Source organism: Taudactylus pleione, unplaced genomic scaffold, assembly GCF_031769625.1.
Source record: "Taudactylus pleione unplaced genomic scaffold, aTauple2 ptg000066l, whole genome shotgun sequence".
NCBI lineage: Eukaryota > Metazoa > Chordata > Amphibia > Anura > Myobatrachidae > Taudactylus > Taudactylus pleione.
Genome location: NW_028284468.1, coordinates 5,060,029 through 5,132,117, shown reverse-complemented (window position 1 = coordinate 5,132,117; position 72,089 = coordinate 5,060,029). Strand labels below are relative to the sequence as shown.

At 44.1% G+C, this 72,089-nt stretch overlaps 1 protein-coding gene across 1 annotated transcript; it reads right to left on the bottom strand.

The window, feature by feature from the left end:
- Positions 1 to 27,185: 27,185 nt before the first annotated feature.
- On the bottom strand, positions 27,186 to 67,605 carry TM4SF20 (transmembrane 4 L six family member 20). Its single transcript, XM_088466826.1, has 4 exons — positions 67,423 to 67,605; positions 45,142 to 45,207; positions 32,693 to 32,844; positions 27,186 to 27,570 (listed from the first exon to the last, which is right to left on the bottom strand). The coding sequence occupies exons 1-4, from the start codon at positions 67,603 to 67,605 to the stop codon at positions 27,282 to 27,284; spliced, it is 690 nt and encodes a 229-aa protein (XP_088322952.1). The 3' UTR covers positions 27,186 to 27,281.
- Positions 67,606 to 72,089: the final 4,484 nt, after the last annotated feature.

Sequence of the window (72,089 nt, the reverse complement as noted above, 5' to 3'; positions counted from 1 at the left end):
GTTTGTGTCATACAACAGCATTTTCTGAGCTCACCCATACACATAAATGTCAAAAACAACATGCTTGTCCATAAATGGCCAGAGGTTTCTCACAACAAAGACCTTGAACCTATTGTGTACAAGTATCCAGAATTATGGGCACAAGATAAAAATGATTGTGGAAGAATGGTTGATGTCCAGGTAGACATTCAAGGGCCAGATCCACCGCCACAGCGGCAATATCACTTCCCCCCCATAAGCTATGGAATCTGTTGTAGAATCTGTAGCAGATTTAGAAGATAGGGGAGTGGTCATAAAGGGAAATTCAAAGTGCAATAATCCTTTATGGTCTGTAAAGAAGAAGGATACGAACACGTGGAGACTCACAATTGATCTCCGGGTTCTGAACAAATACACCCCCATGTCAGCACAGGTAGTTGCAGAAACACCAGACATAATGGCGAGGATAAATGGCAAAAGCCAAGTGTTTTCAACCATTGATGTGGTTAATGGATTTTTTTCCATAGCTTTGACTGAAAGTTGCAGGTACAAGTTTGCTTTCACTGTACGTGATACGCAATACATGTTCTGTGTCCTACCACAAGGGTTACATAGTAGCCCGACTTATTTTCATCAGGCATTAGCAGCAGTGCTGAGTGTTTTCTCACACCTAGAATGCCTGTTACAGTATGTCGATGACCTACTCCTTCATACAGAGACCATGGAGGAACACTTAACCCTCTTACAGGAATTGTTAGGCCTCCTGTCACTTGCAGGACTGAAGCTGAGTCCTCACAAGGCAAACCTGGCTAGGTCAGAGGTAACATTCCTAGGAGTTAAGATTGCCCATGGAACAAAGGGTATCATGGCTGCCCACGTGGAAGCAATGATAAAACTACCCAAGCCAGGCACTCTGTAGGACTTACGTAAGTTCCTGGGTGTTGCAAACTTCATGAGGGAATTCATAGAGGACTTTGCTACCAAAGCAAATCCCCTCTATGAATTACTCAGAGGCGAAAAACCATCATTGAAGGGATGGGCGGAAACACAGGAGCAAGCTTTCACCACACTTAAAAGAAGTTTGTCCTCCGCCCCAGTATTAGCTACCCCACATCCAGATGGCGAATTGGCCATCCAAGCACATGCTGGTTCAGAGTCTATATCAGCGGTCCTCCTTCAAGAGGTGGGAACAATGATAAGACCTCTTGGATATTTCTCAAGACTCCTTTCACCAGTTGAAAGAGGTTTTGATGAGTGTGCAAAGAAACTTGCAGCCATTCATTATGCTGTCAAAGTGACTGAGCATATTGTAGGGTTCAGGCAGCTCAATGTGCAAACACCACACTCTCCATTAACCCTCCTACTTCGGGACACACTACTAGAGGTTTGGGAGGTGGATAATGGACCTCAGTGGAAGGAATATCAAAATCTGTCACAAGGCTAAGTATGTCCTTTCCCAGTTGTTAAACACAACTGGAACTGAACATGATTGTGGTCAGGTAACACATTCCTTTACCACACCATTCTTTAGACTGGTAGTGCACCCTGATGACAGAATCATCTTTGTTGATGGGTCACGTTTTCATCTTGATGGGTCATATGTGACAGGATATGCGGTCTTGGATGAGACCACAGGAACTCAGAGTCTGGTTAGACTCCCAGGTCACCTGTCAGCCCAACGTGCTGAATTGGAGGCAGTGAAGGAAGCACTCTTCATCCACCCCCCAGGGAGACGCACTATATATAGTGACAGCTCATATGTAGTGCGGTCTCTCACATTACATCTTGAGACTTGGCAAAACGTTGATTCGTGGACAGCCAGAATAAACCTCTGGCACACGTTTCAGTTTTAAAGAAACTTTGGGAATGGGGTAAGACCCATCCTGATGATGCAGCAATCATCAAAGTGTCTGCACACCAAAAAGGGAGCAATCTCCTAATCATGGGTAACAATGTAGCAAATGAAGCGGCAAAAATGGCAGCAGTATCTGGGATCTTTCGGGATCCGGATGCTGAAACTTTGCCCTCAATCCAGGTGGCAGCACGTAGAAAAGTCCTTGAAGAAGGACTGGTGTCATTTGAAGAGGAACAGGCAAAAGATGCTGTTCTTATGACTCACAGAATTTCACCACAAGATCCCTGGTCTATAAGACAGGGTATACTGTGCCACTCACCAGGAGAAGGATTAGAACCTCTCCCTGCAGTACCCTCACATCTTCAAGTGGAACTGACAAGGCTTAATCATCAGCTCCTTGGACACCCTGGCCGGGATAAACTTTTCTCTCTTTTAAAGAGCAAATTATACTGGTCAGGAATGTTCAAAACAGTAGAAAATGTCACCCAACAGTGTTTGCTGTGTGCCCAAATCAACCCTCGGGCACCAGCACTTAAGCCAGTGTTACAGCGTGTGCCTCCTGCAGAGGGGCCCTGGTCATCCTTACAAATAGACTTCATAGGACCACTACCAGCTGGCAGCCAAAATTGTCGCTATGCCTTGGTAGTAGTTGACGTATTCTCAAAGTGGGTAGAAGCCATTCCTACAGCAAATGACTCAGCGTCCACTACAGCACGGGTTCTATGGGAACAGATTTTGTCACGCTGGGGTATCCCTAGGATCATAGAATCTGATCGAGAGACCCATTTCACTGGCAAGGTCATGAAAGCCCTTTGTGAACTTCTGGACATAAGGCAGCGCTTCCATGTTCCTTATCATCCCCAATCAGCCAGGGTCGTGGAACGTATGAATCAGACCATCAAGGCCCGGTTAGCTAAGTCACTGTTACACAAGGGCTCTTCTTGGGTAACAGCCTTACCTGCAATACTCATGGGTATTAGGGCTACGGAAGCATCCACCACAGGGATCACTCCGTTTGAGCTCGACAGGTCGCAAAATGCCACTTTGTTTCCCTAATGAGCCACAATTGTCAAACCCCATGAAAGATGCTATCACGAGAGATGTGTTCCTGCAGCAGGTACAAGATAATATCAAGGGACTGTTGCCTTATGCAGTTATGCGGCTGCATAAACCCTATATACAGGGGGAGACACCTATGTCCTCTGTAGGTGAGTTAGTAATGGTTAAAGTTTTCCGTAAAGCAGGTCCTTGGGATGCAAACTGGGAGGGACCATATCAAGTCCTTGAAACAATGGGTGATACCATGTTGAAGGTTCAAAGGCCAGTAACTACAGAGAGACTCTCAAAGGAGACGCAAGGTTCTCTGGGTCCATATAGACCAGGCAGAGACCACCAGGACCTCTCCAGCCCAATAAGGTGCCAGGGTACTCAATCAATAGGTAGGGTAAGAGGAAGCATAAAACAGAAGACTGGTCTTTTTGAAATTCTACATAGAGTTATACCTAAACTGCCTAAAAAAGAACTATACTCATGCCTTCTCTCTTAGCAGATCATGGAACCAGAAAGAGAAGCTGTTTCCCCAGTTCCCAAAGGACACAATTACAAATCTCATTCAGCTTTAGGAACCAAGAGGTGCAGGGTAAAATGCTCTCTAAAAAAACTAAGCTTACGGATACTGGTACTACTGGTAGGTGTGGTACTGGTAGGATCTGTTACCCCTCCTAATAACAAGAGTGAAAAGGGGGGCATCAAATATAACATTGCAAGTAAATGATATGACATCTGAACCTATTAATCAGTCAGGTCTATTAACAGTAGAATGTAAGGAAGATAAAATCCAGATACCCTACCATAATTACACCTTGGTAATGGTGTAACCAATGGTATTTATATGGATTTTGGAGAGAGGGTTTTGCTGATGGTAAAGTGTCTGCTATTCAATATGAATTACATACATTATGCTTGAAAGAATACACCCACTTTAGAGATACTGATTCAGTGCCCGTTAAATCCATCCGATGGGTTTCAAAGGACCCACATTTACATCCATATAGGAAAACAATTAGTAATGTCACTGAAGTTGTGTGTACTAGAGATGGTGTCTTGTACCCTGAAGACACCACAGGGTGAGAATATGATGGCTGGTATATTCTTAAAGCCACCTTTATAGGATCTTATGTTCAGGAAAAGTTACGTGTTAGAACATATTTCGATAGACCCATACCCATTATAGGTACTATGAAAGCATATTGTATGTTAAGAGATTCCAGACTGTTAATTACAAGGGAATCCAAATATGCCCAAGGACACATCCCCACAGATTACTTACAAACCAGTGTCATGATGCTGAAATTAAACTGCAGCAGCACAGGCCAAGTAATATGGAATGATCATGTTGGACCAGTAGACATGGAAGGTTTGTACAGAGCAGTCATTTTGAAAATCAGAACCGATGCCAAAAGCCCTAAATACACTCAGATAGAGGGATCACCATCCATACGATCTTTTATGATATCCATAATGAGAGATAGGTGTACAACAGAAGTTACTGGGTACTATTTTATCACCTATGCTCATTGGGAACTAGACAAACAAATGGTAATGTCTGACGTGAATCCATGGACGTGGGATATAGTTTGCAATGGTATAGACATCCCCATAATTGATGTATGGATAGATGGTACCCCTATGACTGAGAACAGGAATAGATATGTGTCCTTTGAGTGGAAGGACCCCAGTGGTAGAGATATCGATTTTGATATCAAAATAGATGGACCTTTCAAATGGCCATTCTGTGAAGCAGTAGATAAAGGGTGTTGGACGTTTTTACAGTGGGTTTACCTCTCCAAAATAAAACCTATAAAATTCCTTTCCTTACAACCAGGGGATAGTGACCAGTGGTACCTGTTTGAAGGGAGAGGACAGATATGTGTGACTATAATCAGAATCCCTTATGAGACAGAAAACCTACAACCAAGGAAACCACACTTAGATGCCTGTAGAATCCCTGCCCATAAAATAGCAGATGTAATTGCTCCCCAACTCTCTTCTCCATGGAAAATAATAACGGATGTTAAATTTGTATTGTATACCTGGAGGATTTCAGTAGAGGATTTCAGAGTAGATCACTGGGACCATAGATGTGAAAGGTTTGTGAGAAACCAAATAGACATGCTAAAGGGTTGGGTAGAATCTGGACAAGAAGCAAGAAGAGATGGCTTGAAACTTAGGAAAAGTAGGAGCAAAAGAGATATCATTGCCACATTCTTGGGAGGAGGTGAATTAGGATTAGGGACTCTAAATACCATGGACTTAGAAGTTCTGAGGAGTAAACTTGGGAGTCTGGCACAACATACAGGAGAAGGAATAAAGACCCAATTAGATGTAGATCACATTCTTCAAAACTTACAGCATTCTCACATAGATGCCACAACTTCTCTATCTTTAGCCCTTCGAGAAAAGTTTAGGGGTTTGGTAGTGGGTTTAATTGCAGAAGAAGATGGAACACACTTAGCTCTGGCATGTACACAGGTTCAGAGTGAACTCTCAGATAATCTGAAACACATAATATCTTCTCTCCATAATGGTCACTATCCATTCAACCTTAGGCAGCGGATAAAACCATTTGTCCCTTCATTTGCATTGAATCACACAAATTGGTGGCTCACTCAGTGGCATGGTTGTCAGAACCTGACATATATTGCCTCTTCCCTAGCTCCTGTTTTAGGTAAGGAAAAGCAAGGGTACACTGCAGTGAACTTGGGCATTCTCATGTCTGGAGAGACAATTCTCCATCCACGTCTACAATCTGACATTTTAACATATGAAGGATTGAATCCGTATCTATTTGATACAGATGGTTGTTGGAGACGAGAGGATGCCATATTGTGTCAAGGAGATCATGAAAGGGTTCTCAGACGTCAGTGCTGGGACTCTGAAGGATCGTGCTTAATGGATGCTAGTCCAAAACCATCATCTAACTTAAAATACCTGGGACAAGGATACTGGAGCTGGTATCAACTGCAAAATGCCTCATATACTGTATATGCTACTAACTGCATGCAAAGAGGAACTCTCCTCCAAGGAGTGTATTGTACCCTTAATCCCATTCTAGGTATCGATGTAGCAGATGAGAGAGGAAGAACGCCAGTGACCCCAGAGAAAGTGACTAGACATTCGCCCAGACACCCCAGTGAGGCTTCAAAAGATTCCACTCGGTTTTGGTACAGAACTCAAGAACTGGCTTCTCGACTTCGGGAAAGAAGATGACATCCTGAAGGAACTAAAGAAGAATGAGAACCAAGCGACTATCAAACTGGACCATGATGCCACCAAAATAACAAATATTATACATGCATTAGAAGAAGACTCTAAAGTATCTTGGTGGGAAAGTATCTTTGGATACAGTCCAAAGGCAACATCATTCCTCAACCTTCTTATACACCCCATAATAGTTCTCATTTTTTTAGTATTGATTATGTACATTGGGTTAATAATTGTCTACCGGAAGATAAAAAGACTGAATGCACAACTACAAGACACAGTAAAACTATACAAGGAAGATCTTTTAAAGACTAAAAGTCGACAAATGAGGAACTTTTAAGGGTGAGGGGGGGTAGTGGACCACCAAGATACCAACATAATTTCCTGGACTTTTTTTTATTATTTTTTTTTTCTCTTCGGGGGGGTTTTTCCTGCTGTGAACAACAAGGAATACACAGAGGTTTTTTATCTCCCCATAACTTTTGAAACTTTAAAGAATTGTTTGAAATTTTGACTGGAAGCACCTTGCGTACGGGCTGGAAGGACTTTGAGATATATATATATACACATATGTATATACACATATGTATATATATATATATATATATATATATATATAATGTATACACATTTTTAAGAATATGTTGATTGAAAGATTGTATCTGTTTATTGTAATGATGTTGACTCCTAAATGGTTGTTTTTGTTTAATATGTACAACTACAGAAGTGAATGGGAAGGTAGGGGGAAGTAATGTGAAGTATATTCCCAATTTGTAGTGTCGGATTTCCGACAACAAGGGGACTGTGAAAGAGCTCCAATATTAACTTATCTCAGTGCCATCATGCAAGGGCCAGAAGACTTAGATTTTAAATAGCTCAAAGCTTAAACAAAGGAACAGACATGGTTGTAATAGGACCTACAACAGGATATACCACCTAGCAGAGTCTCTTGTTACAGACAATGTGGATGTGTGGGGGTTTGAGCTGGTGCAATGCATGATGGGAGGAGGTATATAAATTGAAGCAGCCAAAAACAGCTCTCTCTGCCATTCCCATCCAAGACACAGACACACACCTGGCTCACTGGACTCCTCTGACTATTCAAGGTACTCTGTCCTCTAGAATAACTTGTCTTCTATAATAGCGCTATTGCCTAAACTTTCCTTTCCTGCCTATCTATAAGAGCTAACACTCACACTAGATAAGACAATGAATCTTAAATCCTCTCTCTCTTTCTCTCTCTCTCTTTGTCTCAGCTACATGCTCACAGGCTATCAGGTCTTGCCATGCGGTTTCACCCCACATATATAGCAACACAAAGACACAAGGACGACCTCCTGGCTACCATGCCATGAGGCTCTAACACATAGCACACTCTCTCTCTATACTCACACATGTATTTTCACATAATCACTTCCAGCCATGTGCTTTCTTATAACACTTCTCACACTACTTCCAGCCACGTGCTTTCTTATAACACATTCTTATACACACGTACACAGAGGATAGCAAAATATATATAACACATGCATACAGTTTCCTTACATACACACATACATATAAACATATATACATATATTTACATGAACACCAAGGTTATATACTAGTGAAAGATTAAATCGAATCTGCATTGAAGTTTATTTAGCAACTGCATAGGGTTAATTCATTACTGGGATTAAAGTTAGAAAATCACTTCTGAGGCTATGTACTGTACTGCATACTATATTATCCTTTGTATTATTCATATGTAAACCATCTATTATCTTGCAATTCTCATTATGGAGTAAAATACTTTTTATATCATGTATATGGTATATAGATAACTGAGTCTGATTTCAAGGTTTAATTAATATGCAATGATACATTATGGGTAAGATATGCAGGAGACTTGATAGATTTGTCAAGGAATATTTGGGTGGCATTGGCCCGGTAATAACTTGCATGTTTAGCCCACATGGAGCTTTGGTTGTTATGCATAACATAACATTGGCAACTCTCTGTCTGGGTGTTTTATGGTAAAGGACGGAAAAAGTAAAAAGACTGTATGGAAGATTAATAAAGTAATCTAGGGGGTCACAGATGTAGCAATATCAGACAGAGAAAATAGATTAAAGAGTAAAATATTGTGTCATATTCCTATAATTAATTATAACCATCACTATGGATGAAGAGAAGATTTTGTGTAACTATGAGACCCTCAGAGAGGAGTGGAGGTTGCGCAGAAAACAGAAAAACACTCTCTAACAGGTACCTAAAATGTCTCCCACTAGATTTAATTGAGCGTAACAGATCATGGTTTATGGACTCATTATCAGCTCTTTGTGAGAAGGTCATCGTCTGATTATTCCCTGTCACTTCCCAACTTCCGGTTTATTGGGGTTGGTTATGTTTAAACACAAAAGTGATCTATCTACTTGGAATTGATAGAGTTTGAAATGAGGTGGTTTGGATGAGAGGAATTTTCCATCCAATGTCTTCCCTTTCTGTAATTCTAAAATTTCCGTGATATTCAGCGGAAATGGCACCAACCCTACATTATGCTGTCCCTGTGGCACATGTGAACACACCCAGCAATCAGTTTGATTTAACACTTTGCCTACCATGCTATGATAATCCTCTAAAGGATACCCACCCCAGTACGGGTTATATTTAGGCTGGCACCGTTGGATACAATTCTCATCAACTAGGGACCCACAAAGCTCACAAACACAGGAATCTTCAGACGATAAACCTCCACACCGTCCCCGAGTATCCGGGATAACAGCTCTCTTAACAATAACAGTACTAAGATTGGTCAGACACTCCCCTGATTGGCATTGCACTCCTTCTGACTCCACTCCATCAGCACTGCCATCAACTCCCCTCTCTACAATCGGTCCCCCTTCACAGAAACCGGACATTCCCGAACCGACCAGGATGGTGAACACTCTAAAAGAGAACATGAAAATGAACACAGCAGGCCATTGCTACAACAAGACCTGCAGATTTCTTTTAGTTCAGGTATCTCACTACGACCTTTTCAATCCTCCCGGAAAACAAGCTCACGAGCGACAGGTCCACGCTATCAGCCTTGTCTTCGAATCGTTTCTCCACCGGTTGGTTGACCTTTTTGCAGTGAGTGGAATGGACCCCGGTATCTCTCTCAGCCACCTTCAAAGATGTAGTACTTGTTAGCAGCACCTGGTACGGACCTTCCCACCGATCAGTCAAACAACCTGAATGCAAGAAATTTCTGATCATAACATATTCTCCTGGTTCAACATCATGACAGTTAGTTTCAGGCATATCATTGGACAACAATTTCAGTTTCTGCTGCTGTTATTTTAACTGCTTACTCATCGATATAAGATACTTTACAGTTACCTCGTTGTTACTCTTCAAGTCTTCCTGTGGACTTATAATCAAATGAGGTTGTCTACCGAACAGTATTTCAAATGGGGACAGATTTAGAGGAGGTCTAGGAGTGGTCCTTATACTATGTAGGACCAAAGGTAACGCTTCTGGCCATCCTAGTCCAGTCTCTGCCATGATTTTACTCAACTTATTTTTAATAGTCCCGTTCATCTTCTCTACCTTGGCACTGGCTTGCGGTCGGTAGGGGGTGTGAAGTCGACTATTAATACCCATCAGCTTACACATATTTTGAAAAACATCACCTGTGAAATGAGTACCCCTGTCACCCTAAATGATTTTAGGGATACCGTACCTGCATACAAATTCCTGAACTATTTTCTTGGCAGTAAACGCAGCAGTTTTAGTGGCTGCTGGGTAGGCCTCAACCCAATTAGAAAATACATCAGTGCACACTAATACATACTTAAGATTCCTGCAGGGTGGTAATTGGATGAAATCAATTTGTATCACCTGGAAAGGTCCATCAGTCGGTGGAATGTGGGACAGTTCGGTAGGGATCGCTTTCCCTATGTTCTTCCTCAAGCAGGTCAGATAGGACATTGCTATCTTTTCTGCTTGTGAAGAAAAACCTGGTGCGCACCAGTATGCTCTCACCAACTTGCACATATCTTGCTTTCCCAGATGAGTCAGACCGTGTGCTGCCTCAGCCAGGCTGGGGTAATATGCCTTGGGGGCTACTGGCTTACCTTGTCCGTCCCTCCAGAGCCCGGAGGACTCTTGCCCACATCCCTTGGACTTCCACATGGACTTTTCCTGAATTGAACACAAATTTTGCATCTCAATTAATTTCAGCATATCAATTGTTTGGAAAGACATAATTTTTTCAGTGGAAGAAAACATTTTTAACCTTGCTGCATATTTTGCAGCTTCATCGGCTCTGTTGTTGCCCAATGACACTGGATCATCCTCACATGTATGGGCTTTACACTTGATTACTGCTACCACTTTGGGCAGTTGGATTGCTTCTAAAAGGTGTTTTATGTGTCGGGAATGTGCAACTGGTGTGCCTGCTGCTGTCATAAAATTTCTCAGACGCCATAGAGCCCCGAAATCGTGCACCACCCTGAACGCGTACCTCGAGTCAGTGCAAATGTTAGCAGATTTGCCTGTTGCCAGTTCACATGCTCTAGTTAGTGCTACTAACTCTGCCACCTGGGCTGAGTGAGGAGGACCAAGAGGTTTAGCTTCTATGATGTCTGTGTCATTTACAACAGCATAACCTGTACTTACAGTCAGGTGCATAAATATTGGGACATTGACAGAATTTTCATATTTTGGCCTCTATTCACCACCACAATGGTTTTGAAATTAAACAAACAAGATGTGCTTTAACTGCAGACTTTCAGATTTAATTTGAGGGTAATTACATCCAAATCAGGTGAACGGTGTAGGAATTACATTTGGTAAACCTAGCCGAAGAGACGTGTCTGGTTTGAGCAGAATTCAGCAGAGCAGATATAGCGTGGGGAGTGTATACAATCATATCATGACCCAATACTACGTCCTCACTTTTACTCACCAATAGAGCGGTAGCTGCTACACTTCTCAAACAGGTGGGGAGTGATCTCGCCACAGTGTCCAATTGGGCACTGTAGTATGCTACGGGCCTACTGGCATCACCATGTTTTTGTGTAAGGACACCTGCAGCACAACCATCGGCTTCCGTACAATACAAATCAAAAGATTTTTCATAATCAGGTATTCCCAATGCAGGTGCTTTTGTCAGACTATCCTTAAGATTAAGGAAAGCCTGCTCTGATTCCTCTGTGTGTATGACACGATCGGCTTCTGTACAATACAAATCAAAAGGTTTTTCATAATCAGGTATTTCCAATGCGGGTGCTTTTGTCGGACTATCCTTAAGATTAAGGAAAGCCTGCTCTTTCCTCTGTGTGCATGACACAATCGGGCTTTGAGGAAGAGATTAAGGCCCTGATTCAGAGCCGGACGCTCTGACCAGAGCGCTTGCTCTGAATCAGGGCCCACCTCCATAAATATGGAGCGTCCTCCTGGACGCTCGTATAGCTGTGGGTCACCACCTACAGCATATACGAGCGTGCAGGATGATGGTCACGATGGTCTTGACCATCACGACCATCGCCACTGTGAGCAGAAGCCTGCGGTTGAGTTTCTCAACCGCAAGGCCAGGAGTGATTTTGGCTCTATCAGAGCCAAAATCACTCCCACTGACCTCACTAGTGATGTCAGTGGGGCCGGCTTCTGACGGTAGGCGTTCCCTTGGGAACGCCTCCGTCTGGCAGGCACGCCCCCGGCATGCCCACCAAAGGGGGCATGCTGTCAATCAACATCGACAGCACGCCCCCTTTGATCAGACAATACGAGCGAAGGAAAGTCCTTCGCTCGTCGCGTCTCGCGCATGCGCATGACGGAGCTCCCTCCGTCGTGCGCATGCGCAGTGCAGACCATCGACCCACTTGCGAGCGGACAGCCGCTCGCGAGTGGGTCTGAATCAGGGCCTAAGTCCTGTAAAGGCAAGGCCAAAATAGAAAAACCTGGGATCCACATTCTACAGTATCCACACATTCCCAAGAAGGTACGAATTTGCTGTTGATTCTGCGGAAGTGTCATGTTCTGTATGGCCTGGATTCTATCATTTGTGAGATGTCTTAAACCCTGGGTTAGGCAGTGTCCCAAATATTTGACTTTGGATTGGCACGGCTGTAGTTTGTCCTTAGCCACCTTGTGTCCTGTATGCAAGAGATGAAGCAACAAAAGTTTAGTATCATTTAAACATGACATAAATGAATCAGAACACAGCAATAAATCGTCCACATATTGAATTGGAACAGATCCATTGGCAGATTGAAAAGATTGTAAACAGTCGTGCAATGCCTGGTAAAAGATACTGGGGCTGTCTATGAAACCTTGGGGCAACCGTGTCCATGTATATTGCATACCTCTGTATGTAAATGCGAATAGATACTGACAGTCAGGGTGGAGAGGCACAGAGAAGAAAGCAGAACAGAGGTCAATGACAGTGAAATGGGTTGCATTTGGTGGGATCTGCATCAGGATGACAGCTGGATTTGGCACTACGGGGAATTGGCTCTCTATGACCTTATTAACACCTCTAAGGTCTTGTACCAGCCTATAACCTCTCCCACCACTCTTTTTAACCAGAAAAATGGGACTGTTGGCTAAACTAGCTGTACGGACTAAAATTCCCTGTTGCAATAGTCTCCCAATTATTGGAAAAACCCCTAATTCTACCTCCTGTTTTAGTGGGTACTGGGGAATTTTTGAAGCTTGCCTACCGCTTTTTAAATTTACCATTGCGAGGCTTACGTTTGCCATTAATCCAGTGTCCTGTCCATTCTTAGTCCAAAGGGAATCTGGAATTTGGGACAACATTTGATCTACCTGGGACAGATTTTCATTTAAACTGGTAGAGTGATACATTATCCTTTGGGGAGGGTCCAACATATCCCGCACCTCGTGCGCAACTCTCTCAGGGATATCTAAACCTACACCATCAGGGGTGCAATATATAACACATCCCATCTTACATAACAAGTCTCTGCCCAGCACGTTAGTAGGAGCCGCAGCAGCCAAAACAAAAGAATGCCTGGTATGCAACGGCCCAATAGTAACCTCTGTGGACTTTGTTAAAGGATGATGTTCCACTTTACCTGTTACATCCATGAGTACCGTGACTATCATTCACCTGTGGTGAGTGCTATCTTTTATATCTTCTATCCCCAGTGTACTGGGTGATAGCCTGCAGAGCCCGGTCGCAATACTCTTCTGCAGATTCACTCTCCTTTTGCTTTATGGTGAAAATTTTGTTCAAGTTAACTACTACCGGAAAATATATACCCAATTGAGTTACAATGCGGGAAATGTTACCTTGGTTTACTTGGTCTGTTAAGGGAATGTCACCATCCAATAAACAATCCGTGATAAATTTTGTCACATCGGTATTGCGTGGTAAACAGACCCTTAACACCACACGCCAATCTTTATTAGTTGGCTCATGAGAACTACCCAAATTCCTCAAAAATCTTTGACATTTGGCTAGTTCCTTTTTTGGATCAGGGAAATCATTTATGATGGAATTTAGTTCTGCTCTTGTCCAAGGACAATGCATTACCACTTCCCTCGTGGGCACTACACCGTTCGCATCTGCATTTCTATTCGGAACAGTTATTGTCCGAATGGAATGCAGACCGGTAGCGCTGCTACCTTTGACCTTATTACCTGGCTGGGGGTTTAATCTGTTGCTGCTACGTATGGTATTAACAACTTCCTCTACGGGTGCAGAGGGTGTTAGCACTTCCCTTGCTGTTACCAATGGAGATGGCGGCACCACTCATGATTGTCGTGGTGTAGCATCTATCATTTGTACAGCATGGGAAATGGCAGACATTACAATAGGCTCATCATCCACATCATGAACATTTTCTTTACAGTTGCTTTGGAGAGGGTACAAATTGCTTGTTACATTTTTATGGGTATTTTTGATAACTGTACTTGCACCTCCATCCACATAAGATGGGGGTGGTGCGCGTGAACTGCTGGCAATCACTTCTGCAACGCTACCTTGCTGCATGTGCACGGCATTTTGCGGCTCGCCTGCATTGCAGTTCAGCGTCGTGGATGTATTCTCTGGCAATGCGCTCGCAACGCTAGTTTGCGTCGCTTGCGCATTTTTAAGCCACACATCCCCTTCATGCTGCCACAACTTTAAACATTCATAATATTTGACCTTTTTCTCTCGGGAGCGCATCAGACTGATGTGATCCTGGACATTATCTAATACATCTTTATCAAAACCACCAATTCTGGGAAACGATCTAACACTCTTCATCGTCATCTTAAACCATACATCACAATACCTTATTGCATAAGTACAGTACTTAGTATGCATAATACGACAGGCCGATCCAAGCAGTGCTTCCATTAGCAGCACATCATTGTCTAACATCTCTATTGTTTGCGTGGCTCCCATTCTGAGACAACTCCTACGTTTTTCAATAAAGATTTAAACTGGTGAAAGACAGTGAAGATACTTTCACTTACCTGCGAACGTCTTGGAAAAAAGGCCTATTCGCAAACCTTATGGAGGACCTCTAGACGCTTCCACTCACCTACGGAAGTAAAGGCCGCTTCCGCTCAGCAATCCCTTTTTGACTACTTCTCAACTGCTAGGGGGCAGCAAAGTACCCTTTGTGTTCCAGTTGATTTCGTCCACTCTCCCACCAGCTCACAATCATAATCTAGCCAAGATTATGTGGTTCAATTATAGTGTTCAAATAAGCCTAACAGATCACACACATTGATTACTGAACACTATAATCACGCTGGGGGCCAAACCCTAATAAAAATAACAAACCATACACCTGCTTTCTGTAAAGTAAACGGTAAGCTGCTACCTAGTCACTAGGCCAACTCCTGTGCCTAGCACTTAAGCGTCCTACGATACCCTTAACATTTAGGTCCCGTGTTACACCCTAAACAAACACAGTTACACACCTTTTTCCTGCGCAGAAAAATACTCGTTAACCCAGAAATTTCGCAACAATTGATCATCTAAACTCAATGGCTTTGTTTAAACATGTGGCAGCACAACCGGAAGTACGTATACGCTATTGTGCGACCAGTCGCATACACAATAATGTGACTACCACACAACCGTATGACAACCTTTAGCTGCGTACACAAATGTGCATCTTTACAGTGCGCAAAACTGCGACTCAGCCGCGTGTTCAATACTGCGGCACCCCTTTAAATGTTCGGTTCTATCAACAATGGAAAACAAACTTTTTCCTCTCTTGTCCCTGGATTCTAGTCAGCATCCCTGGCTCACACGAAAACGGGTAGCGATCTCTCAGCACCGAGCGGTTGCAGGTAAACCATGCATGTGGCCACTTCACCCTTTGGTGAGATATCGATAACCGTATGTGCCATGTGAGTGGGTAAGTGACTTCACTACGAGCCCCCAACTAACGATACTGCCTTTGAACACCCCTGCCTATACCTTCTGATATCCTGACTATAAACCTCTAAGGATGACGCTATTTTGCGTATGCAGTTATACAGTAAATAAAGACTCCAGACCTAGAACCTGTGGTTCCAAAGCACAAAGTATTATTCAAGTAAAAGTACAATCAGTTACACGCTAGTTATAAGTACAATTTAGAGCAAAGGAATTATACAGACCCAAGTACAGTTATACATACGCAGCGCTCTGGATCAGATGTAGGCATCAGCAAGAAACCCCTCGTGAATCAGCATTCAGCACAAAGACTAGAAACCCAGGGTCAGAGCACACATATTTATACCCCCCAGAAATTGACAACACAATAGAGAAGTTTGTTGCTAATACCATTGATCCTAAAGGAGAGGGCATATGTTACAAGGCATCTAACAGGTTGGTTCAAATAGACACAGTCCAGCCTCTAACAACTGGTGGTCTCTGGTTTCCCGCCTCATGCAAATCCTAACAGTTGGTCATATAATGTACATTTTGTTGCTTGAAGTCTCTGCGGTCCATAAGTTGAGAATGCCTGTTGCGATCTCTACATCGATGTTACCAAAATACTGTTGAGAGAGTACGCATCAGTACAATACCAAACATGGCTTACTTATCACATATAAAACCTTAGTTACAAAATAATCTTTATTTCATAGCAATTATAGTAACTGTGCATACTTGAATCTTATACCTTAAAGCTTATGGAACCTTGTATGTGAATATGTAATGTGTGAGTATGTGGGGTTTGATGTAAAGACGCTAGTTAACTTGGAGCAGATGCGTGTGCATGAAGCTAATATGTGACTAGTTAACAGCGCAATTGTGCGTATTTATGTGTGTATGAGAAATGGTGTAAGATGCAATCGCATGATGCTAATAGTAACATCGCCAAATGTACTAAAGTGTGAGTTTATCTAAAATGGCGTTTGGGCAGCCATTCGCAAAATGGCGTCTTGTGATCTAATTTCCAATATGGCGTCTTGTGGCCAGTCGGAAGATGGCGTTGCTGCGATCCAATTTTAAACTGATCTTGTCTCAGCCAATAATCCAGCTTCGACAGGGCCAACCGGGTAAATGTAGCAGTGGTTCTGGAAACGCATTTTAAAATATCCACATGTTCCCAGTCTTTGTATGATAGACACTATCTTACTGCCTTCTATAATAATAATCCCGATAGGAAATTTAAAGGTTTGCAATCCTTTTCTCACGAAAACTCCCCGTCTCTGATGTAACCATGCATAGATTGATACCAGGCAGACTCCTCTTGCTTACATGCCACGTATATATATCTAGTATGCTAGGGAAAACCGGTATGTTGTAAGGACTCTTGCACAGGATATGAAAAAAAGATGATGTGATGTAAATATCTGTTTAAACCAACTATTTATGAAAAAATTTAGGATATTATCCTGTATCATGTATTAATGTTGGTGGTGCTCCCCGAAATAGAAAGTGATAGTCAAATATAGTAGATTTCTGCACAGGCAGAAAAAAGAAATTCCTTAGTGGGGCACTCTTTTGGTATGTGTAATTCACAAAAAAAATGATGTGATATGATTATCTCTATTAAAATTTTACTTTTAATGTATACCCTTGTAAAACGATCAGTATCAAGTGTATTGTGGAGATACACAATACCTCCTATATTAAAAGGCGAAAAATATGCAAAGAAAAATATTTTATGAAGAAAATTAAATTAATTATAAGTAATTATATACGTGTCAGAAAAACATGTGAACACGAATGAATAATTAATCTTCAAAAATTAAACATCTTTCTCAATATCCTAATACACCTTAGACCACACAGTATATTAGTATACATACAGTAAAAGGGTCAGTACGTCTGTGAAGAAACAATTCTGATAGCAAGTTACATATATTGTGCACCAGCACAAAATAAATGACTTTGTACGTATGAATTGAAAATGATTAGTATTAATAAGAGTAAAGTAGTACCTTTTAATCTAAATGCATCCTGTACAAAAATGTCATTCATCAAAAGCCGCATATATTTCAAATATTAATTGTTCGTGGGGCACAAGTACAATATCTGGGTCATGCTAGTCATAATACTCCAGTCTGTCACATAGTTTGAACATTAGCATTATCTCCCAATATATCCAATGCTAAGAAAATTGTTTGTGGAAAAAATATACACACTTCTATATCAACAGAAATCATTCCTTATTTCAGAGGAAGAAGAAACATTGTTTTAACAATGATACATCACTTAATTGTTATATTTGGTACACAATCTTTCATCAGCAATTGAATAGTGTTGATGCAATTAATTTAACCCTATGCAGATTGCTAGTTTAGTTTCATGGACACAGATGTGAATAGACTGACAATAGTTCCTTTTACACAGGCAGGTCAAAATTATAATTAAATGAACAGTAAGTAAAGTAAGGCACATAAGTGCCCCCCGCTTCTACTTTCGCCCGTCATACAACGTATAGGACAGGAGATGAGAGAGCAGGGAGATTGGTGTCTCGTTAGAAGATAAAGTACTGTGGTGGTGTGTTAAAGATCAGAAATTGGGTGTTTGGTGAACCCTGATGTTAACGACATTGTAGGGATCAAATTCGCCCTTGGTGTTAGATGGTCTCTGTTGCACTTATTGCATTGCAGGGGCCAAATGCACCAAAATCAGTCACACCACCATCAGAAAGAAGTAATAGATAATACCTTAAAAATGAACTGTCTGCGGATACTGTGTGTACTGAGTGAGCAGGATGGACTGCCCTCTGCCCCCCAATGCTTGTCCCTCAACATTGCGGTAATCTGTCTCTGGCTGTGATCAGCCCGCTGGGCTGCTCCTGCTGGTATAGTCTTAGTGCAATGATGCAGTTAGAGCGTGGAGTCGGGGAGGGTTAGATAACTGGACAGCTGAGAGGTCGGTTGACATGCGTTTCGCCTGCCGACTTGCTCACAACGTGCTGCTCAAACTTTTTTGTGAATTAGACATACCAAAAGAGTGCCCCTACTAAGGAATTTCTTTTTTCTGCCTGTGCAGAAATCTACTATATATGCCACAAATATAATCAGGTCTTCACATTCATCAATATATATATATCCCCAACCAAGACCAATATCACTTTCTTCGATCTGCCTTGGAATTGCTTGACCCCTTACTTTTGGGTGGAGATCTCAACTGGACATTTGATCCCTCACTAGACACATCTAATAGTGCACCTAGATATACTCCGAAGAAATACAAGCAAGTAAAGACAGTTTTCCACAATTACCAGTTAGCTGACTCCTGGTGGATATTATATCCATCGGGCCGCGACTATTCCTTTTACGCTCATCCTCACAACACTTAGTCTCACTTAGACTATCTATTTCTCAGCCATAGACATCTCCACTTGCTCGCTGAGGCTGACATTGGACCAATAACCTGGTCGGACCACTCTTCGGTCTCCCTGACTTTGATTCTCCCACATTTTTCCTCTAAGCAATTGACGTAGTGACATAATCAGACTCTTCTACAAGACGCATACTGTAAAACTGAACTTGATTGGAGAAATAGAGTCTGATACTGCTCTATCCGACTCTATTTCTCCAATTTCAGTTTGGGAGGCGCACAAATGCGTCATCCGGGACAAGCTTATTCAGTTGGGCTCATATGTTAAAAAAAACAAAAATCTGCAACAGATTAAGTCATTAGAGGCATCTCATAAGCTGACCATGTCCAAATATGACTATCACAAGCTTGTGGAAACTCGCAATGCTCTTAGTAAATTACTTTCGAACAATATCCAATCGTCTTTAAAAAAAAATGTAGAAGTCACTTTTACCAATGGGGGAACAAGCTGGGGAGACTTTTGGCTAGAGCACTGAGAGCACAGCGATAATAAGGGGACATCCCATGTTAAGACCTCAAAACTTGCATTTTGCTTCCAACAGTATTACTCTACCCTTTATAACCTCCTTGACCCTAATCCTGTCTTGTCTAATCCCCTTACTTCACAAAGTGTCCTAGACTAACGCTCTTCTATTTCCTTCCCTACTATCTCCTTTTCAGATAAACTTGCTTTGGAAAACCCATTTTCCATGCGGGAATTAGAGCTAGCTACAGCTTCTTCTGCAGGTAAAAGCCTGGGACCTGACCAACCTAACCATAGGCTATTACAACATTTTTCAAGACAAACTAGCTCCTATGATGTTAAATGCTTTCAACAATGTCTCAGTAGAATCTCAATTCTCTAGCAGTTCCTGGCGGCACACGTCTCAGTCATTCCCAAAGCAGGTAAAGACCCCTCCCTGTGCCTGAGCTACAGACCCAACTCGTTATTGAATGTGGACCTTAAATTATATGCCAAATTAATAGCCAACGGGTTAAATCCCCTTATCCCTCAGCTGATCCACAATGACCAAGTTGGATGTGTCAAGGGTCGTGAGGCACGTGATAATACCACAAAAGTCCTTAACTTGGTACATTTTGCTACTTCTCAGTCAAATCCTCCAATTATCTTACTTTCCACCGACGCAGAAAAAGTGTTTGATAGAATCAATTAGTCTTTTATTAGGTCTGTGCTTGTCCACATGGGGCTGGGTCTGTACTGTAACCACAGCATTTCTAATATTGTTTCATATACTGTAGTCTTGAGTCAGTGATTTATGTGACAAGCTTATGTTTTACACTCTATTAGTTAAGTCTACTCTGCTCTGTGCAGATCTGCATTAGTTTGCCTATTTCTGGCTACCTTTTACCATGTGACAGGTCAAAGGGTTGAATCCTCCATTTTAGCACTGCAGTATCTGTGTTTAACATGCTGACAGGCTGCGTAAGTCTTTTGAACCCCACAAGGCTAATATCTGCTTACCACTTATGCACACACTCATGTAAAATTTATTCCCTTATTTTGTTATCACAAGTACAGTGACCTACTCTGCAGAACCACAGTTGTATTATATGGACAATCATTCCTGTCTATTTTAATAAATGTACAAAATTCCAGAAAACTCATTGTATGTGGATAAATAGATGAACTTGGTTTAGCCTTCTGAATAGTTACACACAGCTTACGTGTAATGAGGGTCAGAATAGGGTCCTCTAGCCCCTCATAGGATCTTGACCCTTTATTCCTGTCCTTTGGTGAGGGTGAGAGTCAATGGTGAATTATCTGGTTCTTTTTCCATACATAATGGCACATGAAAAGGTTGCCCTTTGTCACCATTGATTTTCATCCTTTGCATGGAGGCATTAGCAAGATCTATTTGAGCTAACCCTCATATTTCTGGGATTTTAGCAGGTGACCAGAAACACAAGCTGGCCCTATTCGCGAATGACCTACTAGCTATTGTTTCAAATCCGGTGACGTCTTTGCCTCACTTGATGCTTGAAATTGAACGTTTTGGACAGTTGTCCAATTTCAAGATTAATTTTTCAAAATCCTGGGCTTTAAATTTGTCCGCTCACACCTCCGTAGTCTTAGGTCTACAGTCCACGTTCCCTTTCCCTTCTCATCCCTCCCATATCACCTATCTAGGGGTTAAAATCACTAAAAACATATCGCAACTTTTTGCCACCAACTTCTCCCCCTCCTCTCCTCCATTCGAACAGACTATTCCCATTGAATACGCTTCCCAAGTTGCTTTACCTCTTTCAGTGTCTCACCATTCAGATTCCAGATTCGTGGTTTCGTTCACTAAATGTCTTAATCCAGCAATTTATCTGGTCCAGGAAGAAACCTTGGATTAAACGGGATATCTTAGTATGACAAAAACAATTGGGCGGTCTCCAACTTCCAGATATCAAATCATACTACCACATTATTCATCTTAATCGACTCCTTGAATGGACCAGATATAGAGAGAGGTTAAGCAATGGGTTGCTCTTGAAGGGTGCTTTATGGAACTCCACCCTGAAATTACACCTTGGCTTCCTTCTATTCCTAAATTAGACATTCCTCATCCAACAATCTCTCCCTCTCTTTCTATTTGGAAATCTTTAAGAAACTTACCTCACATTTCTTCACGCTTTGGCCCTCTTACTTCATTTCTAGCTAACCCTGATTTCCTTCCGGGTATTAATCTCACTCACTTTCCTAACTGGGCACGAGAAGGCCTTTTTGGGACTGGCCTACTGGCGACTACATCAGGTATTAAAGCATTTACTGAACTACAGACAGGGGGTCGATTCCACACTCTGACTTCTGGAAGTATCTACAGGTTCGCCACTTTCTGACTTCCGCGGATAGACTGAAAATTTCTAATACAGATCTCACTTCATTTGAATAACTTTGTATCTCACCAACTGCTCCCTCCCACACAATTTCTGCCATTTACCAGATACTCCTAACCAACCCTACCTCTTCCATTCCTCCTTGGGCTAAAAAATGGGAATTTGATTTGGGGATCTCCCTCACAGAGCAAGAGTGGCAAACTTTATCTCAAAACTCACTGTAGTTCAGTTTGCGTGACTATCAAGGAAACTCAATATGCGATTTTAATGAGATGGTATAGACATCCTACTCTACTCCATGCCATGTTCCCAATGAAATCCAACTCTTGCTGGAGATGCCTCAAAGACCCAGGATCACTATCACTGCTACACATTTGCTGGGATTGCCCTTAGTTATCGAATTTCTGGTCAGAGGTTATCTCCATCTCACAACAAATTTTAGGTGTCCCTGTCTCTAATGATGCGGCATTCTGGCTTCTGAACAATTCACATGCCTAACTGGGATGCTATAAGAAGTCCTTGCTGTGCCATTTAAGTAATGCAGAAAGGGCTGTCATCCCAACTTTTTGGACCCACCCGTAAAGATTGGTTCCAGAGACTTGATTATTATCTGTAAATGGAGGATCTTTTACCCCTCTCCATTAATAGGCCTTCCTCTTTCACTAGTACTTGGCTTCTATGGTTAGAGTATAAATCCTCAGCAGAATATAAAAACTATATGTCTCCAACCGTTTCTATCCCGTAATATGTCTTGGCTTCCTTATTTTTGGATAGAATTACTCTTTTAATATAAGATGACCCTCCCCTAACCCCCCCATATGATACTCCTTCTGCAATTTTCTCTCTATTCTTGTTTTTGGTATTAAATGTAGTTATTGTTTTGTAAATATAATTTTTATACTGGTTTCCAATTTGCATACATTTTGAAATGGATGTACTAATTTTTCGTGATTCTGTATGTCTGTACATTTTCTTTTTGGAACCTTTAATAAAAGCAGATTGCACAAAAAAAATAGAAAATATACAACTAATTCCAAAATACTACGGATATCCTAGTGCACCCCAAAGGCGCCATCTGGGTCTGCAGAACATATGACTGATGGAGAACTGGTCGCATATTTGCACATTATATACTCATCAGAACATTATCACAAAACAGGATATAAAAACAAAAAAATACAAATAAAACTATATCCGCCATAAAATCGATATAATAATTAAAATACAAACCAAACCCCCTCCCTAACCCAAACCACCCGATAACCCCTCACCCTGTATAACATAACCCCAACCCAGGCATACTTGGATTCCCGAACCCCCACCCCACCGCTAACTACACACTAAATTACCATAAACCTCCCTCCCTGTTAAAGGATAGCAAACAAAATATAACCAACAGATGCAATATACTAATGACCCTCAGCTTGGTTAAACTAGCTCTCCCACAAGCAATTAGTTAGAGAAAATGACCAAACATTAATATAAAACGAAAGATTAAAAAATAAATATTATTATTATTAGTCCGGCCAGGCCTCAGCCACCTGCAAGAATGTACGAACAGTCCCATCCCCGACTCCCCAAGAAAATAAAGAAAAATACACATAAAACATAAACAAAAAATCCTGAAGACTCCCAACCATCCAAGTACACATAGAATAGAACAAAACATTCTTGCATGAATCCTGTAGCTTCAACCCGATTGGACTGATCTTTGAAGGAGTCGCAACAGAGTTTTGGCACCCAGGTGCTGAAAAGGCATTAAGTTCAGAAGTGGGGACCGCCAGTGAGCAGGATAAATCCAGAGATTGCTCCATCATAGAAGCCGTGGATACAGCTGATACAGAACACTGGGATACAGCCATTAAGCCACCAAGCTTAATCAGAAGCCTCTGAGTAGAGGCATTAATAGCCTGGAGGAGTTGTAACAGAGAGTCAGCCATCGTTACTATTTCCCAGCAAGAATATTAACAGGATTACAGGTGCAATGTATGGAGTATAGCATAAAAACTACCAAACTTCAGAGTGTCAGATGTCCAGCACAACAGGGATAGTAAAATATCAAGCCAGAAGGTGACCAGCAGCAAGATGGTGGCGGCTAGCACACCACCAGAGCTCACCCACAGACGAATAGGAGATAGCAGGCAGCAGTTGTAGAGAAGAGGCACCAGACAAGATGACCGCTGTATCAGGAGATGGAGCAGGACAGCCAAAGCACCAGTGATGACAAGCAAACAGGATGAGTCTACTTCACCGCACAAGGAGTACCAAATCAGCAGGAGGATCCGTACAGCAGCTGAGGAGAACTTCAACAACAAAATGGCGGCAGTCCATGAGCAGGACTCCGTAAATGCTGCAGCAGATGGACAGGATCCAACCCGAAGAGGAGGCGAACGGCAGGAGTCGGCAACAGGATCTCAAAGGGTGCAGCCAGGAAGCAGGATAACGTCTTCAGGTAAATATACAGCATGCAATACAGCCTCTGGAGCTGGAGACAGGGACGCTACATACCGCAAAGATAGGACCCGGAGGCAGCAGAGAACACCGGGAATATATCACGAGAGGCACCCAGCAGGCTTCCACCTCCGAGCCCCCGATATGCAGGAGAAGATACCCCACAGTAGTTATCAGCTTGGGGAGGAACAAACCAGTAATAGCAGGATAATTAAAAGGATATAAGCGGGAGAGCCGGACAAACGCTCCCTTCTCCTAGCTACTGGAGGCCACGCCCCGTTATAGATTTTTTTTACTGCTCAGTTTTGCTTCATTTAGTCATAAATCAGAGGTTCCCTAACTCCGCCATTACAATCTTGGTTTTAAGGATATCCATGCTTGAGCACGGATATGAGTTTGAGAACCTGTGCTCTAGGACATAGTATACCTAAGCAAGGAACGTCCATGATCCCCCACTTCCTCTCATCAAGAGGTGCAAACTGGTACCCACCCAGCCAGCATCTTGGCTACATATCCAAGTTCTTATTCAGTCAGGTGTATAAGTGCAAAGGTAAGCTAGAGATTTCTTTAAGTCACATTTTGGTTTATTCTTTTGCACTTTTGTAAAGGAGCCTTACTGAGAGTGTTAGCTGAAAACATTCCCTTCCTTACCTGTAGAGTTCCTCCTTATACCAGTGCACCCTGTTCTTAAAGCTGCAATTCCATAATATAAACAATCGTGATTACTCTTTGTTCGGGGAGGGTGGGGAGGATATCACTCTGGTTTATTGGTTACAGAATATCCATGGTGTTTGAGTGTTTTTTTTTTTTTTTTTAAAGCTGATCTTATATAGAGTTTGCTAAATGACTTGCAGAAAGGCTTTGGAACGCCCCTCTTGTCAGCATGTCACAAAACCATTCACCCTTCTTCCTCTGCATGGATGGAGAGTTACCTTCTCCTGTGGATGGATGCTGAGAGGCTGCTGCAGTAAAAAGCTGGCCACACACTAGACCAACTTACATCCAACTAGTTGATTGGTTGGAATGAAAATCTAGTAAGGTATGAAAGCAAATGACAATCAGCAATTTGCTCCCAAACACTGGAAAATGGACAAAAACTGTTGTTTGAACAAATTGTTTAGATCAAACATTTAACAAACTTGTCTGACGACCATTTTCATCTGTTTTCTGGCATTTAGGAGCAAATTGCTGATCATCATTTACTCCCATACGTTACCAGATTTTCATTCCAGCCAGCCAACTAGTTAGATGAAAGTTGGTCTAGTGTGTGGCCAGCTTAACTCTCCCTCATAGAGCGGATTTGCAAAGGGATAATTAATGTGCTAACTAAAAACTATTAGGAATTGCAGATTTACATTAACAGGTTCTGTTTCAGAGTAACATTGTATTGTCTTTATTTTACCAATGTAGGCTTCAAATGTATTTCTTTGTAAAGGTGTATATCCAGTAGGTTTGGTGGAGATAATTATCTAAATTACCTGCACCTATGTCAGCTCAATAATTAGTTTATACTTTGCTTATAATAGATGGAACGTTAACAGGCTGCAGTGGAGCCATAAAGTCATAGATCTCACACATATTAGCCACATGCGTTTGGACAGCTTTTTTTGCATTTATCCTGGATGTGACCATGGAGCTCTACAGTATCTTCTGACCGATCTATAAACATAGGTCCCCTAGAGCACAGGCTACACTGGCTTTCAGTTACTCTTTTCCATTAGCCAGGTAGAGATGCAGCAAGAATGCCTGGAAGTAGCAAGTGTAGCCTGTGCTATAGGAACTTGTAGTTATACATGACAAGACCAATTGCAAGTAGAAAAGAATGTATCTATAACCCAGCGCTATTAAGATAAAAAAGAATATTAAACTAATCCATGAATAAAGTCTGCAGCAGCAAAGAAGAAATGTGCCTGTGGGTGCACAATATCACCTGAAAAGGTGTACCAAGAGAAACCGAAAGAATATCTCTGCGCTATGATCTGCCAAATTTATGAGCAGTATGGAATGAATCATGCACTAAATAAGTGGCGTAAAACACATTTAATACATAACAAAAGAACATAGATGACCGGTCATAATATAAATGAAGAACAAATGCATATGATCAATAAATCTATTTAAAAATGACTGTCTATTGTGTGAATGAATAAGCACACTTAAAGAGGTGGATCTGATTTAAACAGTCATGAAAGAACCCAATCTGTTTGTAATAAGGATAATTAGCGTGTCAACACTTGTAGATGATATTAATAATAGAAAATGTCCAAGCGCTCAATAGAAACAGTAAATATCAGAGTGTATTGAATTGAGCTCCGTGGAGCTTCATACCATCAGGTAGATAAAAACAATGATCTCCCCAGAGGGCTTGGAAGTCCGTACGAATATAGATGAACTAGCAGAAGGTGGGAAGCACACTTCAGGAAGAGACCCGATGCAATGGGTATGAGCGGCAGATGGAAGGAGATCCAGCCGCAATGCAGCATCGGATAATCTGCAAGAACATCGGCTGGCTAAGTGACCCATGGGGTCACGCAAGCCGGCTGCCACAGATGACAGAAAGAGGCCCGGAAATCTCAGTCAGCCGGTGAAGACCCAGGCCTCTTTTCTCCCCCCCCAATGGCGGCGACGCGCCTTGGTTTTAGGAAACTGAGGCCATCGCTGCCCCCTCTAGCCCACAAATGGCATCACACTGCCAACCTCTGACAGTCTGCGTGCAAGCACGGAGTATGGGTCAGGCGCCTGTGCGGATTCCCGAACATCAGGAATCTGCTGAATCAGGCACACTATTGTAGCCATGCAGTGTTTCATCACCAAGCACAGAAGGGTTTAGGATTTGGATATCAAAGTCACAAATTCATTAACTATACAGATTATAGGAAACAAATGTAAATGTATTTTTATTGAAAGAAATAAAACCTGAACATAACACAAAAAAATGCATTGCATAACATAAATTGAGAGGTCCATTGAAAATAACCACTATATTAACACATACATTTTGGGGAAATGTATTTAATGTACTGTATTTACAGGGGACATAATATACAGTATTGGAACAGTTTTACATTTTAGCTGATAAATGGGAAAATTAAATTTTATTTCTTTGATTTAATAGATGATATAATCTTAATATTAATCATAATCATCATCGTATTTGGAGGTTCCACACAGGAATCCGAACAGACCAGCCGCTATCTGACTAATGGCGGCTAAAGCCTCTAAAAGCCCAATGATGGCTAAAGCCACAAACACTGTGATGTGGATGATCTTCTGCGTGCTCTCATTAATTTCAATGCCCAGTTCGATATCCGGTAACCTCTCCTGTATCATCCCCCGGCCCGTAATGTTGACATCACTTGAGGTGGGCATGCAAGTTTCATTTAAAAACCACTCTAGGTCAAACTTCAGGCTCTGGAAGTTGCTAAAGAAAATAAGGACAGTTGTTAATTGTTGTATCTAAAAGGTAAGAATTGGAATTATACCGGTCATGTACATATTCATCTACTGGCTAAATGTTCTCTCTAATGTGTTCATGCATAATATTCATTTGTGTTTATATTAATCTAACCAGTTCTCCTTCACGCTGTGTTTTCTATTTTATCCTTGTACTGAAGTAATACCAATAGGTGAGTCTAAAGAACCAAAAATGGATCTGATTGGTTGCTATGGGCAACACTTATCCCTCTTTGAAAGGCTTGATGATTCTCCCACTAAGGTATTTGTATTAGTGACCTGTAGCTACTTAGCAGTAGTATCAGGCATGGTTTTCATGCACAACAGATTTTGAGTTAAATCTTCTGGTGGAATGTTCTGGTAGAAACTCAAACGCATCTCGGGGGCATATCTGTGCCTGTAAATTCGTAGGCAGTGGTTAAAGGTGCCCACACACATAGCGATATTTTACACAATCTGGCCGATTCCAACACATTGGAATGACAGATCGTGTAAAATATGGCCAAATCGTGAGGAAATCGTGAGTCCCCACTCACGATCACGATGCGATGCGCGTCCCCGCTGTTCGCACATCGCATCCTCAGATCTGCCGTGCAGTAGGGCAGATCTGACAATCTAGGAGGCGATGCACTGTAAAAAGTCTGACTGCAGGAGAGATCGTTCGAAGAGTGGACACCAAATCGTGTGGAGATTGTGTGCTGAGCTGCCGGGGAGAGTTTCAAGGGAAATCGTACACATCGGCTGATCGTGGGCAGATCGCTATGTGTGTGGGCACCTTAAGGCTCCGGCGACTTACTGAGTGACTATAGGCTTGCATCAGAACATCATTGTTGCGACTGACGTGCAACCAATGGCGCATCTTTGTATGAAAGTGGCGGTTGCATATTTTCGCACAATCACTGCATTTGGGATTTGTCCTATTTTTGAATCAGGCCTTATATTAATTAAAGGAATATAAAGCAATGAAGTAATGCTAAATAGTGTTTGAGTAAATTTCAATAATTGTGTCATATCAGGTCAGCTCATCAATCAAGTTGATCTCTTTAGACACATCACTAATCTAACATGTTAGAGCAGAGGTTCCCAAACGTGTTCCTTGAGTCTCCCCAACAGTTCAGGTTTGAAGGTGTCCATCCACTAGCCGACGGAGAAACGAGAGCTAATCGTGCTGTCATTTCTCCGTCTGTGATCAGCCTACATTGAACGAGCAGACGTTTAGTGCAGGCTCATCAATCATTTGGCAACATGCTGAACCTGACGATATCGTCAGGTTGTCCAGCATGTTTGCCCGATGATAGAGGTCGGAAACGACCAGCAGGTGTGCGCATTGCTGGTCGTTTCCGACTTTAAAGTGCCCGATTTGCGGATGATTTGCAAACGGTTAAACGATAACTACGTCGTTATCAAGCAATCGCCTGTCAAAATCGTCAAGTTGATGGGCATCTTAAGAGAGATCCATGGTTGAGCACAGGTGCCTTAATTAGTATCTCAGTCAATTTGATTTAACCACCTGTGCTCAACCATGGAGATCTCTAAAACCTGAACTGTTGGGGAGCCTTGAGGGCCGTGTTTGGAACCTCTGTGCTAGACTCTATATTACAGGTACTGTATCATGTAGTTACTGTGGTAGATATCATTAAATACTGCAGGAATCAAACTACACTGTTCTAAATAATGTACCTGTGTAATATTAGCATATGCAAGTGGATTCCTGAAGCTGTGGTGTTTTATAGTCAGTAACTACAGTGTAGCACCCATTATTTTGTATTTTTAAGTCGTGCTGAATGGACAGCACTGTGGCACCATGGTTAGAATTGCTGCCTATCTGTGGAGTTTGTATGCGCTCACCGTGTTTGAATGGGGTTTTTCGCCACACTCCAAAAACATAACTACCGGGCGACACCATCCAAGAGGTGAGCTGCTCTGCTATTTTGGTGTCACTGAGCAGCTGGCAGTGGTGATGAATGACGAGTGCATTTGCGTTTCATCCACTGTGCCGGGAGAAAGGCAGGGGGCTGCCCAGTGGTTCCTGGAGCGCTGGGCAAGCCTTCAGTATGACAAGAACAGGGGCGCCACGCCCCCGAAACATCATGCATCAGGGGGCAAGGCTTTGTCAACATGCCAGGCCCCTTTTGCTTGCGCTCTTGCCTTCGTCGTGCGCAGAGGATCATAGGAGGGCTGACAAGTGGGGTAAAGTGCACTGGGTGTCACCAAGGTATGCAGTCAGGAAGCCGACGGTCGAAATGCCGACCACCTGCTTCCCGACTGTGCAATCCTGACAGGGGACTAATGATAGGCGTCGAAATCACGATGCCTATCATTATCCCTACGCCGGGAGTCCGACACCGAACGAAGGTAAGCCGCACGCGCACAGCCCCGGGGGGCGGGTTAGGTTAGGAGCTCCTGGGGGGGGACAGGGCTAGGCACCCCCCCCGGGAGGGTTAGGGTTAGGCTAGGGGAAGGGGGGTTAGGGACCCCCTCGGGAGGGTTAGCTTTAGGCTGCGGGGACGAGGGAGGGGTTTAGGTTTAGGCACTAGGGGGGGAAGTTAGGGCTAGTTATACTTACCTAGTTACCTGTCGGGATCTTCACTGCTGCCAGTCTTCCTGCGTCAGGATTTGAACCTTCGGACATAGGTCCAAGGGTCATTCATACCGATCCCGTCACCAATCCCAGTGATGCCACTGTGTGAGTGTATGTGTGCACTATTAGGGCATTTAGATTATTGGGCAGGGACTGATGTGTATGCTAAATATTCTCTGTATAATGCTGTGTAAATTGGTGGCGCTATATAAATGAAGATAATACTACCCGTAAGATTGTATAAGTTATGTCTTCACTAAATAGTAGTTTTAGCTAAAATCGAATTTTTATCCAACCTACAGCTAGCTGCCAACTAGCAAGACTGTAAGGGGTATATTATTTACTAAAGTGCGAGTTTTTAGAAGAGATGTTGCCCATAACAACCAATCAGATTCTAGCTAAAATCTTCTAGAAGGTGCTAGTTAAATGTTAAGTAGAATCTGATTGGTTGCTATAGGCAACATCTCCATTTCTAAAAACTGTCACTTTAGTAAATATACCCCTAAAAGTCCATGCCAGGGATCCCAGCCATTCAGGAGAAAGCACGCCCAACATTGTTTTAAATCTTGTTGTCCCCTCTTTATGACGACTTGAAGAGGATACGCATACAGTGCAGTCACAGCATGTAACACGGTTGTCAACACAACAGACTCTTTGCTATCTGCACTCTGGGCTGATTCAGAGGCACTCGCAAAAAGCGAGCGCTCACTCTGAATCAGGGCGGGCGCTGTTTTTTTTAGGAGCGGCCTCCTCAAGACCATCGGGCTTGCGACGAGACCCTCGTGGCCGCAAGCCCCAGAGAGCTTCTGGCTCAAATAGAGCCGGAAGCTCTCCCACTGACATCACTGGTGATGTCAGTGGGGCTGCCCACAAACGGCAGGCGTTCGCATGGGAATACCTCCATTTGTGAAGCCACCGGGGGGCGTCCACGCCTACAAAATGGGGCGAGCTGTCGATCAACATCGACAGTCGCCTCTTTTGTAATGAGTCCCGGAGCGAGTGCTTTTTGCGCTCGCTCCGGGGCTCGCGCACGTGCCGCGCGTGCGCACTGGGCCACCATCGACCCGCTTGCGAGCAGGTCTGAGTCAGGCCCTCTGTGCTCATCAATGTTAAAGACCAACACAGGACTGTATGAATAGGAACTTCTCCCGATGAGGCAAAAGAAAAGATACAGCCTATGGGAAACACTGACCAGAAACCATCACTGTTCTGCTAATTAGGAAGGTTTATATTGAGTAATTACACTTTAATGCACGTTATCCTTATAGGCATGGTGTCATCTTGGCCATGTCCCCTCTGTTACCTCAATTTGATGTATTGTGCCATTGGGTGGCAGGACCTAATGACGCAAAAGATCCCACTACCCACAATGACCACCTGCATCTTCCCTCTGAGCATTCTCCTGGATGGGAAAGCTGAAAAGTTATTAAGTATGAATTAAATGGAGGTGTAGCTATCCTACAGTAGTCGGGGTTATAATTGTGATTTAAGAAGGCCATTTAGTTTCTTACTGATCTTAAATTTTAGGCCCAGTCTCATGTTTTAAAGGTTTGTCCCTATTTTTCAAAACTAGCTAAATGCATAGTACACTTTCAAATTCAAGTTCAAGTATTATACACTGGGCTTCATAAGCTAATATGTATTGAAGATGAGCATTTAGGTGTCAATTTACTAAGCTGAGCTAAGCCCTTTCAGTTGCGGTTTAAACTTCCCATGATTTCTCTGTATGAGGATGGTGGCCTGAGCCAAGTTTCATTTTAGCGAAAACAATCTCAGGATGGTACCTGGCAATGGGAAGCAGTGGAGCCGGAGAAGTTTAGGGGTCTATTTACTAAGCCTTGGTTGGAGATAAAGTCCCAACCAACCAGCTCGTAACTGTCATTTTTCAAACACAGCCTTTGACATGGCAGTTAGGAGCTAATTGTTTGGGACTTTATCTCCGTTCACTACATCTCCATCAAAGGCTTAGTATAGACCCCAAAATCACTCTGTGCATGCAGCGTCAGGCTGTCACTAACCAGGAGGTATCCATCAGTGAGGAGCGAGGTTTTCACCTGGACTGGGCATGGTCAATTTCAGCGGTAGAACTATATGCAGTGATACATAATGAGTTTTACTGCAGGGTCTTGCTAATGGACCCCTTGAAATGCAAAAAAGACATTCTAATCAAAGTTTAGTAAACAATTTATGATAGGGACTGTGGGGCACCAAGGTCCATGTAGGCTGTACCTCAAACTCACTCAGAAGCACAGGGACCCTGAAAATTGTTGGCTCATATCTACGTAAGTGACCAAAGATGATTCAATGACCGTGTTTACAGAACTATTAGAAGATGCTCAGAAAATATCAGAACAAGCACTTTGTACTCAGATATGCATCATTTTAAGCTATGGTACAAAATATATTACCTGCTGTTACATTAAAGAAAATGTATTTGTTGTATAAATGGCACAAACCCATTTGACAGTCTCTGTGGGGACCGTTAGAGAGGGACGGATCATACATTTACCTGAGGTTACCCAGTGTATAATCGCACTGGTCCAAGCTTTTACTCCCCTTCTCACAAATCAGAGGTCCTTTACTTATAGCGTAGATGCCTATCACAGTGCAATAAGCCCCTCCGATGACAGCGACAACACTCAGCAAAGAGGAGGCCAGCATCTGCGGGACAGAGACCATATATCTTACTGCTTGTACACAGGTAGTTCTACAATTTATTATTAAAGTACAGGTGTGTCCTCATTCTGTGGCCTTAGTCGCATAAAATAGCCCCTCCCAGCGCGCTAAGTTTACGACAACTCGGCCACACTGAGCATCTTTTTCGCTTAAATTGTGCGCCTTATTCTGAGAAATAAAACAACTGAGAGCGACAAAACTTATGCTGCATACACACAGTCAGATTTTCTTAAAGATATGAATGATAACGATTGTAAAAATCGTTCAATCATTCATATCGTTGACATGTAGGGCATGTATCGACCAATGATGCGCGTTCCTGCATGTCAGATAACGATATCTGACATTGACTTTGTTTGCAGACAGATATGGACAATTTCATTCATTTTAATACTGTCAGAAATCGTTCACCGTTGATGAAACCGTTGATCGTTTTCATTCAACGATATCGATGATCTGACAAATCTGACCATGTGTATGCACCATAACACTGATCAATTTGATGTGCGACATTTGTACATCTGTGTGCGAATGAGTCTGAATCTGTATATTAAGTGCTATGAGTGCCGTGGATTTTTCCTCTAAGTGCCGTTGTGCATTATCTGCAACTTTGTACAGCATCTGTAGAGCACTGAGAGTGGTGTTTTGCTATATCTGCAATGCAAATAAGATACAAAATTTTAAGAAAACGACAGTCCACTACACCTCTAGGAGCAGCTTAGTTTGCACTAGGTGTCTTACGTCTCTTACACATTTGTAAGCATTACCTACATATAAGTAAACAGTAAATAATACAAAACAGAACAAAACAGAACTTATAGAGAAATAACACAGTAGTTAAAAATTGAAACATAAGTGGGCCTGATTCAGCAAGGATTGCAGTTGCTAATACTCACGCAATCGGCTGATTGTTGAGTTCCGTGCATGCGGGTGCATGTGTGCAAACTAGCTACTGCGATCGGGACTGCGAACGCAGACTCCTCGCAGAGTGATTGACAGGAAGCACCTTGTGGGTGATGACAGAGGACTGTTTGGGGAAACACAGGCACGCCAGTGCGTTCGCATGCCATTTGAGGGGCATGCATAAATTATCCACTACGATGCCATACGCAGTGTGCGGTCTCATAGCGTGCGTGGTTGTTAGCAATTCCTGAATAAGGTCAGAGCTTGTGCAAGTGTGTGTGAGGCCGTGATAGTACTCGATTATACCGATGGTTTCGCTATTCTGCTAAGCATTACGAATGTGTAAGGTAAAGTGGGCGTCCTTATGTAGTACTGAACCGCGTGCGTAGGCAAGATCAGGGCCAGATTATAGGGGGGGGCGACAGGGACGGTCGTCCCTGGGCCCCCACACATAGAGGGCCCCCACACAGTGATCCCAAAGAGTACATTAATGGAGGGCAGAACAGCATTGCACTGCCTGCGCTCCAGTTCACCTCCGGAGCTCAGTAGTTTGGTGCGCCGGTCCCCGCCCCCGTCCTCAGCGGCCAGTGAGCATATGGGCAGAGAGGCCACAGCAGCACACACCCCTTCACAGACTCCGCGCTCCAGGATGGCCGCAGCTCTTGGCGCTCGGGGCTGATGACAGAAGTGCCCGTAGGCTCTGAAGTGCTTTCCCCACTGCTGCCGCTCTACTTCCGTGGTCAGGTGCTGGGCCCGGCGGAAGAAACAGATTCGCTGGAGTGATGATGAAGAAGAGGAGATGGAGATCCTCTGCAGTGCTCCACCTCCACCCATTAACCAGTAAATATACAGTACTGATATGTCGGGCAGTGCCTTCCGCAGCTCTCCTAAGTCCTGCACACAGACCCTCAGCCAGACTCACCACACTTTGGCCCCCCACAAGTTTGTTGTTGCCCTGGGCCCCCACAAACCATAATCCGGCCCTGGGCAAGATTGCGATCCGTGGTGAATCAGGCCCAGTGTGAAGAAGGGAATTGCTACTGCAACTTTTTTGTTCTATGCAGCAGAATTTTATAAAAGTCTTCATTACCACAACACATACATAATGTACCATTGAGCACACATGCGGACTGGTTTACGTTGACTGGATGTCCAGAGCCCTAAAAACCAGACTGGGAGAGCAGATCCGGAATATCAGCAACGGCACCATTGCGCATGCCGTACCCGCTCACTTTACCCTAAAACACAACTGTTCAAACAAATGCATCAAGTATTTTGGGGGCATACAGCGCATTAGTCCTAACTGGAGAAACAGAGCTTGAATTTTTTATCTAAAAACACTGGCCCTCATTCAGAGCCGTACGCTCTGAGCAGAGCGCACGCTCTGCATGAGGGCCGGGCTCCTTTTTCATGGAGCGTCCTCCTGGACGCTCGTATAGCTGTGGGTCACCACCCACAGGCTATACGAGCGTGCATTTTGATGGCCGCGATGGTCGTGACCATCGCGACCATCGAATTTGCGAGCCGGAGCCTGCGGTTGAGGTTTTCAACCGCAAGCTCCGGAGTGATTTTGGCTCTATCAGAGCCAAAATCACTCCCACTGACATCACTAGTGATGTCAGTGGGCCGGCTTCTGACGGGAGGCGTTCCCGTGGGAACGCCCCCGTCAGGGAGGCACGCCCCCGGCACGCCCACCAAAGGGGGCGTGCTGTCAATCAACATTGACAGCACGCCCCCTTTGATCGGACACAACGAGCGAAGGAAAGTCCTTCGCTCGTCGTGTCTGGCGCATGCGCACGACGGAGCTCCCTCCGTCGTGCGCATGCTCAGTGCAGACCATCGACCCACTTGCGAGCGTACAGCCGCTCGCGAGTGGGTCTGAATCAGGCCCACTGTTTCCAGATTTTAATCTTACATTTTTTTTTTTTTAGTATTCTGAATATTTTACATCTTCCTTCTTTCCTGATCTTATTTATCTAATTATATATACAGAATATTAATTTCCGATTTGCTCATGAAACGATCATAAAAATAATTAAAACTTCCAGTACCAGACTTGAAATATTGGATTGATCATTCAAATAATGGATGAAAGACTAAAGTGATCCTTCTTTCCACATGTCGTATTCTTTTATTGACCATAATATTTACGTTACCATGGTAACAAATTGGAGTTTGAACCTCATTTTTGAAAGCACATGAAAATGTCTTTTAATATGTACTACATTTTTCAAACACGCCATTGACTATATAAGAATATCATGGTTTACACCAAACACAAGGTGACATATTAATTGAAAGCATTTACAATTATTATACCAACTCTTATGTAAAGGCCCCCATACATCAGCAATTGATAGCAGCAATTGTGCAATTTGCAATCGATTGTGTATAAAAATCTTTCCCTTTTTCAATCGATTGTGGCAATTATGCAATCTGCAATCGATTGTGTATAAAAATCTTTCCCTTTTGCAACTGATTGTGTGGGCCCTGGGCAAAGCAATGCGCTGGGGCCCCTACCCACCCATTCACGGGAAAAAAATTTAAATTGTCAATAAAATTAAACCCTCCTGCATGCCCATCAGACCTCCCACACATGCAGAGAGACTCTGTCTGACTGGTCTGAAGCCGGCGGATGAAGTGAAACTGGGACTGAGGTGAGTACTCGTCACCGGGAGGGGGGGAATGGGGTGGGGGAGGTTAGATCAGAATACAATGCACCGGTGGCCGGCTTATAAAAATATCACAAATTTACCAACTGGCCGCAGCTGCAAGGGGGCGGGTTGGCGGGCCCCTACAAGCTTCTGGCCCTTGGGCAACTGCCCAACAAGCCCAATGGAAGAGATGGCCCTGATCTAAGGGTGCCTCGGAAAAAGTCTGAGACAATAAGGGTGCTATGAACCAAGAAAGTTTGGGAACCACTATGTTAGTATATGCAGGCAGTGATTGCACTCTGCGATGCACTGGATTTACAGATGTCTCCTTACACCGAGTCTCTGAATCTGTATACGAAGTGCTACAATGTAGCAGCCGCAGCTTTTTTCATTCCATGTTCCATTGTGCTTCATATACAGACTCCGATGCACACAGATATACAAGTGTCGCATATCAAAATAATAAGCATTTTTTTAAAATTTTAATTTTTTTTGCCAGCAGAGTTGTGCAGAACCTGGCGTCTCACTAATGCAAGGCAGATCGTGCTGAGTGACATATTGAGGCTAGATGTTTGAGGACACATCTGTAGCTGTAACTACACTTATGCTGGCCAAACATACTACAATTATCGGGGCGATCTGCCCGATATCCGCGGATCGCCCCAACAATTCTAGCGTGTGTGCGGGGGTGACCGAGGGTTAAATATTGCTCGGTCGGCATGCCGGATTGTCCAGCATGCCCTTCCGATGCAATAATTATGAGGTAAACTGTCGGCCGTATCAGGCAGTGTATGCCCAATGCTCTGGTCCTGGACTTCCCTGGTAAGAGGTAGGGCTGCAGCGCAGTCCAAAATTCAAATAGGGGAGCCACACCAACTGTCATTTCACACGCTGCCAAACATCACTGGCTGGGACTCACTGGCAGTTGGTGTGACTCCCCTATTTGCATTTTGGACTGTTCTGCAGCCCCACCTCTGAAGCCGCCACCAATCATAAATTACCAGGGAAGTCCAGGACCAGAGCATCGTGTCCCTCCTGGAGAGGGTCATGTTGGGAGGTATGGGTTACCACAGCATGTGCGCGTTAAGAAGACCGGGCCGCAGGGGCATGCCAGCCAATGAACTAGCAGCACGGGGTTCAGGAAGATGGCTTGAGAGCTCGCTGTGTGACAGAAGCTGATTGGTTGCTATGGACAACTGCCCCATCTCTCCGTTCTTTTCACTGCTTGATACATCACATAGTCATCTCCAGTTGCAGTTTTTGAGGCTGACTGAACAGGTTAGCTCTGAATTAAGCATGGAAAAGGAAATAGGAGGAGATGGCTGGAGTGGAGGGGACGGTCTGGGAGAAGCATCTCTGTGGAGGCTGGTCCCACGGTGGTGGGGATAAATGGAATGATGATATATGGGGAGGGAGGGATAGTCAACTGCGTCATATCCACTGAATTTCCGCGGTTCCATAAGAAACAGTAGTACTATGTACTTTAATAGCCATGTGCAGCATGTAGGAAAGAAGGGATGGAGGCTGTATGGAGAATAAATCCTGTATAATCACTACTAATACTTGTCTTTCTGCTGATGATCCATATCTACTGCTCTCTAACATCTCCCCAATTGTCTCCTACATGATTATGTTGGAGTCAACTATTACTATACTGCTGCACATATATCTATATATCTATATATATATATATATAACTATATATATATATATATATTATATATCTATTTATTGTAGCAGTATCACCAAAGATGGTGCTGATTCTGTGGGGTTGGAGAGATCCTCCCACACAGGGAAGAAATACAGAGTTTTGACACACCTTTGGGGATAGTGAGAGAGAGTCAGTCTGCAAGACTCTGAAGTCAGGACAAGCTGGGGCCTGTGTGTCCAGTCCAGGTGGGACTGCACTTGGAGACCAGAGTGGGCTGGAAAGCCACTGGTAGCTAGGAAGCTGGGTTCAGACCTACAGGAGGTAGGGAGAACCCTAAAACTCCAAAAGACTGTGTGACATAGAAGCAGCTATGCTGCAGGCTAAGGAAGCCAGAGCCTATACCTGGAGGAGCCAGGGAAGGAATCCAAGACTGACTGTGTTTTGTATAGCTGTGGCAGCCAAGCCAGGCTGGAGCCAGTGATATGACAGACCTGCAGAGAAGCAAGCAGAGACTTTATTGGCAGACTAGCTGCACCATTTTAGTCAGGGGTCAAGAAGTGCATTAGATGCCCTAAATAGGGGTTATGCTGTTTATTATTTTCTGTTCACTTTTGTTTCCTGATTCCCATGTTGAAAAGTAAAGCACTATTCCATTTATTGACACGGAAGCTGTGTGTGGACCCTCATTAAAGCACCTAAACACTGCACCAATCCATCCTCTACTAATTACCCCAAGTCATCACAATATATATATATATATATATATATATACACATATTGTGATAGAAACACTGGTAAAGTGGTCAATGGCAGGTACGTTTGTCCTAGGTTTTTGGCCTATGTGTTCTAAAACCCCCCAGGAGAAGTCTGTTTTGTAAACAGACCAGAGTATTGGCTTTTGGAAAAGCCAGTTTGGGTCCTGGGGGTGTGGATGTGAGGAGAGGGAGGGCTCCATCCACAGGCAACTCCAGGTTTTGGGCCTTTCAGCCTGGTAGCAGGCTCATTAGGGCTTACACCTGGAACTGGCTGATTTAAGCTGTGTTCAGTTGTAGCTGAGTGTCTCATACATGGGAGAGCAGGCCGCAGGTTACCTTGCTCTTGGCTGTAAACCAGAAGGTACTGTGGATGGGGATTTTGTTTAGTGATCTGATAGTGAGGGAACTTAGGGCCTGATTCAGAGCCAGACGCTACTTGCGCTCGCTCGTTCAGAAAAAGGGTCTGGATATTTAAATAGAGTGCTCGCTCTTTGCGGTCTGTTGATGCCTCTATGTCTGAACGAGCGAACAAAACATGCGCTCGCTATTTTTTAATAAACTCCCCCTGGCCGCTCGCATCCTACGTCATCTCCGCTATTTATTAGATTAATTGAGTACATCGAAAGGCGTATGAACTGTTCGCAGTGCTTGTGTAGGATTTTCCTACTGCAATCATGCGAGCAGTTCAGGCTAAAAGACAACCAAGTGACGTGGTCGATGACGCTGCTTTGTTAATTATGCACACCCTTAAAACGCACGTTTTGACCGTTTGGCACGCCTGCGTGCGGATCTCCACTCCCCGTTTTCAAGCACCTTCCCCTGTTACCACCCACAAACGCCTCATCCTGTCACTCAAAATAGCAGGCATTCGCTATTTTGCGAGCACACGATTTCCGACCGCAATGACTGGTTCGCGCATGCATATTACAACCCATACGCATGCGCAGTTGTGCGAACATCGCTCAGAGTGAACGAGCGGCCGCTTACGAGCGGCTCTGAATCAGGCCCTTACTGTCTAGTTAGAACCCAGACGGGTTAGGATTCTGTTTATGTTTGTTTTATTTATGTACCTGGCACAGTAAATACTGGCTCCGCCCAGCTTGTACGAGAACCCCAGAATTGTGTCCTGCTTCTCCGGCTGCGGTGTGTGTAAAGAGGGAGTCCATCTACCCCAGGAGGGGGACCCCTATCGCGACTGTGTCACAATATATATATGTATATATATATATATAATAACACTACATTTCCTTTCCCCAGTTACTAGACAGGAGGGTTACTAGCAATCCTGGTGATAATCCAAGTTCTAAAGAACGTACTCATACTTGAGCACTACCAGTGGCGGATTTTACCTAGGGGCTGCAGGACTGCAGTCCCCCCAGTAAAAATGCGTCACTGCGAGTCCCCAGTGTGCTCTGGCTCCGGCATCCCTCACTCACCGGCATGAGCATGATCATCAGTAGCAGGGCAGGCACAGCAGGGAGCAGGAGACAGTCTGCCCTGCATGTATAGGAAGTGTAGTGGCTAATCTCACACAGGGCTGGCAGTCTCAGAGGAGGAAACTTCTCGCCCTGTGGGAGTAATGGTGCATACACACAGTCAGATTTCTTATCAGATATGAACGATAATGATTGTAAAAATAATTCATTCAATCATATCTTTGACATGTAGGGCATGCATCGACGAACGATGCGCGTTCCTGAATGTCAGATAACGATCTCAGACATCGACTGTGTTTGCAGTCAGATTTTGACGATTTCATTCATTTTAATACTGTCAGAAATCGTTCAATCGTCCCTCCGCAGCTGTATACTGTGCAGGCCAGGAAGTTATTATACTACTTTGCTTTTCTTCCACAAGCTTGGCTTCTGCGCATGCTCAATACAAACTTAGGGACTCTGGTCAGCACTGAACGAAGCTGCAGCCTCGAAAGCCCCCTGAACTGGAAATGGTAGGAACTGCCTCTGCATCCTACCCTTCTGATAGGTCATCCAGGGGCCTACTGACAGCTCTGCCTGACCATTGCAGACTGCACCAGTGGCAAGATTATGTAGATCAACGCCTACCCACATTTCTTTACACTTGTACTCCAGTGTAGTAAGGGGGCAATAACACAGGAAAAACCAAAAGACAAAAACTGTGCTGACATCTGCACTCACATGGATGAGGCGAGTGGGGTCCTCTGTGAAAAGGAAGATTCTGAGGAAAAAACCTCAAACTCTGGACCCATAAATTGTTCTGATCCACAGCATAGACTTGGGCGCAGGGTCTGTGGATTTCAATGACATTCCTGGAAGGTAGCGGAGGGTGGATAAGCAGATGCAGGAATGTCTCTGTAAGCGGCTATATCCAAAGACGCACAGCCGCTCGCACAGGTGGCCATACTCAGACGCAGCCATGGCCGTGCCTGCGTGCGACTCAGAATTAGACCATTTAATGTTTGTATTAAAAAACTTTTAAGTTTATGTACATAATATTTGTGATGTATGTTTATCTGGGGCGGATGCATCAATGAGAAAAATGCGATCAAACCGCACAATGCACTCTGGCGTTACCCATAGAAGCCTATGGGCTTCCCTCTGCAGAGTGCTGTGAGAGGGATCCAATTGGATCCCTCCCAACACCCCCCACGGCACGCACATCCTTCTGCGCCTGCGCAGAAGGAAGCTGTTGGGGCTTCTGGGTCATAGACCAAGAAGCCCTTCTGCCGCAAAGGGCCACTCTTACCGACAGAGCGGCCCTTTGCGGGGACCGTCATGCATGCCGGCATTACCAAAGCCGGCATGCATGCGATGACTAGCGGAATGCATCACCATGCGAGTGCGATGCGCCAACCATCCCGCCATATATATGGTGACTGCAATGGCTTATTGTGGTGACGGATCGCTTTTTTTTTTCAATCAATTCCTAGAGTTATCCCTCATTTGCTGGGGCAGATTAAATATGCTAACATTGGCATGCAACTACAATGCCTGGAGAAAGTCCCAATGGATCGAAACGCATCGGCATGGAGGTGACATGAACTTGTAGTTTTCTTGGTGACCCCTCCTCTCTGCTGTACTTAAATGAAGTGTTAAGGATAATGTCTCTGTGCAGTATCAGCTGCACACTAATTGATTGTCTTGTCTGTGTGCACAGGCCAGGTGCAGGAGTCTGTCATTAGGGAGGCTTGCAGGGCTTGCTCTGATTGGGCCCTGTATCTGTTAAGTTGCAGCCAGTCCTTCACTCCATGCCGGTGATAGTGTTTCCATGTGTTTCCGGTTGTGGCCAGTCCCCTGTTTGTTTCTGTCAAATTCCAGTGCTCCTGTTTGCTTTATTCTTGTCTGCGTTTGTACCATCCAGGCGACACATCCGCATAACATCTGCTGTTTGCCGCTTGTGTCATCTAGGTGGCACGGTGTGCATTCCTGCTGTCCTGAGTGTGCAATCCAGTGCACCCACGCCTCTGTCAACCCAACGACATAGGCCGCACCTCAGCATCCTAAGTGCGCAATAAAGTGCACCAATGCCTGTGTCAACCCGGCGACATAGGCCGCACCTCAACTCCCTAAGGGCGCAATCCAGTGCACCAACGCTTGTGTCAACCCGGCGACATAGGCCGCACCTCAGCGTCCTAAGTGGGCAATCCTGTGCACCAACGCCTGTTTCAATCCGGCAACATAGGCCATACCTCAGCGTCTTTAGTGCGCAATTTAGCGCACCAATGTTAGCATCTACCAGCCAAGGCCTACCAGCCCTCAAGGCTGCTACACGGCCAAAGCCGCATCTTGCTTCTCAGCCCAAAGGCAGCTCCTCACCCGGACTTGCCAGTCCTCAAGCCAAAATGGCCGCCACTAGCCAAGGATTCCAGCCCCTGGGCCGTAACTAGGGTAGTGCGACCAGTGTCATGGCACAGGGCGCCACAGGGCAGAGGGCGCTGTTTGGGCTTGTCAATTTTCCTGTTTATTATCATTCACTTGTAGCTTCCTCTTCTTTTATCCCCAGCATCTCCTGGCCTCCCATATCTTTTCCCTGGCCCTTCCCCATGTGGCCGTGGCCCTTTTTCAGGTGCACTATCTTATGTCCCTATTTAAAAAAAATGGGGGGAGGGTGCCTATGCTCTCTCTGGCACAGGGCACCAAACAGTCTAGTCAAGGCTGTAGCTGGACTTTCCTATTTATTTCAGTGGTTATCATCTCCAGTCTACAAGGGGTACCCCCAACCTATCTCCTTACCAAATCCTCTGCTCTACAGTCATTGGCATCGATTCCATTCAGGAATCGTTACAGTCGGCTGGTCTCCAGTCTCCTGGTCTGTGACCCTGGGCAGCTGTGCTCTAAACTGAGATGAGGTTTACACCACAGCTGACTGGTGTCAGAGTGCAGGAGCCCCGGCAACCAGCTGACCGGAGGAGAGAGATCACCGATCAGTGGACCCCCGGCTACAGGTAAGTGTTTGATTCATATATTTTTTTTACTACTTTATTACAGTAATCAGCTTGTGGTCTGATTCTCTGCAAAATGCATGACTCATAACATTATGCCATGAATAACGCCAGCACACCTCCTGCACGGGGTGTAGTCAGGAAGCCGGCAGTCGAAATACCTACCGCCGACTTCCCGACACCTTTCACAGATGGTTTCGCTATTCTGCTAAGTATTGCGGATGTGTGCAATATAAAGTGGGCATCCTTGTGTAGTGCTGAGTATGCATTGCGATCGCAATGATTTAGTATGGTATCGCAGTTGAACTGCGTGTTTACGTAATATTGCGTACCATAGTGAATCAGGCCCTTTATCCACTGAAAAAGCAGGAATTTTGGGATATCCAGTATTTACAACCGTCAGCTACCACCACCAACTGCGAGCTTTGTTGCTAAAGACTGGACAGACTTCTTCCACTACAAGCTGGTAATATAACTATCTGCTAACTGGAAAAAAATTGGATATACCTAATTTCTTCAGACCTAATAACTTTTGAAGTTACCATTTGCAGCTGGTCTGCCATCTATTATTATTGGTACCCACTTATGTGCCCACTACAACATCTTGTCAGATTTTGCCTAAATACCATAGACCTGTTTTATATCATCCATATGTATTATGTTTGTAATTGTGTTACCATTCTTATTTCCATATTATATTATACTTTTTTAATGTACTTTTATCAAGCTATATGCTAATTATTTTATTGTTGTTTAGATTTCCTTTGCACCTGTTTTATGACATATTTGTATCCATTTGGAGGCTGACCCTCTCCTTTGTATAGCTGCTATACAGCGCTTCTGACAGTTTATAGAACAAATTCTTATCATTCCCCCATTTCGAGCCACAGAAACACACACTTTTGCACGGAATTCAGCCCCTTTCGAGGTCTGTGAAGTAAGACTGTGCTGCCATGATCGGAACAGTTGGGAGATATGTTATATGCTTAGTACTTTTTGTAGCTTTAATAGGAGTCTTTAAATGAGTATAATCATTTTGTTACATTTTAAATCCCGTATATCTTAGGCCAGAGATACCCAGGACATGCATTAGCTTCTACAAGTTTCCCAGAATATTTATGTATACATATACTGTATATCCTGTACAAGGTATTCGGTCAGAAGGTCATCATTCAGAATGTCAACACTAGAATGTTAACAGGTTCTGAATGTGGACATTCAAAAATGTCGACATGGTTGAAATGCCGACATTTAACCTGTCAATGCCAGAATGTAATTTTTTTGTTTTCTGTTTTTTTAGGATTAGGATAAAATAAGCAAGAAACTGTATGTCGACATTCTGGTGTCGACAAGTTAAATGCCGACTTTATGCGTATGATATTTTAACCACATTTAATATATTGGTTGTCGACCTAAAGTCCACGTCAACATCCTGACTGGTGACATTCAGATCCTGTCGACATTCTGTCCTGAAAGTTGACCTTCTGAATGTCGACTCTTCATACCGCACCCCCTGTACAATCGATTGCTGCTTTAATACTGCTATTTTAATTTAATTAGCTGGAATTCAATTGTTTTATGCAGCGCGTTAATTAGTGGATTCCCGACGGAGCAATTCAATTGTCGCTCCTTTCGGGCACGAACGCAGCAGGTGGACACATTTCTGCTCGCACCCTCCTGAGGCAGTGAGCAGAAATGTGAGAAAAGTCCTGGTTTTTGGCACCCAAGCTGCTGTTTGGGCACGCTAACCAGGACTATAGATGGGTTTAGCTATTTTATGCAGCTAAACCCGGGTTATTTGGGCGCGACATGCACAATAATTAATGGGCAACAAGGATAATTAAATTACTGTGCTTGGTGCATAGACTCCGAATAGGTGCGGGGTTTAGGTGTACTTACCCCTCCCCTGGAATTGCAGCTGCCTTTCTTCTTTGCTGCAAAACTCATTGACACAGCTGGTAAAACCTATGGGAAACATAGACAAAAACATGAGAGTACACAGAAATATGCACATCGTAGAGATGTAACTAAAAGCATTTTGCATCTAGGGTTCATAGTTCTGCAACTATGTCTGTAAGCTCACATGCAGTATATTTTTAGCATAGAATACCTAATTTTAGCATTTATATCTGCAAAATACAATATGGTACACCCAAATCACTAGCAACCCCAAGGGATAATTTAGGACACATTTCCAGACTATACATAAATCATTGCAGTTACTGTATACCTGAGCAGGACTATAGTTAGTTGTGGCGATAATGTACAATATTCACTTTATATAATACTTGATTAATCGTACAGCCAATCACTATATCTGTACAGGAATTAAGAAAAGATGGACATTTCTCTTTGTACTTGAAAATAGGACCCCATTGGTATTTTGGAAGGGTGGGGTGGGGGAGAGCAGATAGACTAGTATGACATGACCCCATCCCTGCGGGCTGCTCCACTGGTAATTACACCATTGACCACATATAATGCCCACAGTAATTTAAAGCAACAGTGAATGAAGAGGTAACAGCGGCAGTGAGGATGAGGCAGTTGTACTGTACCATCAGACATAACAGTACCAGTAAGACATGACAGATAGCGGACAGTACACAGTTGAACGCAAGTCGGCCTCAATTACACTTGCACTGTATGCACATAACTAAGGGTCTGTATCAGAGTTGTACACAATGCCAATGTTTTGCAGTTGAGTGATAATTGCCAATCCGCTCATGTGTCAAGGTACATTACTGTAGTTGTTCGCAGCAATTATTTATCTGCAGTTTGATTGACAGTCAGAGAGAGTTTAGGGGAGGTAACAGGGAGTGGCAACAAAGAACGCAGGCATATCGTGATTATATCGGGGGCATCATATCCTGTGACTGTGATCCAGTACGCAAGAAATATGGCTCAGGCATCTCAGTTCCCATGCCCATTGTGTGGAACGATAAGCTTACTCAGGACTGTGACAATCAATTTTTTTGCGACCGGTACTCATTTTTGTATGCAGACAGGGCTGCAACTGGGTGGGGTGAGAGTTACTGGCCGGTAACAGCCTCCACCCCCTGCCAATAGCCGGCAACAGCCCCCCTGCACGCCCGAACATGAACTGCGCGGCCAAGCAGTTCCGCCCAGAACAGGCAGGTCCCAATGGGCTTTGAGCTGCCAGCCGAGTGACATGATGCTTTTCCCTCCATCATTCCTGATAGAAGCAGCCCGCAGGTAAGGTGGCACTTGCCTGCACTGCATTCAGTAAAGTTATAAGATTGCCTGCCCTGCTGCATTCATGTGCAACACTGACTGTACAACTCCTACAGTATGTGCAATTCCTGTGTGCCACTCATGTCCAGTTGCTCCTGTCATTAATGTCACACCGGGGAGGGGGTCGCCAAATTACTGCCTTGCCCCGGGTGACAGTTTCGGCCCGGACGCATGATGCTTGGATTTGTAAAGCTGCAGGTGGACGCCTACATCTCCCGGCAGCTGCGACATCTGCATATTTTCTTATAACAGCTGCGTATACATATGAAACAGCATCCGGCATAGCTTACAACTCTGAATCAGGCCCTAAATACAGATATTTGCCCATATGTCAAGTTGTACACATCTACCCATACACTTGTTCAAATTGCTGTCATCATTATTAGTACATACTTGCACCAGCCCTATCCTTTGGGGCAAGAGAAGCATCTGAAATCACATGGATATCTGCGCACACCCAACTCATACAATTCCATCTACACACCACCGACACACCCTCACAAAACTTCAATTGAGAGTCAGACACAATTTAGTTGAGACTGAGATGCGTTCGGTTCTATCTCTTATTGGTACAAACAACTAAAGAGAATACGCAGTGCTAAAAATTGCACGATGCATCTGCAAAACGGATTTGCATGCAAGCCTACATCAGCCCCACTGCTTACCGACATCACTATAAGCCTCTATGGGAAAAGCAAACTGAGTCAATTTGTCAAGTGGCGAAAGCATACTTGCCAACTCTCCCTCATTGTCAGGGAGTCGGGAGACTCCCTGAAATAGTAGCAATCTCCCTGTCTTCCTAAAGAGTTCATCAATCTCCCTGATTGCACCTTACCCCCTTATGTATCTGTTATATTAATAAAAAACAGGTACTGTATATACATTCAAATGTGATCATTAGTATCATTCCACCTCATTGGTTATAAGGCACAATGATCACTATGGCTACATGCATTTTCTGATAATTATCAGTGTGTTTTCATCAACAAGTAGATTAGTAATTTTCAACATTTTTCAACTTGAGGCACACTACACAAGATTTTAAAATTGCCAAGGCACACCATCTGGCGATGTGGCATGCGCAACATATGAAAAAACATACATATTGGCTTACACATAAAAAACACACCTCCACCTCCCGGTGGAGATGAGAAAACGCAGGCTTGTCAAGCCGTTTTTTGGGTGTACATGTATTATCTTGTGCGAACGTCCAATTTGGACGTTCTTTTGGATACGTCACTGTGTGATCCAGTTTCCATTATGACTGCTCGTTCAGCTTGTGGTAGGGTATTGGACCTCGCAAAGACGATGGTCTCTTCGTAGCTTCCTTAGCGAATCGATGTTTTGCTATTCTCCTTTACAAGGCACAAGACCAATCACCTAATAATTTGTTCACTTGCGAGAAGGTGATTTTCAATGGCCATGATTTATTAGCTAAATTTGGAATGCATGTTGTGTTCCTATTTGTGTGTGTTTTGAAATCACAGCAATCACAAAATAAATGTTTAAATAAAGGTAAAAATGTTTGATGTTTTTGCTATATTCCGTACGCATGTTGTTGTCAGATTTATTTTGTTTTAAAAAGCCCAACACCTTTTATTTTAATTTTTTTTTAACATTTTGGTTACAATACAGAAAGACAGTCACCTACTAATTGCTTTGCTTGTGTTATTGTTTACTTACCTGTTACTTTATGTTTTTTTAAATTAAACATTTGTTTATGTATATGACCTTTGTTATGTATTTAAGTATGTTTGTTCCAGTCCCTTTTAGCCATTTGCTAATGAATTTGACACATTTTTTTTTTTAAGGATTTTTACTTTTCAAAAATTAAATTTTCACATTTTGGTAGAAATGTGTTTTTGTTTGCAGCAATTTTTTTTTCTTTTTTTTAGATCCCAAAAATAAAGTAATGTTTACAAAAAAAAAATTCACAAGAAAGGAGAGGGAGGTTTTGTGGTGCAAAAATATGAACCAAACACAGAGATGGAATTTGGGGAAATTAGCCAGTGCTGTCAACGCCTTCTCCCCCGCTTGGCTTGATGTTGGAGGGAGCATGACTTTGTCTGTCTGGTCGTACGGCGTGCCTGGCCAGAGGTAGCTGGTGTTTCCTCTGGCCTAGGCATAGGGCTAGGCACATTTGGAGGGATGGCCGATGTTGCGCCAAAGGTGGAGGGCCCTGATGTTCCGGCAGGAAGGGAGGCCTGCTCCAACATGCGCATGGCGGACGAGCTGCTCCAGGGCATTAGCTATTCTGACATTGGCCGCAGCGTTTTCCTCCAGGGCGTCCGCTACCCATAGCAGATTGGCATCCATCCTCATCAGAATCTTGGTGTTTTTATCCATTTTATCATTGAGATCTGAGAAAAGGGCCACTGCCTGCGAGGGGGAAGGCCCTGGACTGTCCGCCACAGGATCCCCACCCGGAAATACTTCTTCCTCCCCTGCGGAGCCAACAGATCTACTGCGGCCAAACCTCAGTTCTGGAGCAGACTCGTCCTCTTCTGTGCCTGTGTGAAAAAGAGAGATCATACAAATATTAGTACATTTGTAAATTTACTTAAACAAGTTTTTCAATAATTTTTAACTAAATTACCTGCAGCAACATGTGGAGCCGCAAAGTCTGGCATGTCTGTGTCCATGTTGGACACGCCAAACACCTCCTCTTCCTGCACACACCCCTGAGCCAGCTCCTCCAAATCTGTTAGCTCCAATGACACAGGGGTTGGCCCACCACCTGAACCCCCTGCATGCCTAGCCCTATCAGCCATTTTTTGTTTTAGACGATATTTGAAGTCGCTCCATCTGTTGTTTAAAAAGTATGGTTAGATTTTTTCATAATTTTTTAAAAGTTTACAGTATTTACGTACCGGCGTTTGACCTCTTTGGTTGAACGGACAAAATCACCAACCCCTTTGACAGCACTGGCTGTTTCCTCCCACAGTTTCCATCTCTGGGTTGCACCCATATTTCGGGGTGCCTGTGCCAGGTTATCAATGTACTTTTGCACCAAAGCCTCCATCTCCTTTCTTGTGAATTGCGGCTGCCTTTTGCGTTTGGCACTGGCCTGGGTACTAGGCCCCGCAGCCTCCTCATTGTCAGTCTCAACACCTTACAAAAAATGACAAAAACATTTTTTTTTTTTTTTTTTTTGGGTGGTAACTTTAATTTTGGAGCTACTTACTGTGAGGTCCTGGATTTTGGCTTTGCTGCTGTTCAGTGGACATGATTAAACCCTTGAATTCAGCAGACCCATTGTGGGCTCTTGTGACATTTTTATAGATGCTTATGCATTATACTGGCGTATCTATTGTGCGTCATTGATTTGAGCGGGAAAGTTCGGTCTATTTAAGGCTTTTTTGAGGCCTTGTTTCGGGGGGGGTTGTTTGAAGTGGTTGGAGTTTGAGATTGATTCGGAGTAGTGGTTGGTTGCGGAGTTTGTTGGATTTTGTGAGAGTTTTCTGTTGTTTGTTTATTTTCTTTCGCATTTTTGTTTTTTTTTCTATCATATTTTTGTTTTTTTTGTTGAAGTAAGTTTTTTGGGTCGATTTAAACTTGGAAATAGTTTATTCTTTTTTAATGTTAATACGTGTTTCCTTTTTTTTTTTTTAGTTTTTTTTTTTCCTTTCGTGTTGTGGATCGCGTTTATTTTGTTGTGATTGTCTTTGTGCGGTAAGTGTTTTTTGTCATACATTAGACCCTGTTATTTTTATTAATTTTTCATGTTTATTTAAGGGGCACACTATGCAGATTGGTGTACGTTAAATTTGTGATTTTTTTGCAAATGTTTTTTTTGCAATAATAAAAGCGAAATGTATTGCGTATATTTTGCTCATCTCCTGTCTGTGGCTTTAGCGTACCATTTAGCATTATTTTGTCACCTCTATTACGTATATATTGCTCATCTCCTGTCTTTGGCATTAGCGTACCATTTAGCATTATTTTGTCACCTCTATTGCGTATATTTTGCTCATCTCTTATCTGTGGCTTTAGCGTACCATTTAGCATTATTTTGTCACCTCTATTGCGTATATTTTGCTCATCTCCTGTCTGTGGCTTTAGCGTACCATTTAGCGTTATTTTTTCACCTCTATTGCGTATATTTTGCTCATCTCCTGTCTGTGGCTTTAGCGTACACTTTAATTTTCTTGCAAAAACTTAGAATAACAACATCATCTGTGTAGTGCATACATTCTTTATATTTTAGCCTTAGCCTGTCTTTATTTTGTGTTAATTTTTACATTTTTTTATGGAAAATCTAATTCGTAGGTTTACTTCAAGATGTCACTGCCTAACCCTGTAAGATTCTTCTTAATGTGTAAAAAAGATAAGTATATTTTCTCATTGTTAAATGTTGGAAAAATAACTACATTGTCTAACATTTCAGATTGATGTTGGGCGAATTATAGTGGCGATGGTCCACGACCCCGACCAACCTGAACATCCTCCTAGGTGTAGGCATCGTAGGCGTGCAAGGCCCCAGATATTTAGAACACGTGTCACCCTTTTTGGAATGCCTGATGATGTGGTTTTAAGGCGTTATCGCCTACCACCCCAAATCATCCTAGACACTCTTTCATTAATAGAGAGTGATCTTGAAAGGCAAATTAACAATCCAACAGCAATACCACCACTTACGCAGTTAATGTCGGTGTTACATTTTTGCACCTCAGGATCCTTCCAGACCACAGTTGGCATCATTGCTGGCATTTCCCAATCCTCCTTTTCACGGATCCTGAGGGCGGTAATGGATGCTCTCTGTAAGCACCTCCATCTTTTTATTAATATGCCATTGGATATGGGGTCCCTTAATGTGGTTAAGCAGAAATGTTTCGAAATTGCAGGCTTCCCACACATCATAGGGGTTGTGGATGGCACTCACATACCACTTCAGCCTCCAGCAGCGCTGGAGGCAATATTTAGGAACCGAAAACATTTCCATTCAATTAATATAATGGTGGTATGTGATGCCTCCCTCCAGATCCTGTCCCTGAATGACAAATTTCCAGGAAGTGCACATGATTCATTTGTCATCCGGCAATCAGGGCTTTGGCACAAATTAAACAACCTACAAGCTGGTGATGCGTGACTTCTGGGTGGTACCCTTAATTTTTAAAACAAACACTGTTGACTTAGAAATGGTACTGAATGTTTTTTTATTTTCACAGGAGACAGTGGTTACCCTTGCACGCCCTGGCTGCTCACTCCTTATTTGATTCCTACACCAGGGCCACAAAGTCAATATAATTCTGCACTTACTGCCACCAGGCAGGTGGTGGAGCATTGCACTGGCCTTTTAAAAGGCCGATTTTGATGCCTCCACCGCTCTGGTGGCCACTTCATGTATTTGCCGGCTATGGTTTCCAAAATTGTGGTCCTGTGTGGGATATTTCACAACATTGCCATAAGGAGTGGTGTCCCAATGCAGCCAGAGGATGCCTTGCCTGAGGATGAGGTAGTTACACGCTTTTTCAGGTATTTGATTTTCCATTTTTTTTCATTTGTTGACATTGGGAATAAGGAAAATTATATGTGTTAACTATCCTATGTTTTGATTTTTAACCTTTTTTTTTTTGCCAAATCCAAACAACAACCTGCTTACTTCCTGAAATTGATTGCCTGTGACAATAATGACTCACAAATGACCTTTACACCTGGACAAATGTGTTTCTTACCTGATTTTGGACAACATGTTGGCATGCACCATCTTCAACCAGTTCTTGATTTTCTTTTGCAAAATTTTGTATGTATATTTTTTGGTTTGTGAGCTAATGTGTATTAAACAATTTTGTTTTAACATTTAATTTTGTTTGACATGAAAAAACCACAAAAGCCTTGCACAAATGGACAGTACCTTTGAAAATAATTGCCGAGTTTGTTTTTTTTTGGGTTTGGTATTTTCGTATTTCTAACCTAAAAATTAACAACATGTTGGCATAGTTTGCCCAACCTTTTTTCCTCTTTATTTTCATATTTTGGGAGTTGCATTTACACATTTTTAACAATTAAATAACTATATAAGGGTATTCTAGCGAAACATTATGGAGTTAATGTCAATTTACCCAATTTTTGGACTGACAAAATATGTCTACAATTTCTGGTAAACCCCTCATTTTTGTGTTAATTTATTTTCCTAAAAAAATTTGAGTCTGGAACTTTGTTTGCATTTTCATATGCAAATTCAACCCCCCCCCAAAAAACAAAAAAAAAACAAACTCATTGATTGACCTTGTGAGCTAATGTTTGAGTCAATAAATAAGACTTTTGGAAAATAACAATTTTTATTAACAAAAACGAAAAAGAAAAACATTAATGCCGCAAAAAAGAAATTAAATGGTCCATTGAGACAAGTAGCTGCACCAAATGGCTAAAATATGGCCCAAAATGTAATGCTCCCACCTCCTTGGGTCTGTTGAAAGAAAAATCTGTTTTAATAAATTTTTTTAATAGAATACCAAAAAAAACAGTATTATTTTCAACGAAAATTAGTTAACATACCATGCTAAAGTTTGAACACAAATATAGTGGTTACATGAACTTGCCTAAATTACCAATTGGCACTAAAAAACAACTTACAACAACATGAACATGAGAATAATCCTTAAACAATTAGAATTTTGATTTTAGAACAAAAATTTAATGAAACTTGTATTTGGCTCTGGCATATGTGGATTTTTAATAAATTATTTTGTTAAGAAAAATGCAGACAATCGGCAAAATTTAATAACACCAAAAAAACAAACAAAAAAAAAAGAATCCTCATCATCAGATGAAGTGGGCCAGTGGACAGTTGAATCAGGTGGGCTCATTTCCAGGGGGGATAAAGGGGAGGGTGTGGGAATGTGGATGGGTAGGACAGGGGAGGGAGGTGTTATTTGGAATTGGGGAGCAGGAGAGGGAGGGGAAATAGGGATGTCCAGGTCAGGGGAGGGTGGAGAAATTTGGGAGGAGTGGGCAGGGGAGGAGATGGTGGGAGTTGGGAAGAAGGGTCATGCAGGCCTCCGACTCCGTCTCTGGATCCGCTCCTCACCTAAATGATGTATAGTTTGGAATATTAGCAATTATGTATTCCAAAAAACAATTAAAATGTAAAACATTAACCCAAAATAAAAAAAATAAACCACATTAACAAGGTCTCATTTAGGCAAAAAACAAACGCATACTGCACACCTGCACACGCATTAATGCAAATTTAAATTAGCAAAGACAAAAATTAAAACAAGATTGTCATAGGTATATAAACATTCAAATAACCACTTACACCGACGGATCCTCATCCGAAGATGCGCAAGCAGGTGTGGGGACCGGCGCCGTAAATCTGACCACCGGCGCTCCAATTGTCCGATGGTCCTACGATAGCCCATTCTCCGCAGCCTGCGCCGCACCTCCGCGTACGCCCGATGCTTGACCATGTTGGTGACGGGGGGCGGCCTGTCCGTTATACGGCGATCCATTACATCTGTGAGCACCAGCAGCTCACGCCGTGTAAAAGCACTGGCTCTCATGATGGCAATGGTTTTTTTTTAAGACAAATCAGTTTTATTACAGGGACCCCTAAATTTTGATTGGCTAATGTACTTTCATAAATAACATGAACAGTTCTATTGGTTAATGTGTGAGTCATGTGAACAACCCATAAAAATATATTGTGACTTAGGATTGGCTTGCTGCATTTTGATGCGTTAGCAACAATCCGAAAAAAATAATAATATATATTTGCAATATTATAAACCTAAATAAAACCCCCAAAAAACGCACAAACAGCGTTTGGATTTAAAATAAACAACAAGTTTGCCGTTAAAAGCGGACGGAAACTACGGACCAAAATGAACACAAAGCAAACAATAAAGTTTATTGACATTCAAAATAGAAACAAGATTGAAAACATTCGACCAACAATTAAGTAAATTACGGTAATGATTGGCACCAATCGATTCACGGATTTTTGCCGAACGAGAAACAAGGCAATCGACAAATGACAGGCCTACTTCCGGTAGTACTTGTGCGAGCGAACACTTCAACAAAAAGCGAGTAGTGCGCTCGCTATTTTGGACGCTCGTTAGCTAGAGGAGGGGTTGGGGAAATATGAGGCGGAAGTCTCGCTACGAGCGACCACACGTGCGAGCGCTTGGTTTGACATTTGGACGGTCGTACCTACTGCGGGCGAACGGCTGATTGCGTCCGGCTCTGAATCAGGCCCATAGATCATACCTGCCAACTTTTGTTCATCACGAAGCGGGACATGTTGTGCGCCCGAAAAGGGGGTGGGGCTTCACGTGAAGGGGCGTGGCCTCTTGGGAATGGGGTGGAGCCTCGTGGCAACCCCCGTTGATGTCACTATAGGGGGCGTGCTCAGCACTTTATAAAGCCATTGGCTGGCTGCCCTCACAGAAAAATATCAACCACATTGATCCCCACCAAAAACAAAACTTTACACTAGCTCCCACATACCTACCTGTCCCTCACACACAGTGCAGAGCTGACATGCAGGCGGGCCGGAGAGAAATCGGGCTGGCTGGCAACGCTGCGTGCATGACCTCTGATGTCATACCACCGCGTCTAGGCAGGTCACACCAGAGGAGCTCAGCAGCGGCGTTGCCCAGTACGCAGTTCTATAATGTGACCGGCTCTGACCGCCGCTTCTGACTGTGTCGCGGCACATTTCACAACCGCTGTTGAAAACCGATGAAGTGGATCTTACTAACTGCTTTGGGCCTCATTTACATTTGGATTAAAATAAATTTTATGACACGCGTCTCAGATGTAGCAGTATACGTCCACTTTACCGACACGCTCAAAGGTGCTGCATTCACAATCTCCCTGAAATGCTTGTTCAAAAGTAGGCAAGGCGAAAGTCATCGCTAACTGATGTCATCTCAGGGTGGTGTTAGGGTTAACTGTCAATGGAGAGGCTTTGCTGGATCCCAGCACAGTCAAACCACTATGTGCATGTGCGGCATTTATCCATACATGTGTACAGTATAGCATTTTCTCCATTCGCCAGCAGAGTTGTGGAGAGACCGGGAGACAATTCACGTATAGGAGCTGATACACAGTGATACTTACCACAGTTACACTGCCACCGATGCTAAATAGAGCCCTTAGAGCCAAATACTGTAGGCAGGAATTGCTTTTGATGGCTGATGTGTTTTTTTTTAATGAGGTAATTTATGCAAATGTTTTACAGCTCATTGGCAGCCACATAATTTTAGTTAATGTGTTCAGTGTAGTAAGGTCATCATCATTAAAACTGTTTTTATGACATAAGGAAATATCCAGCACAAAAAATAATAATAATCTTTAACGTTTCCTCATTGAACTATGGGCCTGATTCAGCAGTGCATGCAATGCCTGATTATCGGGAATCTGCGTGTGCGTAGGACCCATTCTGCGAGTGTGCAGAATGGGACCTGCGTAGTCGCATGCAGACCCTTGAATGCCTCTGCTTGATTGACAGGCAGAGGCATTTAAGGGACGATGCAAGGGCTTGGCCGGCATAGCCAGAAACAGGGGCGTGTCTGCCCCGTTTTACAGGGAGTGGCTAGCCCAGGATCTGCGTTGATCAACGCAGTGTCTTGGGCTTGCAAGCCGGCCAGTCTGAGTAAGCTTACTCAGCTGGCCGGAGGCCCGGCGCCGTCCACCATCGCGACCATTGACCACCGATGGTTGCGATGGTGACCCCAGCCTGCGACCTCCGTACCAGTGATGGGATCGCAGATGCAGCATTTGCATAATAGTAAAGATCACAATTGCAAAGCTGCCAGGATGCAGCTTTGCAATTGCGATCTTTGCTGAATCAGGCCTTATGTACTATTAAAAGGTAACGGCTGCCAAATACTGGTAATTATTATAATAGAGAGAGCACTTACTGCACTTTGCAGACATTCTCAGTGCCCCATCCTTGATTTGGATGAGCAAATAAACTGCTAAACCGTTTTTGTATTAAAGAAGGATTTGTACTAAAGTCTTTCTTTGTACACTTTTACTTACATCTAAGCCTAAAACAAATAGTAAGACACCCATGTTTTTTCATGGGTGTGGTACAGTGGCGTAACTACTGTCCCTGCAGCGGTGGCTTGGGGGCGGCGCCGAATGAGGGCAGGGCTGGCGACAAAGAAGTGAGGGGAGAGAGGCAGCCGCACTGACTGCTGTACCTGCTGCACTGGAGTCACTGTCAGGCAGACCGCAGGCGTGTGGGAGCCGTGAGCCGGCGGTGATACAGGGGCTGCTCCTGGCTGTTATTATTCTTGAGTCATCATAGTCCAATGGGAAATAAAATCAAATGAGAAAACCAAATTCAATATGGCTGCTGTTTACTCCTAAATGATTAAGCAGGGCGTCCATGGGGCTCTCCTTTAGTGCTAGCCAATCACAAGTGACATACCCGGACTGGTAAAGAAAGTACTGGGAACTTATGACTTCATGTGGAAAAGAAATCTATTAATAACCATTAATTTACTACTACAGAGGGCATTGCATAAGGGGCACTACTAAAGGGGGCATTGCATAAGGGGCACTGATACAAGGGGCATTGCAAAAGGGTCACTGCTACAGGGCGCTACTACAGGGGGCATTGCATAAGGGGCACTACTACAGAGGGCATTGAATTATGGGCACTACTATAGGCGGCATTGCATAAGGGGCACTGCTACAGGGAGTATTACATAAGGGTCACTGTTACAGGGGTCATTGCATAAGGGGCACTACTACGGGGGGCATTGCATTAGGGGCACTGCTACAGAGGGGCTTTGTATAAGGGGCACTTTATAAGGGACACTACTACAGGAGGCATTGCTTAAGGGGCACTACTACAGGGGGACTACTACAGTGGGCACTGTATAAGGGGCACTAACTTGATACACACAGTTTTCAGGTTATAAGCTGTGTTCCCAATTTTCTGGTTCTGCACGGACATAGAAACTGTGCAACCTGTCTTGAGCTAAGGTTACAGACTGGCAGGAGTGGAGAGGAGGGTTTCTGAAGTATATCTCTCAGGGTAGGATGTAATGGGCATTACTGTGTGGCATAATGTGTTGTAAGGGACATTATGGTGTGGCATAATATGTTATTGGGGCATTACGGTCTATCAGTATGTGTTTTATTTGACTTTATTGAGTGGCATAATGCGTAAGGGGCATTATTGTGCGGCATAAGGTGTTGTTAGGGGCATTATGTGTTATAGGTTACTACATAATTTGTTATAAGGGCATTACGGTGTGTCATAATGTGTTATAAATAAGGGGCATTACTTAGTGTGTCATAATGTGTAACGGACATTACTGCATCATGAAACTAGACACCTTAAACATCATATTTGGGTGTGTTTTTTTTTTTGGGGGGGGGGGGGGGGCGCCAGAACTTTTTTGTCAGGGGGGAGCAAACTTTATAGTTGCACCACTGGTGTGGTATGCTATGTTGACACTCATGTCAACATGGGAATCTCAACATGGTCATAATGTCGACTTTGACCATATGGACAGTCATCATGTAAACAGTGATGAAATGTCAACATGTTAGAATGTTGACATACAGTATTGTCCCTGGTGGCCCAGCAATCACTTACCTGCTCCTGATGGCTGCAGTGACTCCAGCGCAGATCACTTTCAGGTCAGAGATGTGATCCTCCTGCGTTTAAGTGACTATTTCACCCCTAACTATCTCTGCAGCCTAACCTCCCCCCACAGCCTAACCGTACCCCTCTCACCCGCAGCCTAACACTAACCCTCCCCACAGCCTAACACTAACCTCCACCTGCAGCCTATTCATAACCTTCTCACCCGCAGCCTAACCCTGCCTGCAGCCTAACCTCCCCACGCAGTCTAACCCTAACCTCCCCCTGCAGCCTATCCGTAGCCTTCTCACCCACAGCCTAACCCTAACCCTCTACGCAGCCTAATCTCCCCTCGCAGCCTAACTGTAACCCTCTCACTTGCAGCCTAAACCTAACCTCCCCCCACAGCCTAACCGTAGCCCTCTCACCCGCAGCCTAAGCCTAACCTCCCCCCACAGCCTAACCGTAATCCTCTCACCTGCTGCCTAACCCTAACCCTCCCCACAGCCTAACTCTAACCCCGACCTGCAGCCTATTCGTAACCTTCTCACCCGCAGCCTAACCCTAACCCTCCCTGCAGTCTAACCTCCCCACGCAGCCTAACTGTAACCCTCTCACCCGCAGCCTAACCCTAACCTCCCCCCCGCAGCCTAACTGTAACCCTATCACTCACAGCCTAACCCTAACCTCCCCCCACAGCTTAACTGTAGCCCTCTCACCTGCTGCCTAACCCTAACTTCCACCTGCAGCCTATTTGTAACCTTCTTACCCGCAGCCTAACCCTAACCTCCCCACAGCGTAATCTCCCCCCACAGCCTAACCATAGCCCTCTCACCCGCAGCCTAAGCCTAACCTCCCCCCACAGCCTAACCATAACCCTCTCACCTGCTGCCTAACCCTAACCATCCCCACAGCCTAACCCTAACCCCCACCTGCAGCCTATTTGTAACCTTCTCACCCGCAGCCTAACCCTAACCCTCCCCGCAGTCTAACCTCCCCACACAGTCTAACCCTAACCTCCCCCTGCAGCCTATCTGTAACCTTCTCACCCGCAGCCTAACCCTAACCTTTTCCGTAGCCTAATCTCCCATCGCAGCCTAACTGTAACCCTCTCACCTACAGCCTAACCCTAACCTCTCCCCCGCAGCCTAACCGTAACCCTATCACTCACAGCCTAAACCTAACCTCCCCCTGCAGCCTAACCGTAACCCTCTCACCCACAGCCTAAAGCTAACCTCCCCCCACAGCTTAACTGTAGCCCTCTCACCTGCTGCCTAACCCTAACCTCCACCTGCAACCTATTCGTAACCCTCTCACTCGCAGCCTAAACCTAACCTCCCCACACAGCCTAACTGTAACCCTCTCACCTGCAGCCTAACCCTAATCTCCCCCCACAGCCTAACCGTAGCCCTCTCACCCGCAGCCTAAGCCTAACATCCCCCTGCAGCCTAACCGTAACCCTCTCACTCGCAGCCTAAGCCTAACGTCCCCCCACAGCCTAACCATAACCCTCTCACCTGCTGCCTAACCCTAACCCTCCCCACAGCCTAACCCTAACCCCCACCTGCAGCCTATTCGTAACCTTCTCACCTGTAGCCTAACCCTCCCCGCAGTCTAACCTCCCCACGCAGTCTAACCCTAACCTCCCCCTGCAGCCTATCCGTAACCTTGTCACCCGCAGCCTAACCCTAACCTTTTCTGCAGCCTAATCTCCCTTCGCAGCCTAACTGTAATCCTCTCACCCGCAGCCTAATCCTAACCTCCTCCCCCGCAGCCTAACCATAACCCTATCACCCACAGCCTAACCCTAACCTCCCCCTGCAGGCTAACCGTAACCCTCTCACCCACAGCCTAAACCTAACCTCCCCCCACAGCTTAACTGTAGCTGTCTCACCTGCTGCCTAACCCAAAACCCTCCCCGCAGCCTAACCCTAACCTCCACCTGCAGCCTATTTGTAACCTTCTCACCCGCAGCCTAACCCTAACCCTCCCCACAGCCTAACCTCCCCCCGAAGTCTAACCTTAACCTCCCCCTGCAGCCTATCCATAACCTTCTCACCCACAGCTTAACCCTAACCCTCTATGCAGCCTGATCTCCACTCGCAGCCTAACTGTAACCCTCTCACCCGCAGCCTAACCCTAACCTTGCCCTCGCAGCCTAACCTTAACCCTCTCACCCGCAGCCTAACCCTAACCTCCCCCAGCAGCCTAACCATAACCCTAACCTCCCCCCACAGCCTAACCGTAACCCCCTCACCTGCAGCGTAAGCCTAACCTCCCCCCACAGCATAACCGTAGCCCTCTCACCTGCTGCCTAACCCTAACACTCTCCGCAGCCTAATCTCCCCTCGCAGCCTAACCGTAACCCTCTCACCGCAAGCCTAAACCTAACCTCCCCCCACAGCCTAACTGTAACCCTCTCACCTGCTGTCTAACCCTAACCCTCCCCGCAGCCTAACCCTAACCTCCACCTGCAGCCCATTCGTAACCTTCTCACCCGCAGCCTAACCCTAACCCTCCCCACAGCCTAACCTCCCCGCTAACCCTAACCTCCCCCCACAGCCTATCCGTAACCTTCTCACCCGCAGCCTAACCCTCTACGCAGCCTAATCTTCCCTCGCAGCCTAACTGTAACCCTCTCACTTGCAGCCTAAACCTAACCTCCCCCACAGCCTAACCGTAGCCCTCTCACCCGCAGCCTAACCCTAACATCCCCCCGCAGCCTAACCATAACCCTCTCACTCACAGCCTAAACCTAACCTCCCCACACAGCCTAACTGTAATCCTCTCACCTGCAGCCTAACCCTAACCTCCCCCCACAGCCTAACCGTAGCCATCTCACCCGCAGCCTAAGTCTAACATCCCCCCACAGCCTAACCGTAACCCTCTCACCTGCTGCTTAACCCTAACCCTCCCCACAGCCTAACTCCCACCTACAGCCTATTCGTAACCTTCTCACCCGCAGCCTAACCCTAACCCTCTCCGCAGTCTAACCTCCCCACGCAGTCTAACCCTAACCTCCCCCTGCAGCCTATCCGTATCCTTCTCACCCGCAGCCTAACCCTAACCTTTTCTGCAGCCTAATCTCCCCTCGCAGCCTAACTGTAACCCTCTCACCCGCAGCCTAACCCTAACCTCCCCCCCGCAGCCTAACCGTAACCCTATCACCCACAGCCTAACCCTAACCTCCCCCTGCAGCCTAACCGAAACCCTCTCACTCACAGCCTAAACCTAACCTCCCCTCACAGCTTAACTGTAGCTGTCTCACCTGCTGCCTAAACCTAACCTCCACCTGCAGCCTATTCGTAACCTTCTCACCCAGAGCCTAACCCTAACCCTCCCCATAGCCTAACCTCCCCCTGAAGTCTAACCCTAACCTCTCCCCGCAGCCTATCTGTAACATTCTCATCCGCAGCTTAACCCTAACCCTCTCCGCAGCCTGATCTCCACTCGCAGCCTATCTGTAACCCTCTCACCCGCAGCCTAACCCTAACCTCCCCCCCGTGGCCTAACCTTAACCCTCTCACCCACAGCCTAACCCTAACCTCCCCCAGCAGCCTAACCATAACCCTAACCTCCCCCCACAGCCTAACCGTAACCCCCTCACCCGCAGCGTAAGCCTAACCTCCCCCCACAGCATAACTGTAGCCCTCTCATCTGCTGTCTAACCCTCCCCGCAGCCTAACCCTAACCTCCACCTGCAGCCTTCTCACCCACAGCCTAACCCTAACACTCTCCGCAGCCTAATCTCCCCTCGCAGCTTAACTGTAACCCTCTCACTTGCAGCCTAAACCTAACCTCCCCCCACAGCCTAACTGTAACTCTCTCACCCGCAGCCTAACCTTAACCTCCCCCCGCAGCCTAACTGTAACCCTCTCACCCGCAGCCTAAACCTAACGTCCCCACACAGCCTAACTGTAGCCCTCTCACTCGCAGCCTAAGCCTAACTTCCCCCCGCAGCCTAACCGTAACCTCCCCCCGCAAACTAACTGTAACCCTCTCACCCGCAGCCTAACCCTAACCTCCCCCCGCAGCCTAACTGAACCCTCTCACCCGCAGACTAAACCTAACCTCCCCCCACAGCCTAACCGTAACCCTCTCACCCACAGCCTAAGCCTAACCTCCCCCACAGCCTAACCATAATACTCTCATCAGCAGCCTAACACTGTCCCATCCGCAGCCTATTATTTTATATTTTTATAATTATTATTATCGTTTATTATATGGTGCCACCAGGGCCTGATTACCAATGGGGCGGATGGAGCTACAGCTCCAGGCCCCCAATCAAAACAGGCCCACAGCATCTGTGACTAATCTGCTACTGTAGATAGGATTGTAATTTCCTGCTACAGCAGCCTGCCAGTGGCTATTCATGGCCACGCCCCCCAGCTACGAGCCACGACCCCACCCTTGCCCCAGTCGCGTCACTGGTGGGTCACCCAGTCATGCGCGGCCCACATAGCGGCGGTTACACAGGATGGCACTAGTGCAGGGAAGGGCTTCTCTAGCCCTTCCTGCGTGGGCCAGCGGAGCATACTCATAATGACACAGTGCCTCCACGATGCTGCCCCCATATGTGAAGCAGCACAGGAAGCAGTCTCACTGGCAGCTGCATGAAGACTGACCGGCAGCAAGGTGAAGACTCAGCATGAGGTGAGGTCAGCTGCTGATCATAACTGGGGCATGCAGGCTGACTGGCTGAGGGCTGAGGCACAGACAATACGATTTTGGAGAGTGAGAGTATGCTGTGTACTCTGCTGGGGCAATATTATACGTAGTATATTTGTAGGGGCAATGCTGTATATACTGCTGTGCTAATATTGTGTACATTGTATCTGTGGGGGCAATGCTGTATATACTGCTGTGCTAATATTGTGTACATTGTATCTGTGGGGGCAATGCTGTATATACTGCTGTGCTAATATTGTGTACATTGTATCTGTGGGGGCAATGCTGTATATACTGCTGTGCTAATATTGTGTACATTGTATCTGTGGGGCAATGCTGTAAATACAGCATTGCCCACACAGATATAATATACGCAATGTTTTCCCCATAACAGCAGTATACACAGCATTTCCCTCTACAGATGTAATATATACAATAATATTACCCCAATATCAGTGTTATGGGGGTAATATGTATATTAAATCTGTGGGGGCAATGCTGTATATACTGTTGGTATGGGGGTAATATTATGTATATTACATCTGTGGGCGCGATGCTGTATATACTGTTGGTATGGGGGTAATATTATGTATATTACATCTGTGGGCGCGATGCTGTATATACTGTTGGTATGGGGGTAATATATATCCTACATCTGTGGGGGCGATGCTGTATATACTGTTGTTATGGGGGTAATATTATGTATATTACATCTGTGGGGGCAATGCTGTGTATACTGGTGGCATTGGTGTAATATTCTGAATATTACATTTGTGGGTACAATGCTGTGTATACTGGCAATTATATATATATATATATATATACATATCTATCTCTGGGGCAGCACAGATGGTGTAGTGGTCAGTATTACTGCTTCCCAGCATTGAGGTCCAGGGTTTGATTCCCATCATGGCCCCTTCAATGTGGAGTTTGTATATTCTCCCTATACTGTACTTGTCTTTGTTTCCTCTGGATACTCTATAGTACCCATTGAAAGACAATTTCCTATTTCCGTCAAGGTGGTTATCTGGCATTAATGGATGGCTGATAACGGTCACTGATAAGTCAGCCATTTCTCATCCAAAGTATGTGTAAAATTGGCTGATATTTGTGCGTAATACATGGGGATATAATGCACCATGGTCCTGATTAAGGGCTGCACACAATGCTGATGTTGACGTATTTGAGCGATGTTTTGCTACTGCGTATGCATGAAAATCACTATAAATTGGTATGACGCATGCGTCACACTGTGTGTACGCACAAAGACGCTTTTGTGATTGAGATGTATGGTATCAGAACTGTCTTGGGAAAGTGATGAGCGTTCCTGGCTGGAGACCGGGAGGTGGCCATTACTGCGCACAAATATGTTCTGTGTCAGCTTTTGGATTTCTTGCAACAGAAATTTAGAAGTCTGAAGGGTCAATTCAGACCCGGGCGCTAAGCTGCGCTCTCTCGCTGCTGTCAGGGGCCGGGTATGCAAATTCCGCGATCGCACTGTCTGGCTTAAAGACGCCCTCTATGCCTTAGAGAGAGACGGCAGAGTGAGTGCACGCCGGTGTATGACGCCCACTTTTCTTTCTTAGCACACGTCATCTCCAGGAAGTGTATGATTAATCAGTAACATCGAGAGCCATCGGACGCCTCCATGCTAATTATGCACACCCATTAAACTCCGTTTTGACGCCCAGACATGCCTGCGTTCGCAGCACCACTCCCCCGTTCACAAGCACCTTCCCCCGTTACCACAAACGGCGCTATCTGTCACTCAAAGTAGCGTCCAGTCTGTGTACTAAGAGCGCATGATTCCTGGACACAGTGACTGGTTCGCGCATGCATATGTTGACGCATTCGCGCAGACGGGCGACAATTGCCCATAGCGAGCGTTCGCTGCTTAGCATCCGAGTCTGAATCAGGCCCTGAGTGTTGACAAACAGTTAATTTTTTTGTGGGGAATGGGGAGAGTGGACCCAATGGATCTCTGCCAGTCTGCTAAATGCAGTCTATATGGGGCTCCAATGTCTAAGGCAAATTTATCATTATCAGGTATATTTCTGTTAATAAAATAAAAATTGTTGCATTTCATTAATAACCATAGTTTGTATTTTTACTATTTATTTTTTATTCAGTGGTCAATAATATAACAGGTGATCTATGCTTCATATTAGCAAAGAGGGGAGGGAGATTGAGATGGATGAAGGTGGGCGAGTAGCTATACCTTCCATGGTGTTAGCCACACCCCACAGCACAGACCACAACTCCTCAGTACTGGTCACATTCTCATATCACTAGTCACACCCTCATATCAGTTGTCACGCATCCTGCGGCAGCACACAATAGGCCCTTCATAAATTTCAGCTCCATGCCCATGAAGACCTTAATCTGGCACTGGGTGCCACAAGTGTTCTGCAGCGCCTTACAAAGTACATAACCAAAAAAGTGACTTACAGTGCAATACAATGCAGGACAAGGACATGGATAAAATATATTGATATATTGGTGACCATAACACCCAAATAAGCAACACAGCATTAGCAACCAAGTGTTAGGTGCCCTAGTGGGGAGTAAGAAGTAGATGAAAGTAAAGTAAGGAGAAGCAGAAGAGGGTAGAGGGCCCTGCTTTCAAGAGCTTACATTCTAAAGGGGAGGGACAGACAAATAGGTGAGACACAGATGGGGAAGACAGGGAGGAGCGAACATGTAGCAGCAAGTTAGGATGAGAGCTGGAAGGCATTGATGAAGTAGTGGGTCTTGAGAGCCCGTTTGAAGGATTTTAGAGAGGTGGAGAGTCTGATGGGGAGAGGGAGAGAGTTTCAGAGGTGGGGAGCAGCACGGGCAAAATCTTGGTGGTGGGAGTGGGAGGAAGTAATCAGTAGGCATGAGAGGCGGCGTGCATTTGTTGATTGAAGAGGGCGGACAGGAGAGTGAAGGGAGATGAGGTCAGGGATGTAAATGGGAGAGGAGTGTGTGAGGGCTTTGTAAGCGAGTGTGAGAATCTTGAATTGGGTTCTGAAGGGGAAGGGGAGCCAGTGGACATTATAACTGCCAACATTGTGGTGTCATTGTCAACCTTTTGACAACATTCATTTTTCATCTCAGCTCCCATTCAACATAAGATGAAATTGTAAAATAGATCTACTCCGATAACCTGTATAATACTCATTTTCAATTTTAAACCAAATGTGTCTCTTGCTTGGGATTGTAGTTTGTGTGGTTTGATAATTAGTTCCAGTTTAAGGAACATAATAATTACATTTTGCAGCCAATCATCTGAAAATGTAAGATGTATTAAGCCTTGGAGAGAGATAAAGTGGACAGATAAAGGGGCCTATTTATTAACGACTTTTATCATATGCAGCGAGTTGCGTATGAGAAATGGTGCTCAAGCCAATCAGCTCCCAACTGTCATTTTTTAAACAGATGACAGTTGGGAGCTGTTTGGCTGGAGCATCATTATCATACGCAACAAGTTTTATCACTCGTTGCGTATGTTAAAACTCATTGATAAATAGACCGCAAAGTACCAAACAATCAGCTCCTAACTGTCACTTTACAGGATGTGTTTGAAAAATGACAGTAGCTGATTGGTTGGTACTTTATATATCTCCACTTTAACTCTCTCCAAGGCTTCGTACATCTCCCCCTTAGGCTGGTATCAGAGACATCTGCTGTGGTACATTCCCCGGCGCTGTCTAAGGTACTGTGAATAAGGCAAATTTAACCAGGTTCCTAAAAGCATATCTTTTGGAATCATAGCCAGGTAGTTAGCGCCATCTGAATATGGCATAAGCTCAAATTAGCGTATGGGATACTGTTGTGCCTTTTCTTTTGGAGAAGGATCCCTCTACCGTCAGCCCGTTATCTCACATGCGTAGCCTTACAGCCGTCCATGTGCATTAATATCATTGGGTCCTTAACCTGAAGCAAAGTATTAGTGTAGGCTATCACTTTACTTCTAACTCTTTGCTGGGATAAATTTTTATCAGAAATAGGAAATTCATAATATTGTCACATATGACACTAAGAATGACAGCATTTTGCCGTAACCCACATCACAGCTGGGGAGAGCATTACTGTGACACTGTGATTGGAAATGCACTAACAGTATCAGTCATATTTGATTCCTTATTATGTACACAAAATTATGCGGTTATTCTCATTGTTAGAGTAGAGACCACCAGTCATCTTGTATGTGGTAGTTGGCATACGTGGACCAACAAACAAAATATATTTACTTCTGTTATATGCCTGAAACTTTGCCTTACTAAATAGATTAAATAACCATCTTTCTATTTGTGGGGCTAATGCCATTGACATTAGAATTGAATAGATGGGATCATTGCCATACACTTATATCTGTGAGTAATAATTGTGGCAGCTCCTAAACCTTACATGTTCTTATACATGCTGCCCTACATTCCAAATTTTTTGTTTTGTTTTGTATAAAAAAACAAAAACAAAAAAACGTAAGTACCTGGGGAATATGTATCAAACCTTCTAAAGATGTCAAGTGTAGGACCAATCAGCCTTTAGCTATCTTTTAATAAGTGTATCCTATAAAATGATAGGTAGGAGCTGACTTGATGCTATGGTCATCTTCTCCATCTGTCCCATTTAGAAGGTTTGATATAGTCTGTCTGCCCCTTGCACAGTTTCAGTGCATGAACTGTCTTAACAAAGTGGTTTCAATCCTCGTAAATAATACTCACAAGTAACCCTCCGCCGACCACTCCTGGGAGCCACCACTCGTAACAGGAGATAGGGCTGTGGAAGAGTCTCCCATCTTCTACATAATCAGCAACAAGTGGAGTCAGGTTGAACGCGATCGCTAACAGAGCGAGAAACAGGAGAGCGAACCCATTGCAGGACGTCCAATTCTCCGTGCACGTCATGTTTGGTGTCTGCTGAAGACTAACTTATTAGCAGAGTACGGTGCAAGATCTACCTAAAAGACACAGTTAAAGTTTAACAGATAATGGAAAGTAAATTTATTAAGATGGATTAAATTGGTCACTGCAGGTCCAGAGTCCACATGCAAGAGGAAGTAATGAGAACATAAATCTTTTTCTGTGGCTCTCTTAATCCACAAATTCCTGTAAAGGATCTCACTTACATACTGTGTTATATGATGAACGTTATAAAATAAATAAATAACATTAATATGTGTGTTCGGTCTCTTTCTCCCATCATCTGTAATTCCTTATATGGGTATGTTGTATATGCGTATACTATATAAAGCTACTGGACAAAATAAAGAAAATATCCTCCTAAGCCAGATTGATATTGCTCAGGTGGGATGGGTACGGGATGCCGGCACTCGGGATCCTGGTGGTCAGAAACCTGATGCCCGCATCCCGACAGGGTTAGCATTAGAGATGTGCGCCGACCCCCGTGTTTTGGTTTTGGATCTGGGTCTCCCCTGGTTTTGGATCTGGATTGGTTTTGCCAAAACCTCACCTCCGTGTTTTGTGTTTTTCGGTTTTGGATCTGGATTTTCTCTTAAAAAATCATAAAAACAGCTAAAATCACATAAAATGGGCCTGTTTTTGTTCCTACAGTATTATTAACCTCAATAACATTTGTTTCCATTCGTTTCTAGTCAATTTTGACCACCTCACAGCTCACTATATTGTTTTCATCCAGTTAAGGCCCAAAATTTGCACCAAGCTAGCTAGCTGACTAAGCTATGCAGCAGCAGTGGGCGGAACAAACACGTGGCAGTTCAACTTCCAACATGGCACATCAGGAAACAAATGTTTTCATTATTCAAGAGAGGCCTGAGGGAGTTGGAGTATGTATGTAGTTGAAGGCTTTATTCTGAAGTAAATTTATGAGGGAGAAGGGGAGGGGAGGAGGCATTTACAAAAAAATATTTTACTCATTCCCATCAGTCCTTGCCCCAGAAGAATCCTTGAGTGTCATGCCTGCTGCTGGGAATGGATTTTCTCATCCCAGAAGGGGACCAGGAAGACTTCTAGTAGTGTATTCCACATGAAGAAGCATTTCCCAACCTGCACAGGGACATTCAAAAAACATAGGGCCTGATTCAGACCCACTCGCGAGCGGCTGTCCGCTCGCAAGTGGGTCGATGTTATGCACTGAGCATGCGCACGACGGAGGGAGCTCCGTCGTGCGCATGCGCCAGACGCAACGAGCGAAGGAAGTTCCTTCGCTCGTTGTGTCCGATCAAAGGGGGCGTGCTGTCAATGTTGATTGACAGCACGCCCCCTTTGGTGGGCGTGCCGGGGGCGTGCCTCCCTGACGGGGGCGTTCCCACGGGAACGCCTCCCGTCAGAAGCCGGCCCACTGACATCACTAGTGATGTCAGTGGGAGTGATTTTGGCTCTGATAGAGCCAAAATCACTCCGGAGCTTGCGGTTGAAAACCTCAACCGCAGGCTCCGGCTCGCAAATTCGATGGTCGCGATGGTCTCGACCATCGCGGCCATCACAAAGCACGCTCGTATAGCCTGTGGGTGGTGACCCACAGCTATACGAGCGTCCAGGAGGACGCTCCATGAAAATGGAGCCCGGCCCTCATTCAGAGCGTGCGCTCTGCTTAGAGCGTACGGCTCTGAATGAGGGCCATAGTTAGTTAGTGGCCAAAATGCCACTTAACCAGCACAAAGATATTAAGGGGTAAATTTAATTTACTAAAGTGAGAATTTTTAGAAGTGCGTTTTAGTGATGTTGCCCATAGCAACCAATCAGATTCTACTTATGTAACCCTGGTTAAGGTTTAGAAAAACAAAAACAAACATACTTTATTAATAAATATATGTATTAAGGTAATATATATATGTATGTAGTCACAACTCATGAGATAAAATGTATATGTGTGTCAGGTATTTATAATTCAGTATTGTGGTTCATGATATATATATATTTAATGTATTCACATATCAGGTTATATGAAACTTTTTTCTCTGTGGTGAGGATGTTCCCCAGAGTGTGGGATGCACGTGCACTAGAGAACAAGGGGCGGAGTGATACGGAGGGGAGTGGTTTGGTTCCTGTCAAGGAAAGGGGGACCAAGTTAAGAGAGAATTAAATAGGAGCGGCCAGAAGACTGACAGCCAGTGCCCACCCCCCTGTGTCCTGAGCGGCAGAGCGGTGTTAGGCTGCCGGGCGCAGTGGGGGTGGAGCCGGAGAGGGACCCCGTCACAGCCGGAGCTATGAGAACAGCTTCTGCTGACAGCATGGTTCCCAGCTCACCAGTCGAGGGTGTTCCTGGATGCAGCCATCAGAGTTAGCAACAGGTGGTCAGTGGAGGAAGAGGGGAGACAGCAGCAATAGTGGTGAGGCAGTGAGGCATTGCAGGGTCTTGCTGTACAGCATAGTGGAGGCTGACATCATAGGCAGCAGTCAGCTGTTTGTAAAGAGTAGGACCTCCGTCCTTCAAGAAAAGCTGCTAGAAGGGTGTCTTCAGGGCAGTAGCTAGGGTAGTTCGGCTGGTGCCATCGCACAGGGCACCACAGGTCAGGGGCGCTGTTTGAGCCTGTCAAGTTTCTGTTTATTATCATTCTCACTTGCAGTTTCCTCTTATTTCATCCCCAGCATCTCCTGGCCTCCCCTATCTCTTCCCTGGTCCTTCCCCATGAGGTCATTCCCCTTTTTTGGGTGCATTATGTCCCTTTGAAAAATGAGGGGGGCGCCAATGCTCTTTCTGGTACAGGGCACCATAAAGTCTAGTTACGGCTCTGGGTGTCTTCATGTATGTGGGCAGCGGCAGTAGTGCCAAGCCCATGGTTATTAATCCAAACTACACTACACTCACTCAATAGCTATCAGGCAGCTCAGCCTACCTTTATCACCTGCATCAATAGCTGCGTTTCATAAGTGAGCTGGAGGCATTGAACCTAATAGTATAACTGTCTACGGGAGCAGTAGGAGTACTCCGACTACTGAAGCCATAACTTATACTGCATTCCCCCAAATATTCTTATATAAGAAGAAGTTTGGGAGAGAACTGAGGAGATGCAGTAATAGGCCATCTCATGTTTTTGTCATTAGGTCAGCTGACTGTTTCCAGGGTGAAGTATTCACAAAAAAAGAGAAAGCAAAGATTTGTCTTCCTATATGGCACACTTGTGAAAATTTATAAAAATGTAATTCTTTATTAGATATGCATTAAAAAATTCCAATCGGAACAAGACCAAGTGAAATAAAGGTTAAAAAATGAAATGAAACGTGATTGTGAAACTATGCGTAATAAGGATGTGATAATAAAATCAAAAGGAAAACCCTGCCGTGAGAATTTATTTCTTATTAGTAATATCCTAGATGTCCATGCTCTATTGAAGCAAGTATTATTATTGCAGAGCTTCTGCGTTAATTAATGAGAAAAATACACTCAATTGAAATTATAGTGTGATAAATCTCTATACTCATAATAATCAGGTACAGCAATCTTACTGCTCTATACAATAAAGAGCTATTATATATATATATATATATATACTCTTCTAAATGAGTCAGGGAGGTAGTAAATGCAGAGCTGTGTCAGAATAACTATGTTTTAATAGTAGCACATACATTATGTGTATTTCATTCTTAACAATATTTAAACAGATAACAACACGATTGGAGTATCTGTCTAATCTGCAATAGTGTTGCATAGTACCACAGCACACAAAATCACATGAAAGTGTACTAATAACATGCACATTGGCACCTAGTTAGAATTATATTGAAACTAACTGCCACATAACATAGTGGAATACACTGCTATTTATGATTTATATGTATAAAAAGTAGAGGGGATGACGGAATTTAATTAACACTCCTCTACTGTGAATAGAGTGTATTTCTCATTAATTAATGCAGAAGCTCTGCAATAATAATACTTGCTTCAATAGAGCATGGACATCTAGGATATTACTAATAAGAAATAAATTCACACGGCAGGGTTTTTCTTTTGATTTTATTATCACATCTTTATTACAAATAGTGTCACAATCACGTTTCATTTCATTTTTTAACCTTTATTTCGCTGGAACTTGTTCCGATTGGAATTTTTTAATGCATATCTAATAAAGAATTCAATTTTTATAAATTTTTGCAAGTGCGCCATATAGGAAGACAAATCTTAGCTTTCTCTCTTTTTGTGAATACTTCAATACTTCTTTGTCAATTGGCAGCACCCCCGATCTCTATTTGAATAATATCTATGAAATTAAAAAATATGAGGTTAATATTATTATGATATGTGTGCAGATGTGTATATCCCTTTGTACTATATGTAATTCTCAGTATACCCCTGTGTCTACATTCCCAGTGCTCCTCAGAGCAAGACTGCAGCTGGATCATCTCCATTAACCATCTAATTTCTTAGTGTTAATGAATTTCTAGGTTTCTCAATTGTACCTCTCTTAAAT

Coding starts and splice junctions, on each gene's coding strand:
- TM4SF20 (XM_088466826.1), bottom strand. CDS start 67,605: ATGACGTGCACGGAGAATTGGACGTCCTGCAATGGGTTCGCTCTCCTG. Junction 45,208..67,422: donor TGGTCGGCGGAGGGTTACTT/GTGAGTATTATT, acceptor TGTTTCCCATAG/GTTTTACCAGCTGTGTCAAT. Junction 27,571..32,692: donor TATACACTGGGTAACCTCAG/GTAAATGTATGA, acceptor TATTTTCTTTAG/CAACTTCCAGAGCCTGAAGT.